The sequence below is a fragment of the Mytilus trossulus genome, chromosome 11, assembly GCF_036588685.1.
Source record: "Mytilus trossulus isolate FHL-02 chromosome 11, PNRI_Mtr1.1.1.hap1, whole genome shotgun sequence".
Lineage (NCBI taxonomy): Eukaryota > Metazoa > Mollusca > Bivalvia > Mytilida > Mytilidae > Mytilus > Mytilus trossulus.
The window spans coordinates 66871568-66943656 of record NC_086383.1 but is presented as its reverse complement, the minus strand read 5'-3'; the positions used below and the strand labels follow the sequence as shown (position 1 = coordinate 66943656).

General features: G+C 34.0%; 1 protein-coding gene across 1 annotated transcript; it reads left to right on the top strand.

Moving 5' to 3' along the window:
* Window positions 1–18831: 18831 nt before the first annotated feature.
* Window positions 18832–60970, top strand: LOC134690253 (uncharacterized). Its single transcript, XM_063550230.1, has 6 exons — window positions 18832–18843; window positions 23657–23728; window positions 30216–30267; window positions 39196–39453; window positions 60719–60909; window positions 60941–60970. Exons 1-6 carry the CDS (start codon window positions 18832–18834, stop codon window positions 60968–60970), a joined length of 615 nt encoding a protein of 204 aa, XP_063406300.1.
* The last annotated feature ends 11119 nt before the right edge of the window (window positions 60971–72089 follow it).

The following is a 72089-nucleotide window of genomic DNA, read 5'->3' as shown; positions in this document are numbered from 1 at the left end:
TAATCATCTCTGGGGTATCTAGTTTGAAAAATGTGTGGCGTGACCCGCCAAGCCAACCAAGATGGCCGCCAATGCTAAAAATAGAACATAGGGGTAAAATGCAGTTTTTGGCTAATATCTCTGAAACCAAAGCATTTAGAGCAAATCTGACAGAGGGTAAAATTGTTAATCAGGTCAAGATCTATCTGCCCTGACATTTTCAGATGAATCAGAGAACCCGTTGTTGGGTTGCTGCCCCTGAATTGGTAATTTTATGGAAATTTTGCTGTTTTTGATTATTATCTTGAATATTATTATAGGTAGAGATAAACTGTAAACAGCAATAATGTTCAGCAAAGTAAGATTTACAAATAAGTTAACATGGCCAAAATTGTCAGTCGACCCCTTTAGGAGTTGTTGCCCTTTAAAGTCAGTTTTTAACCATTTTTCCTAAATTTTATATATCTTTTACAAAAATCTTCTCCTCTGAAACTGCTGGGCCAAATTTCACCAAACTTGGCCACAATCATCTCTGGGGTATCTAGTTTGAAAAATGTGTGGCGTGACCCGCCAAGCCAACCAAGATGGCCGCCAATGCTAAAAATAGAACATAGGGGTAAAATGCAGTTGTTGGCTTATATTTCTGAAACCAAAGCATTTAGAGCAAATCTGACAGAGGGTAAAATTGTTAATCAGGTCAAGATCTATCTGCCCTGACATTTTCAGATGAATCAGAGAACCCGTTGTTGGGTTGCTGCCCCTGAATTGGTAATTTTATGGAAATTTTGCTGTTTTTGATTATTATCTTGAATATTATTATAGGTAGAGATAAACTGTAAACAGCAATAATGTTCAGCAAAGTAAGATTTACAAATAAGTTAACATGGCCAAAATTGTCAGTCGACCCCTTTAGGAGTTGTTGCCCTTTAAAGTCAGTTTTTAACCATTTTTCCTAAATTTTATATATCTTTTACAAAAATCTTCTCCTCTGAAACTGCTGGGCCAAATTACACCAAACTTGGCCACAATCATCTCTGGGGTATCTAGTTTGAAAAATGTGTGGCGTGACCCGCCAAGCCAACCAAGATGGCCGCCAATGCTAAAAATAGAACATAGGGGTAAAATGCAGTTTTTGGCTTATATCTCTGAAACCAAAGCATTTAGAGCAAATCTGACATGGGGTAAAATTGTTAATCAGGTCAAGATCTATCTGCCCTGACATTTTCAGATGAATCAGAGAACCCGTTGTTGGGTTGCTGCCCCTGAATTGGTAATTTTATGGAAATTTTGCTGTTTTTGATTATTATCTTGAATATTATTATAGGTAGAGATAAACTGTAAACAGCAATAATGTTCAGCAAAGTAAGATTTACAAATAAGTTAACATGGCCAAAATTGTCAGTCGACCCCTTTAGGAGTTGTTGCCCTTTAAAGTCAGTTTTTAACCATTTTTCCTAAATTTTATATATCTTTTACAAAAATCTTCTCCTCTGAAACTGCTGGGCCAAATTACACCAAACTTGGCCACAATCATCTCTGGGGTATCTAGTTTGAAAAATGTGTGGCGTGACCCGCCAAGCCAACCAAGATGGCCGCCAATGCTAAAAATAGAACATAGGGGTAAAATGCAGTTTTTGGCTTATATCTCTGAAACCAAAGCATTTAGAGCAAATCTGACAGAGGGTAAAATTGTTAATCATCTCTGGGCCAAAATTGTCAGTCGACCCCTTTAGGAGTTGTTGCCCTTTAAAGTCGGTTTTTAACCATTTTTCCTAAATTTTATATATCTTTTACAAAAATCTTCTCCTCTGAAACTGCTGGGCCAAATTACACCAAACTTGGCCATAATCATCTCTGGGGTATCTAGTTTGAAAAATGTGTGGCGTGACCCGCCAAGCCAACCAAGATGGCCGCCAATGCTAAAAATAGAACATAGGGGTAAAATGCAGTTTTTGGCTTATATCTCTGAAACCAAAGCATTTAGAGCAAATCTGACATGGGGTAAAATTGTTAATCAGGTCAAGATCTATCTGCCCTGACATTTTCAGATGAATCAGAGAACCCGTTGTTGGGTTGCTGCCCCTGAATTGGTAATTTTATGGAAATTTTGCTGTTTTTGATTATTATCTTGAATATTATTATAGGTAGAGATAAACTGTAAACAGCAATAATGTTCAGCAAAGTAAGATTTACAAATAAGTTAACATGGCCAAAATTGTCAGTCGACCCCTTTAGGAGTTGTTGCCCTTTAAAGTCAGTTTTTAACCATTTTTCCTAAATTTTATATATCTTTTACAAAAATCTTCTCCTCTGAAACTGCTGGGCCAAATTACACCAAACTTGGCCACAATCATCTCTGGGGTATCTAGTTTGAAAAATGTGTGGCGTGACCCGCCAAGCCAACCAAGATGGCCGCCAATGCTAAAAATAGAACATAGGGGTAAAATGCAGTTTTTGGCTTATATCTCTGAAACCAAAGCATTTAGAGCAAATCTGACAGAGGGTAAAATTGTTAATCAGGTCAAGATCTATCTGCCCTGACATTTTCAGATGAATCAGAGAACCTGTTGTTGGGTTGCTGCCCCTGAATTGGTAATTTTATGGAAATTTTGCTGTTTTTGATTATTATCTTGAATATTATTATAGGTAGAGATAAACTGTAAACAGCAATAATGTTCAGCAAAGTAAGATTTACAAATAAGTTAACATGGCCAAAATTGTCAGTCGACCCCTTTAGGAGTTGTTGCCCTTTAAAATCAGTTTTTAACCATTTTTCCTAAATTTTATATATCTTTTACAAAAATCTTCTCCTCTGAAACTGCTGGGCCAAATTACACCAAACTTGGCCATAATCATCTCTGGGGTATCTAGTTTGAAAAATGTGTGGCGTGACCCGCCAAGCCAACCAAGATGGCCGCCAATGCTAAAAATAGAACATAGGGGTAAAATGCAGTTTTTGGCTTATATCTCTGAAACCAAAGCATTTAGAGCAAATCTGACATGGGGTAAAATTGTTAATCAGGTCAAGATCTATCTGCCCTGACATTTTCAGATGAATCAGAGAACCCGTTGTTGGGTTGCTGCCCCTGAATTGGTAATTTTATGGAAATTTTGCTGTTTTTGATTATTATCTTGAATATTATTATAGGTAGAGATAAACTGTAAACAGCAATAATGTTCAGCAAAGTAAGATTTATAAATAAGTTAACATGGTCAAAATTGTCAGTCGACCCCTTTAGGAGTTGTTGCCCTTTAAAGTCAGTTTTTAACCATTTTTCCTAAATTTTATATATCTTTTACAAAAATCTTCTCCTCTGAAACTGCTGGGCCAAATTACACCAAACTTGGCCACAATCATCTCTGGGGTATCTAGTTTGAAAAATGTGTGGCGTGACCCGCCAAGCCAACCAAGATGGCCGCCAATGCTAAAAATAGAACATAGGGGTAAAATGCAGTTTTTGGCTTATATCTCTGAAACCAAAGCATTTAGAGCAAATCTGACATGGGGTAAAATTGTTAATCAGGTCAAGATCTATCTGCCCTGACATTTTCAGATGAATCAGAGAACCCGTTGTTGGGTTGCTGCCCCTGAATTGGTAATTTTATGGAAATTTTGCTGTTTTTGATTATTATCTTGAATATTATTATAGGTAGAGATAAACTGTAAACAGCAATAATGTTCAGCAAAGTAAGATTTACAAATAAGTTAACATGGCCAAAATTGTCAGTCGACCCCTTTAGGAGTTGTTGCCCTTTAAAGTCAGTTTTTAACCATTTTTCCTAAATTTTATATATCTTTTACAAAAATCTTCTTCTCTGAAACTGCTGGGCCAAATTACACCAAACTTGGCCACAATCATCTCTGGGGTATCTAGTTTGAAAAATGTGTGGCGTGACCCGCCAAGCCAACCAAGATGGCCGCCAATGCTAAAAATAGAACATAGGGGTAAAATGCAGTTTTTGGCTTATATCTCTGAAACCAAAGCATTTAGAGCAAATCTGACAGAGGGTAAAATTGTTAATCATCTCTGGGCCAAAATTGTCAGTCGACCCCTTTAGGAGTTGTTGCCCTTTAAAGTCGGTTTTTAACCATTTTTCCTAAATTTTATATATCTTTTACAAAAATCTTCTCCTCTGAAACTGCTGGGCCAAATTACACCAAACTTGGCCATAATCATCTCTGGGGTATCTAGTTTGAAAAATGTGTGGCGTGACCCGCCAAGCCAACCAAGATGGCCGCCAATGCTAAAAATAGAACATAGGGGTAAAATGCAGTTTTTGGCTTATATCTCTGAAACCAAAGCATTTAGAGCAAATCTGACATGGGGTAAAATTGTTAATCAGGTCAAGATCTATCTGCCCTGACATTTTCAGATGAATCAGAGAACCCGTTGTTGGGTTGCTGCCCCTGAATTGGTAATTTTATGGAAATTTTGCTGTTTTTGATTATTATCTTGAATATTATTATAGGTAGAGATAAACTGTAAACAGCAATAATGTTCAGCAAAGTAAGATTTACAAATAAGTTAACATGGCCAAAATTGTCAGTCGACCCCTTTAGGAGTTGTTGCCCTTTAAAGTCAGTTTTTAACCATTTTTCCTAAATTTTATATATCTTTTACAAAAATCTTCTCCTCTGAAACTGCTGGGCCAAATTACACCAAACTTGGCCATAATCATCTCTGGGGTATCTAGTTTGAAAAATGTGTGGCGTGACCCGCCAAGCCAACCAAGATGGCCGCCAATGCTAAAAATAGAACATAGGGGTAAAATGCAGTTTTTGGCTTATATCTCTGAAACCAAAGCATTTAGAGCAAATCTGACATGGGGTAAAATTGTTAATCAGGTCAAGATCTATCTGCCCTGACATTTTCAGATGAATCAGAGAACCCGTTGTTGGGTTGCTGCCCCTGAATTGGTAATTTTATGGAAATTTTGCTGTTTTTGATTATTATCTTGAATATTATTATAGGTAGAGATAAACTGTAAACAGCAATAATGTTCAGCAAAGTAAGATTTACAAATAAGTTAACATGGCCAAAATTGTCAGTCGACCCCTTTAGGAGTTGTTGCCCTTTAAAGTCAGTTTTTAACCATTTTTCCTAAATTTTATATATCTTTTACAAAAATCTTCTCCTCTGAAACTGCTGGGCCAAATTACACCAAACTTGGCCACAATCATCTCTGGGGTATCTAGTTTGAAAAATGTGTGGCGTGACCCGCCAAGCCAACCAAGATGGCCGCCAATGCTAAAAATAGAACATAGGGGTAAAATGCAGTTTTTGGCTTATATCTCTGAAACCAAAGCATTTAGAGCAAATCTGACAGAGGGTAAAATTGTTAATCAGGTCAAGATCTATCTGCCCTGACATTTTCAGATGAATCAGAGAACCTGTTGTTGGGTTGCTGCCCCTGAATTGGTAATTTTATGGAAATTTTGCTGTTTTTGATTATTATCTTGAATATTATTATAGGTAGAGATAAACTGTAAACAGCAATAATGTTCAGCAAAGTAAGATTTACAAATAAGTTAACATGGCCAAAATTGTCAGTCGACCCCTTTAGGAGTTGTTGCCCTTTAAAATCAGTTTTTAACCATTTTTCCTAAATTTTATATATCTTTTACAAAAATCTTCTCCTCTGAAACTGCTGGGCCAAATTACACCAAACTTGGCCATAATCATCTCTGGGGTATCTAGTTTGAAAAATGTGTGGCGTGACCCGCCAAGCCAACCAAGATGGCCGCCAATGCTAAAAATAGAACATAGGGGTAAAATGCAGTTTTTGGCTTATATCTCTGAAACCAAAGCATTTAGAGCAAATCTGACATGGGGTAAAATTGTTAATCAGGTCAAGATCTATCTGCCCTGACATTTTCAGATGAATCAGAGAACCCGTTGTTGGGTTGCTGCCCCTGAATTGGTAATTTTATGGAAATTTTGCTGTTTTTGATTATTATCTTGAATATTATTATAGGTAGAGATAAACTGTAAACAGCAATAATGTTCAGCAAAGTAAGATTTATAAATAAGTTAACATGGTCAAAATTGTCAGTCGACCCCTTTAGGAGTTGTTGCCCTTTAAAGTCAGTTTTTAACCATTTTTCCTAAATTTTATATATCTTTTACAAAAATCTTCTCCTCTGAAACTGCTGGGCCAAATTACACCAAACTTGGCCACAATCATCTCTGGGGTATCTAGTTTGAAAAATGTGTGGCGTGACCCGCCAAGCCAACCAAGATGGCCGCCAATGCTAAAAATAGAACATAGGGGTAAAATGCAGTTTTTGGCTTATATCTCTGAAACCAAAGCATTTAGAGCAAATCTGACATGGGGTAAAATTGTTAATCAGGTCAAGATCTATCTGCCCTGACATTTTCAGATGAATCAGAGAACCCGTTGTTGGGTTGCTGCCCCTGAATTGGTAATTTTATGGAAATTTTGCTGTTTTTGATTATTATCTTGAATATTATTATAGGTAGAGATAAACTGTAAACAGCAATAATGTTCAGCAAAGTAAGATTTACAAATAAGTTAACATGGCCAAAATTGTCAGTCGACCCCTTTAGGAGTTGTTGCCCTTTAAAGTCAGTTTTTAACCATTTTTCCTAAATTTTATATATCTTTTACAAAAATCTTCTTCTCTGAAACTGCTGGGCCAAATTACACCAAACTTGGCCACAATCATCTCTGAGGTATCTAGTTTGAAAAATGTGTGGCGTGACCCGCCAAGCCAACCAAGATGGCCGCCAATGCTAAAAATAGAACATAGGGGTAAAATGCAGTTTTTGGCTTATATCTCTGAAACCAAAGCATTCAGAGCAAATCTGACAGGTGTAAAATTGTTAATCAGGTCAAGATCTATCTGCCCTGACATTTTCAGATGAATCAGAGAACCCGTTGTTGGGTTGCTGCCCCTGAATTGGTAATTTTATGGAAATTTTGCTGTTTTTGATTATTATCTTGAATATTATTAGCTCACCTGGCCCGAAGGGCCAAGTGAGCTTTTCTCATCACTTGGCGTCCGTCGTCCGTCGTCGTCCGTCGTCGTTAACTTTTACAAAAATCTTCTCCTCTGAAACTACTGGGCGAAATCAAACCACACTTGGCCACAATCATCATTGGGGTATCTAGTTTAAAAAATGTGTGGCGTGACCCGGTCAACCAACCAAGATGGCCGCCACGGCTAAAAATAGAACATAGGGGTAAAATGCAGTTTTTGGCTTATAACTCAAAAACCAAAGCATTTAGAGCAAATCTGACATGGGGTAAAAATGTTTATCAGGTCAAGATCTATCTGCCCTGAAATTTTCAGATGAATCGGTCAATCGGTTGTTGGGTTGCTGCCCCTGAATTGGTAAATTTGAAGAAATTTTGCTGTTTTTGGTTATTATCTTGAATATTATTATAGTTAGAGATAAACTGTAAACAGCAATAATGTTCAGCAAAGTAAGATCTACAAATAAGTCAACATGACCAAAATGGTCAGTTGACCCGTTTAGGAGTTATTGCCCTTTATAGTCAATTTTTAACCATTTTTCAATAATTAAAGTAATCTTTTACAAAAATCTTCTCCTCTGAAACTACTTGGCAAAATTAATCCAAACTTGGCCACAATCATCTTTGGGGTATCTAGTTTAAAAAATGTGTGGCGTGACCCGGTCAACCAACCAAGATGGCCGCCACGGCTAAAAATAGAACATAGGGGTAAAATGCAGTTTTTGGCTTATAACTCAAAAATCAAAGCATTTAGAGCAAATCTGAAATGGGGTAAAAATGTTTATCAGGTCAAGATCTATCTGCCCTGAAATTTTCAGATGAATCGGTCAATCGGTTGTTGGGTTGCTGCCCCTGAATTGGTAAATTTGAAGAAATTTTGCTGTTTTTGGTTATTATCTTGAATATTATTATAGTTAGAGATAAACTGTAAACAGCAATAATGTTCAGCAAAGTAAGATCTACAAATAAGTCAACATGACCAAAATGGTCAGTTGACCCGTTTAGGAGTTATTGCCCTTTATAGTAAATTTTTAACAATTTTCATTAATTTGGTAAATTTATGTAAATTTTTACCAACTATAGTTCTCTGTTACTAATGGGCAAAGTTCATGATAGATATAATTGTAAGAAGCAAAATCGTTCAGTAAAGTAAGAACTTCAAACACATCACCATCACCAAAATACAATTTTGTCATGAATCCATTTGTGTCCTTTGTTTAATATGCACATAGACCAAGGTGAGCGACACAGGCTCTTTAGAGCCTCTAGTTATAGGTAGAGATAAACTGTAAACAGCAATAATGTTCAGCAAAGTAAGATTTACAAATAAGTTAGCATGGCCAAAATTGTCAGTCGACCCCTTTAGGAGTTGTTGCCCTTTAAAGTCAGTTTTTAACCATTTTTCCTAAATTTTATATATCTTTTACAAAAATCTTCTCCTCTGAAACTGCTGGGCCAAATTACACCAAACTTGGCCACAATCATCTCTGGGGTATCTAGTTTAAAAAATATGTGGCGTGACCCGCCCAAACAACCAAGATGGCCGCCATGGCTAAAAATAGAACATAATGGTAAAACACAGTTTTTGGCTGATAACTCTCAAACTAAAGCATTTAGAGCAAATCTGACAGGTAGTAAAACTGTTTATCAGGTCAAGATCTATCATCCCTGACATTTTCAGATGAATCAGAGAACCCGTTGTTGGGTTGCTGCCCCTGAATTGGTAATTTTATGGAAATTTTGCTGTTTTTGAGTATTATCTTGAATATTATTATAGGTAGAGATAAACTGTAAACAGCAATAATGTTCAGCAAAGTAAGATTTACAAATAAGTTAACATGGCCAAAATTGTCAGTCGACCCCTTTAGGAGTTGTTGCCCTTTAAAGTCAGTTTTTAACCATTTTTCCTAAATTTTATATATCTTTTACAAAAATCTTCTCCTCTGAAACTGCTGGGCCAAATTACACCAAACTTGGCCACAATCATCTCTGGGGTATCTAGTTTGAAAAATGTGTGGCGTGACCCGCCAAGCCAACCAAGATGGCCGCCAATGCTAAAAATAGAACATATGGGTAAAATGCAGTTTTTGGCTTATATCTCTGAAACCAAAGCATTTAGAGCAAATCTGACAGAGGGTAAAATTGTTAATCAGGTCAAGATCTATCTGCCCTGACATTTTCAGATGAATCAGAGAACCTGTTGTTGGGTTGCTGCCCCTGAATTGGTAATTTTATGGAAATTTTGCTGTTTTTGATTATTATCTTGAATATTATTATAGGTAGAGATAAACTGTAAACAGCAATAATGTTCAGCAAAGTAAGATTTACAAATAAGTTAACATGGCCAAAATTGTCAGTCGACCCCTTTAGGAGTTGTTGCCCTTTAAAGTCAGTTTTTAACCATTTTTCCTAAATTTTATATATCTTTTACAAAAATCTTCTCCTCTGAAACTGCTGGGCCAAATTACACCAAACTTGGCCACAATCATCTCTGGGGTATCTAGTTTGAAAAATGTGTGGCGTGACCCGCCAAGCCAACCAAGATGGCCGCCAAAGCTAAAAATAGAACATAGGTGTGAAATGCAGTTTTTGGCTAATATCTCTGAAACCAAAGCATTTAGAGCAAATCTGACATGGGGTAAAACTGTTAATCAGGTCAAGATCTATCTGCCCTGACATTTTCAGATGAATCAGAGAACCCGTTGTTGGGTTGCTGCCCCTGAATTGGTAATTTTATGGAAATTTTGCTGTTTTTGATTATTATCTTGAATATTATTATAGTTAGAGATAAACTGTAAACAGCAATAATGTTCAGCAAAGTAAGATTTACAAATAAGTTAACATGGCCAAAATTGTCAGTCGACCCCTTTAGGAGTTGTTGCCCTTTAAAGTCGGTTTTTAACCATTTTTCCTAAATTTTATATATCTTTTACAAAAATCTTCTCCTCTGAAACTGCTGGGCCAAATTACACCAAACTTGGCCATAATCATCTCTGGGGTATTTAGTTTGAAAAATGTGTGGCGTGACCCGCCAAGCCAACCAAGATGGCCGCCAATGCTAAAAATAGAACATAGGGGTAAAATGCAGTTTTTGGCTTATATCTCTGAAACCAAAGCATTTAGAGCAAATCTGACATGGGGTAAAATTGTTAATCAGGTCAAGATCTATCTGCCCTGACATTTTCAGATGAATCAGAGAACCCGTTGTTGGGTTGCTGCCCCTGAATTGGTAATTTTATGGAAATTTTGCTGTTTTTGATTATTATCTTGAATATTATTATAGGTAGAGATAAACTGTAAACAGCAATAATGTTCAGCAAAGTAAGATTTACAAATAAGTTAACATGGCCAAAATTGTCAGTCGACCCCTTTAGGAGTTGTTGCCCTTTAAAGTCAGTTTTTAACCATTTTTCCTAAATTTTATATATCTTTTACAAAAATCTTCTCCTCTGAAACTGCTGGGCCAAATTACACCAAACTTGGCCACAATCATCTCTGGGGTATCTAGTTTGAAAAATGTGTGGCGTGACCCGCCAAGCCAACCAAGATGGCCGCCAATGCTAAAAATAGAACATAAGGGTAAAATGCAGTTTTTGGCTTATATCTCTGAAACCAAAGCATTTAGAGCAAATCTGACATGGGGTAAAATTGTTAATCAGGTCAAGATCTATCTGCCCTGACATTTTCAGATGAATCAGAGAACCTGTTGTTGGGTTGCTGCCCCTGAATTGGTAATTTTATGGAAATTTTGCTGTTTTTGATTATTATCTTGAATATTATTATAGGTAGAGATAAACTGTAAACAGCAATAATGTTCAGCAAAGTAAGATTTACAAATAAGTTAACATGGCCAAAATTGTCAGTCGACCCCTTTAGGGGTTGTTGCCCTTTAAAGTCAGTTTTTAACCATTTTTCCTAAATTTTATATATCTTTTACAAAAATCTTCTCCTCTGAAACTGCTGGGCCAAATTACACCAAACTTGGCCATAATCATCTCTGGGGTATTTAGTTTGAAAAATGTGTGGCGTGACCCGCCAAGCCAACCAAGATGGCCGCCAATGCTAAAAATAGAACATAGGGGTAAAATGCAGTTTTTGGCTTATATCTCTGAAACCAAAGCATTTAGAGCAAATCTGACATGGGGTTAAATTGTTAATCAGGTCAAGATCTATCTGCCCTGACATTTTCAGATGAATCAGAGAACCCGTTGTTGGGTTGCTGCCCCTGAATTGGTAATTTTATGGAAATTTTGCTGTTTTTGATTATTATCTTGAATATTATTATAGGTAGAGATAAACTGTAAACAGCAATAATGTTCAGCAAAGATTTACAAATAAGTTAACATGGCCAAAATTGTCAGTCGACCCCTTTAGGAGTTGTTGCCCTTTAAAGTCAGTTTTTAACCATTTTTCCTAAATTTTATATATCTTTTACAAAAATCTTCTCCTCTGAAACTGCTGGGCCAAATTACACCAAACTTGGCCACAATCATCTCTTTGAAAAATGTGTGGCGTGACCCGCCAAGCCAACCAAGATGGCCGCCAATGCTAAAAATAGAACATAGGTGTGAAATGCAGTTTTTGGCTTATATCTCTGAAACCAAAGCATTTAGAGCAAATCTGACATGGGGTAAAACTGTTAATCAGGTCAAGATCTATCTGCCCTGACATTTTCAGATGAATCAGAGAACCCGTTGTTGGGTTGCTGCCCCTGAATTGGTAATTTTATGGAAATTTTGCTGTTTTTGATTATTATCTTGAATATTATTATAGTTAGAGATAAACTGTAAACAGCAATAATGTTCAGCAAAGTAAGATTTACAAATAAGTTAACATGGCCAAAATTGTCAGTCGACCCCTTTAGGAGTTGTTGCCCTTTAAAGTCGGTTTTTAACCATTTTTCCTAAATTTTATATATCTTTTACAAAAATCTTCTCCTCTGAAACTGCTGGGCCAAATTACACCAAACTTGGCCATAATCATCTCTGGGGTATTTAGTTTGAAAAATGTGTGGCGTGACCCGCCAAGCCAACCAAGATGGCCGCCAATGCTAAAAATAGAACATAGGGGTAAAATGCAGTTTTTGGCTTATATCTCTGAAACCAAAGCATTTAGAGCAAATCTGACATGGGGTAAAATTGTTAATCAGGTCAAGATCTATCTGCCCTGACATTTTCAGATGAATCAGAGAACCCGTTGTTGGGTTGCTGCCCCTGAATTGGTAATTTTATGGAAATTTTGCTGTTTTTGATTATTATCTTGAATATTATTATAGGTAGAGATAAACTGTAAACAGCAATAATGTTCAGCAAAGTAAGATTTACAAATAAGTTAACATGGCCAAAATTGTCAGTCGACCCCTTTAGGAGTTGTTGCCCTTTAAAGTCAGTTTTTAACCATTTTTCCTAAATTTTATATATCTTTTACAAAAATCTTCTCCTCTGAAACTGCTGGGCCAAATTACACCAAACTTGGCCACAATCATCTCTGGGGTATCTAGTTTGAAAAATGTGTGGCGTGACCCGCCAAGCCAACCAAGATGGCCGCCAATGCTAAAAATAGAACATAAGGGTAAAATGCAGTTTTTGGCTTATATCTCTGAAACCAAAGCATTTAGAGCAAATCTGACATGGGGTAAAATTGTTAATCAGGTCAAGATCTATCTGCCCTGACATTTTCAGATGAATCAGAGAACCCGTTGTTGGGTTGCTGCCCCTGAATTGGTAATTTTATGGAAATTTTGCTGTTTTTGATTATTATCTTGAATATTATTATAGGTAGAGATAAACTGTAAACAGCAATAATGTTCAGCAAAGTAAGATTTACAAATAAGTTAACATGGCCAAAATTGTCAGTCGACCCCTTTAGGAGTTGTTGCCCTTTAAAGTCAGTTTTTAACCATTTTTCCTAAATTTTATATATCTTTTACAAAAATCTTCTTCTCTGAAACTGCTGGGCCAAATTACACCAAACTTGGCCACAATCATCTCTGAGGTATCTAGTTTGAAAAATGTGTGGCGTGACCCGCCAAGCCAACCAAGATGGCCGCCAATGCTAAAAATAGAACATAGGGGTAAAATGCAGTTTTTGGCTTATATCTCTGAAACCAAAGCATTCAGAGCAAATCTGACAGGTGTAAAATTGTTAATCAGGTCAAGATCTATCTGCCCTGACATTTTCAGATGAATCAGAGAACCCGTTGTTGGGTTGCTGCCCCTGAATTGGTAATTTTATGGAAATTTTGCTGTTTTTGATTATTATCTTGAATATTATTATAGGTAGAGATAAACTGTAAACAGCAATAATGTTCAGCAAAGTAAGATTTACAAATAAGTTAGCATGGCCAAAATTGTCAGTCGACCCCTTTAGGAGTTGTTGCCCTTTAAAGTCAGTTTTTAACCATTTTTCCTAAATTTTATATATCTTTTACAAAAATCTTCTCCTCTGAAACTGCTGGGCCAAATTACACCAAACTTGGCCACAATCATCTCTGGGGTATCTAGTTTTAAAAATATGTGGCGTGACCCGCCCAAACAACCAAGATGGCCGCCATGGCTAAAAATAGAACATAATGGTAAAACACAGTTTTTGGCTGATAACTCTCAAACTAAAGCATTTAGAGCAAATCTGACAGGTAGTAAAACTGTTTATCAGGTCAAGATCTATCATCCCTGACATTTTCAGATGAATCAGAGAACCCGTTGTTGGGTTGCTGCCCCTGAATTGGTAATTTTATGGAAATTTTGCTGTTTTTGATTATTATCTTGAATATTATTATAGGTAGAGATAAACTGTAAACAGCAATAATGTTCAGCAAAGTAAGATTTACAAATAAGTTAACATGGCCAAAATTGTCAGTCGACCCCTTTAGGAGTTGTTGCCCTTTAAAGTCAGTTTTTAACCATTTTTCCTAAATTTTATATATCTTTTACAAAAATCTTCTCCTCTGAAACTGCTGGGCCAAATTACACCAAACTTGGCCACAATCATCTCTGGGGTATCTAGTTTGAAAAATGTGTGGCGTGACCCGCCAAGCCAACCAAGATGGCCGCCAATGCTAAAAATAGAACATAGGGGTAAAATGCAGTTTTTGGCTTATATCTCTGAAACCAAAGCATTTAGAGCAAATCTGACAGAGGGTAAAATTGTTAATCAGGTCAAGATCTATCTGCCCTGACATTTTCAGATGAATCAGAGAACCTGTTGTTGGGTTGCTGCCCCTGAATTGGTAATTTTATGGAAATTTTGCTGTTTTTGATTATTATCTTGAATATTATTATAGGTAGAGATAAACTGTAAACAGCAATAATGTTCAGCAAAGTAAGATTTACAAATAAGTTAACATGGCCAAAATTGTCAGTCGACCCCTTTAGGAGTTGTTGCCCTTTACAGTCAGTTTTTAACCATTTTTCCTAAATTTTATATATCTTTTACAAAAATCTTCTCCTCTGAAACTGCTTGGCCAAATTACACCAAACTTGGCCACAATCATCTCTGGGGTATCTAGTTTGAAAAATGTGTGGCGTGACCCGCCAAGCCAACCAAGATGGCCGCCAATGCTAAAAATAGAACATAGGTGTGAAATGCAGTTTTTGGCTTATATCTCTGAAACCAAAGCATTTAGAGCAAATCTGACATGGGGTAAAACTGTTAATCAGGTCAAGATCTATCTGCCCTGACATTTTCAGATGAATCAGAGAACCCGTTGTTGGGTTGCTGCCCCTGAATTGGTAATTTTATGGAAATTTTGCTGTTTTTGATTATTATCTTGAATATTATTATAGTTAGAGATAAACTGTAAACAGCAATAATGTTCAGCAAAGTAAGATTTACAAATAAGTTAACATGGCCAAAATTGTCAGTCGACCCCTTTAGGAGTTGTTGCCCTTTAAAGTCGGTTTTTAACCATTTTTCCTAAATTTTATATATCTTTTACAAAAATCTTCTCCTCTGAAACTGCTGGGCCAAATTACACCAAACTTGGCCATAATCATCTCTGGGGTATTTAGTTTGAAAAATGTGTGGCGTGACCCGCCAAGCCAACCAAGATGGCCGCCAATGCTAAAAATAGAACATAGGGGTAAAATGGAGTTTTTGGCTTATATCTCTGAAACCAAAGCATTTAGAGCAAATCTGACATGGGGTAAAATTGTTAATCAGGTCAAGATCTATCTGCCCTGACATTTTCAGATGAATCAGAGAACCCGTTGTTGGGTTGCTGCCCCTGAATTGGTAATTTTATGGAAATTTTGCTGTTTTTGATTATTATCTTGAATATTATTATAGGTAGAGATAAACTGTAAACAGCAATAATGTTCAGCAAAGTAAGATTTACAAATAAGTTAACATGGCCAAAATTGTCAGTCGACCCCTTTAGGGGTTGTTGCCCTTTAAAGTCAGTTTTTAACCATTTTTCCTAAATTTTATATATCTTTTACAAAAATCTTCTCCTCTGAAACTGCTGGGCCAAATTACACCAAACTTGGCCATAATCATCTCTGGGGTATTTAGTTTGAAAAATGTGTGGCGTGACCCGCCAAGCCAACCAAGATGGCCGCCAATGCTAAAAATAGAACATAGGGGTAAAATGCAGTTTTTGGCTTATATCTCTGAAACCAAAGCATTTAGAGCAAATCTGACATGGGGTTAAATTGTTAATCAGGTCAAGATCTATCTGCCCTGACATTTTCAGATGAATCAGAGAACCCGTTGTTGGGTTGCTGCCCCTGAATTGGTAATTTTATGGAAATTTTGCTGTTTTTGATTATTATCTTGAATATTATTATAGGTAGAGATAAACTGTAAACAGCAATAATGTTCAGCAAAGATTTACAAATAAGTTAACATGGCCAAAATTGTCAGTCGACCCCTTTAGGAGTTGTTGCCCTTTAAAGTCAGTTTTTAACCATTTTTCCTAAATTTTATATATCTTTTACAAAAATCTTCTCCTCTGAAACTGCTGGGCCAAATTACACCAAACTTGGCCACAATCATCTCTGGGGTATCTAGTTTGAAAAATGTGTGGCGTGACCCGCCAAGCCAACCAAGATGGCCGCCAATGCTAAAAATAGAACATAGGTGTGAAATGCAGTTTTTGGCTTATATCTCTGAAACCAAAGCATTTAGAGCAAATCTGACATGGGGTAAAACTGTTAATCAGGTCAAGATCTATCTGCCCTGACATTTTCAGATGAATCAGAGAACCCGTTGTTGGGTTGCTGCCCCTGAATTGGTAATTTTATGGAAATTTTGCTGTTTTTGATTATTATCTTGAATATTATTATAGTTAGAGATAAACTGTAAACAGCAATAATGTTCAGCAAAGTAAGATTTACAAATAAGTTAACATGGCCAAAATTGTCAGTCGACCCCTTTAGGAGTTGTTGCTCTTTAAAGTCGGTTTTTAACCATTTTTCCTAAATTTTATATATCTTTTACAAAAATCTTCTCCTCTGAAACTGCTGGGCCAAATTACACCAAACTTGGCCATAATCATCTCTGGGGTATTTAGTTTGAAAAATGTGTGGCGTGACCCGCCAAGCCAACCAAGATGGCCGCCAATGCTAAAAATAGAACATAGGGGTAAAATGCAGTTTTTGGCTTATATCTCTGAAACCAAAGCATTTAGAGCAAATCTGACATGGGGTAAAATTGTTAATCAGGTCAAGATCTATCTGCCCTGACATTTTCAGATGAATCAGAGAACCCGTTGTTGGGTTGCTGCCCCTGAATTGGTAATTTTATGGAAATTTTGCTGTTTTTGATTATTATCTTGAATATTATTATAGGTAGAGATAAACTGTAAACAGCAATAATGTTCAGCAAAGTAAGATTTACAAATAAGTTAACATGGCCAAAATTGTCAGTCGACCCCTTTAGGAGTTGTTGCCCTTTAAAGTCAGTTTTTAACCATTTTTCCTAAATTTTATATATCTTTTACAAAAATCTTCTCCTCTGAAACTGCTGGGCCAAATTACACCAAACTTGGCCACAATCATCTCTGGGGTATCTAGTTTGAAAAATGTGTGGCGTGACCCGCCAAGCCAACCAAGATGGCCGCCAATGCTAAAAATAGAACATAAGGGTAAAATGCAGTTTTTGGCTTATATCTCTGAAACCAAAGCATTTAGAGCAAATCTGACATGGGGTAAAATTGTTAATCAGGTCAAGATCTATCTGCCCTGACATTTTCAGATGAATCAGAGAACCTGTTGTTGGGTTGCTGCCCCTGAATTGGTAATTTTATGGAAATTTTGCTGTTTTTGATTATTATCTTGAATATTATTATAGGTAGAGATAAACTGTAAACAGCAATAATGTTCAGCAAAGTAAGATTTACAAATAAGTTAACATGGCCAAAATTGTCAGTCGACCCCTTTAGGGGTTGTTGCCCTTTAAAGTCAGTTTTTAACCATTTTTCCTAAATTTTATATATCTTTTACAAAAATCTTCTCCTCTGAAACTGCTGGGCCAAATTACACCAAACTTGGCCATAATCATCTCTGGGTAATTTAGTTTGAAAAATGTGTGGCGTGACCCGCCAAGCCAACCAAGATGGCCGCCAATGCTAAAAATAGAACATAGGGGTAAAATGCAGTTTTTGGCTTATATCTCTGAAACCAAAGCATTTAGAGCAAATCTGACATGGGGTAAAATTGTTAATCAGGTCAAGATCTATCTGCCCTGACATTTTCAGATGAATCAGAGAACCTGTTGTTGGGTTGCTGCCCCTGAATTGGTAATTTTATGGAAATTTTGCTGTTTTTGATTATTATCTTGAATATTATTATAGGTAGAGATAAACTGTAAACAGCAATAATGTTCAGCAAAGATTTACAAATAAGTTAACATGGCCAAAATTGTCAGTCGACCCCTTTAGGAGTTGTTGCCCTTTAAAGTCAGTTTTTAACCATTTTTCCTAAATTTTATATATCTTTTACAAAAATCTTCTCCTCTGAAACTGCTGGGCCAAATTACACCAAACTTGGCCACAATCATCTCTGGGGTATCTAGTTTGAAAAATGTGTGGCGTGACCCGCCAAGCCAACCAAGATGGCCGCCAATGCTAAAAATAGAACATAGGGGTAAAATGCAGTTTTTGGCTTATATCTCTGAAACCAAAGCATTTAGAGCAAATCTGACAAGGGGTAAAATTGTTAATCAGGTCAAGATCTATCTGCCCTGACATTTTCAGATGAATCAGAGAACCCGTTGTTGGGTTGCTGCCCCTGAATTGGTAATTTTATGGAAATTTTGCTGTTTTTGATTATTATCTTGAATATTATTATAGGTAGAGATAAACTGTAAACAGCAATAATGTTCAGCAAAGTAAGATTTACAAATAAGTTAACATGGCCAAAATTGTCAGTCGACCCCTTTAGGAGTTGTTGCCCTTTAAAGTCAGTTTTTAACCATTTTTCCTAAATTTTATATATCTTTTACAAAAATCTTCTCCTCTGAAACTGCTGGGCCAAATTACACCAAACTTGGCCACAATCATCTCTGGGGTATCTAGTTTGAAAAATGTGTGGCGTGACCCGCCAAGCCAACCAAGATGGCCGCCAATGCTAAAAATAGAACATAAGGGTAAAATGCAGTTTTTGGCTTATATCTCTGAAACCAAAGCATTTAGAGCAAATCTGACAGAGGGTAAAATTGTTAATCAGGTCAAGATCTATCTGCCCTGACATTTTCAGATGAATCAGAGAACCTGTTGTTGGGTTGCTGCCCCTGAATTGGTAATTTTATGGAAATTTTGCTGTTTTTGATTATTATCTTGAATATTATTATAGGTAGAGATAAACTGTAAACAGCAATAATGTTCAGCAAAGTAAGATTTACAAATAAGTTAACATGGCCAAAATTGTCAGTCGACCCCTTTAGGGGTTGTTGCCCTTTAAAGTCAGTTTTTAACCATTTTTCCTAAATTTTATATATCTTTTACAAAAATCTTCTCCTCTGAAACTGCTGGGCCAAATTACACCAAACTTGGCCATAATCATCTCTGGGGTATTTAGTTTGAAAAATGTGTGGCGTGACCCGCCAAGCCAACCAAGATGGCCGCCAATGCTAAAAATAGAACATAGGGGTAAAATGCAGTTTTTGGCTTATATCTCTGAAACCAAAGCATTTAGAGCAAATCTGACATGGGGTAAATTTGTTAATCAGGTCAAGATCTATCTGCCCTGACATTTTCAGATGAATCAGAGAACCCGTTGTTGGGTTGCTGCCCCTGAATTGGTAATTTTATGGAAATTTTGCTGTTTTTGATTATTATCTTGAATATTATTATAGGTAGAGATAAACTGTAAACAGCAATAATGTTCAGCAAAGATTTACAAATAAGTTAACATGGCCAAAATTGTCAGTCGACCCCTTTAGGAGTTGTTGCCCTTTAAAGTCAGTTTTTAACCATTTTTCCTAAATTTTATATATCTTTTACAAAAATCTTCTCCTCTGAAACTGCTGGGCCAAATTACACCAAACTTGGCCACAATCATCTCTGGGGTATCTAGTTTGAAAAATGTGTGGCGTGACCCGCCAAGCCAACCAAGATGGCCGCCAATGCTAAAAATAGAACATAGGGGTAAAATGCAGTTTTTGGCTTATATCTCTGAAACCAAAGCATTTAGAGCAAATCTGACAAGGGGTAAAATTGTTAATCAGGTCAAGATCTATCTGCCCTGACATTTTCAGATGAATCAGAGAACCCGTTGTTGGGTTGCTGCCCCTGAATTGGTAATTTTATGGAAATTTTGCTGTTTTTGATTATTATCTTGAATATTATTATAGGTAGAGATAAACTGTAAACAGCAATAATGTTCAGCAAAGTAAGATTTACAAATAAGTTAACATGGCCAAAATTGTCAGTCGACCCCTTTAGGAGTTGTTGCCCTTTAAAGTCAGTTTTTAACCATTTTTCCTAAATTTTATATATCTTTTACAAAAATCTTCTCCTCTGAAACTGCTGGGCCAAATTACACCAAACTTGGCCACAATCATCTCTGGGGTATCTAGTTTGAAAAATGTGTGGCGTGACCCGCCAAGCCAACCAAGATGGCCACCAATGCTAAAAATAGAACATAGGGGTAAAATGCAGTTTTTGGCTTATATCTCTGAAACCAAAGCATTCAGAGCAAATCTGACATGGTGTAAAATTGTTAATCAGGTCAAGATCTATCTGCCCTGACATTTTCAGATGAATCAGAGAACCCGTTGTTGGGTTGCTGCCCCTGAATTGGTAATTTAATGGAAATTTTGCTGTTTTTGATTATTATCTTGAATATTATTATAGGTAGAGATAAACTGTAAACAGCAATAATGTTCAGCAAAGTAAGATTTACAAATAAGTTAACATGGCCAAAATTGTCAGTCGACCCCTTTAGGAGTTGTTGCCCTTTAAAGTCAGTTTTTAACCATTTTTCCTAAATTTTATTTATCTTTTACAAAAATCTTCTCCTCTGAAACTGCTGGGCCAAATTATACCAAACTTGGCCACAATCATCTCTGGGGTATCTAGTTTGAAAAATGTGTGGCGTGACCCGCCAAGCCAACCAAGATGGCCGCCAATGCTAAAAATAGAACATAGGGGTAAAATGCAGTTTTTGGCTTATATCTCTGAAACCAAAGCATTTAGAGCAAATCTGACATGGGGTAAAACTGTTAATCAGGTCAAGATCTATCTGCCCTGACATTTTCAGATGAATCAGAGAACCCGTTGTTGGGTTGCTGCTCCTGAATTGGTAATTTTATGGAAATTTTGCTGTTTTTGATTATTATCTTGAATATTATTATAGGTAGAGATAAACTGTAAACAGCAATAATGTTCAGCAAAGTAAGATTTACAAATAAGTTAACATGGCCAAAATTGTCAGTCGACCCCTTTAGGAGTTGTTGCCCTTTAAAGTCAGTTTTTAACCATTTTTCCTAAATTTTATATATCTTTTACAAAAATCTTCTCCTCTGAAACCGCTGGGCCAAATTACACCAAACTTGGCCACAATCATCTCTGGGGTATTTAGTTTAAAAAATATGTGGCGTGACCCGCCCAAACAACCAAGATGGCCGCCATGGCTAAAAATAGAACATAATGGTAAAACACAGTTTTTGGCTGATAACTCTCAAACTAAAGCATTTAGAGCAAATCTGACAGGTAGTAAAACTGTTTATCAGGTCAAGATCTATCATCCCTGACATTTTCAGATGAATCAGAGAACCCGTTGTTGGGTTGCTGCCCCTGAATTGGTAATTTTATGGAAATTTTGCTGTTTTTGAGTATTATCTTGAATATTATTATAGGTAGAGATAAACTGTAAACAGCAATAATGTTCAGCAAAGTAAGATTTACAAATAAGTTAACATGGCCAAAATTGCCAGTCGACCCCTTTAGGAGTTGTTGCCCTTTAAAGTCAGTTTTTAACCATTTTTCCTAAATTTTATATATCTTTTACAAAAATCTTCTCCTCTGAAACTGCTGGGCCAAATTACACCAAACTTGGCCACAATCATCTCTGGGGTATCTAGTTTGAAAAATGTGTGGCGTGACCCGCCAAGCCAACCAAGATGGCCGCCAATGCTAGAAATAGAACATAGGGGTAAAATGGAGTTTTTGGCTTATAACTCTGAAACCAAAGCATTTAGAGCAAATCTGACATGGGGTAAAATTGTTAATCAGGTCAAGATCTATCTGCCCTGACATTTTCAGATGAATCAGAGAACCCGTTGTTGGGTTGCTGCCCCTGAATTGGTAATTTTATGGAAATTTTGCTGTTTTTGATTATTATCTTGAATATTATTATAGGTAGAGATAAACTGTAAACAGCAATAATGTTCAGCAAAGTAAGATTTACAAATAAGTTAACATGGCCAAAATTGTCAGTCGACCCCTTTAGGAGTTGTTGCCCTTTAAAGTCAGTTTTTAACCATTTTTCCTAAATTTTATATATCTTTTACAAAAATCTTCTCCTCTGAAACTGCTGGGCCAAATTACACCAAACTTGGCCACAATCATCTCTGGGGTATCTTTTTTAAAAAATGTGTGGCGTGACCCGCCCAAACAACCAAGATGGCCGCCATGGCTAAAAATAGAACATAATGGTAAAACACAGTTTTTGGCTGATAACTCTCAAACTAAAGCATTTAGAGCAAATCTGACAGGGAGTAAAACTGTTTATCAGGTCAAGATCTATCTGCCCTGACATTTTCAGATGAATCAGAGAACCCGTTGTTGGGTTGCTGCCCCTGAATTGGTAATTTTATGGAAATTTTGCTGTTTTTGATTATTATCTTGAATATTATTATAGGTAGAGATAAACTGTAAACAGCAATAATGTTCAGCAAAGTAAGATTTACAAATAAGTTAGCATGGCCAAAATTGCCAAGTTCATTATAGATAGTGATAATTGTAAGCAGCAAGCATGTATAGATAGTGATAATTGTAAGCAGCAAGCATGTTCAGTAAAGTAAGATGTACAAACACATCACCATCACCAAACATTATTTCGTCATGAATCCATCTGATTCCTTTGTTTAATATTCACATAGACCAAGGTGAGCGACACAGGCTCTTTAGAGCCTCTAGTTTGAAAGAAATTGTTCAGACCACAGCCAGGCAAAACACCAAGTGTTATCTTGACTCATTAATTCATACCTTTCACTTTGCTGAAAACAGCGCATACATGATCTTTAACATATGTTGTCTAATAAAAACTATATAATCCCTTTCTTCTTCACAAATGTTTAATTCTATCAATATTATGTACAAAAAAAATGAAAATCACTTTATTACTGCCCGTATATGTATCTAAAAAAATAAAAAGTTCAATGCTTTTTTTTTTTATATATTTATTCTAATAATAATTTTTAAAGTTTTCTAGTCCCTAAATAGCCTTCTTTTCGCTTCTTGTCGCTTAATTTATTCTTCTTGTTGCTTCTTGATACAACTAGTCACTTATTAGTGAGACCCTCGCACCGAAGTCAGTGAAGCGATAAGTGAACACAACAGGGGTCCAGTTAAGCCTTCGACCAGCATATTATATATATCTGACATGAACCAAAGGTCTGTAAAGTGGACAATATTTGGCAGTAAAATTGCCAAGTTTTTCCATACAGATCATTTATAAATGCAACGTAAAATACTTGACAATTGAGTTTCAAGTCTTGTAGCATTTATATTGGAAGCATAGGCACACACAAAAATTTAAACTCTCTAGGGACTTTTTCTACTAGTAATGTTTGTCTGCCTGGACATATTTTACCAGGATAAAGTTATCTCTTACAGAAAACCTTTAGGTCAAGGTAAGCATACGACGGAAGTAGAATTTAAAACTCTTAAAAGTTCCAGGCATATAAACGTTGAAAATATGCTTATTATACTTATAGTCCCAGAAACTTTTTAGCAAAAGCATGTACTTAAACAAAAGCAATACATTTGTACAAACAAAAATTACATCAGGCAGATTTTGTTTCTATAAAATAAAATATTATACCTACCTGCCTACCCATTACAAAAAATGTACAGAGCTAAGATATTTTTGGGGAAAGAAAAATAAAATATTTTACCTACCTACCTACCTACCTACCCTGTTTCAAAACATAGGATCGGAAAAGGGCAAACAAACAATATTTTAATTTAGGCCTTATCAGATGAAAGCAATATAAAGATTTGTCTGTATTTCAGGGTGAGACTCCATATGATATAGCAGCCAGTAGTAAACAGAGCCAATATAAAGAAGTGATGGAATACTTACAGGTACATATAGTGATAGATATGGTGTTGAATTGCATATGCTTACACTTAGAATGAATCAAGTAGAAAATCAGTTACAAAAAATAAATAATATAAACTAAGAAATTAAATGCCACAAAACCAAGATACTTCAGGAGAGATATTTTATAAATTAAACATTCTTTAAGTCTTGAACAAAACATTTCAAATTCTAATGAAATTATTTGTTATCACGATTTTGATAGGACAACATATATGGATATATTTGAGATCCTAAATTCTACGCTTTAACGGACTTTAACTAAACTTAGTGGAATAGCCTTCATTTTTCAATTCAAGAATTTATTGTCGTGTCTTTTATTTCATTCTAAAGTTTTTCGCATTTATTTTTATCTTGCTTAAAGATATATATATGGATTGATATTTGGTATATAGTTCCACCATGACAAATTACAGATCCAGTTCAGATTTGGTTCCAGTCTGATGATTTTGTGCAGAGTTTTGTTCCTTGGACTTCGAAAAATTCATGCAAATATTCTGTTTTCCACACTTTTTATATGACCGCAAAAAATTTGTGTTGTATAATGCTATGGTGTTGTCGTCTGCATCGTCTGAAGATTCATTTTGTTTCCAGACAATAACTTTAGTTTAAGTGAATGGATCTCTAAGAAATTTCACCAGAAGGTTCAATACCACAAAAGGAAAGTTGGGATTGTTTCTGGGAGTTATGGTACCAACAATTTAGGAATTAGGGACTAAAAAGGGGCCAAAAACAAGCATTTTTGTTGTTTCCGGACAATAACTTGTGTGTTAGTGTATAGAACTCTCAGATATTGTACCACAAGGTTCCATATCACAAAGGGAAGGCTGGGATTGAGTTTGGGGGTAATTGCTTCAAAGGTTCAGGAATTAAGGGCAAAAAATGGGCCAAAAACAAGTATTTTTCTTGTTTCCAGACAGTATGGATCTTTCTAAAATTGTACTACAAGGTTCCATACCACAAAGGGAAGGCTGGGATTAATTTTGGTTCGCGGTAATAACTCCAAGGGGGACGGAATTCAAAAAGTTTGGGGACATTTTTTCTTCCAATTTTTTTGGGGGGTTCATATTTTTTTTTTCTCTAAATTTTTGAGAATTCAAATGATTGCACAGTATTGTGCAATAACAAGAAATCTTCAATTGCACAGTAATGCGCATTAGCAAGAAATCTTCAATTGCACCTTATTACGCAATAGCACAGTATTGGGCAATAGCAAGAAATCTTCAATTGCACAATAGCAAGAAATCTTCAATTGCACAGTCTTGCGCAATAGCAAGAAATCTTCAATTGCACTGTATTGCGCAATAGCAGGAAATCTTCAATTGCACAGTATTGCATAATCGCAAAAAATCTTCTATTGCACTGTATTGCACAATAGCAAGAAATCTCCAATTGCACAGTATTGTGCAATAGCAAGAAATCTTCAATTGCACAGTATTGTGCAATAGCACAGTATTGCAAAATGGCAATAGCACAGTATTGCACATTAGAACAGTATTGTGCAATAGCAAGAAATCTTCAATTGCACAGTATTGCACATTAGCAAGAAATCTTCAATTGCACAGTATTGCGCAATAGGAAGAAATCTTCAATTGCACAGTATTGCGCAATAGCAAGAAATCTTCAATTGCACAGTATTTGGCAATAGCAAGAAATCTTCAATTGCACAATATTGCGCAATAGCAATAAATCTTCAATTGGCCAGTATTGCGCAATAGCACAATATTGCGCAACATCATAGTATTGCGCAATAGCAAGAAATCTTCAAGTGCACAGTATTGCACAAAAGCAAGAAATCATAAATTGCACAGTATGATATTGCGCAATAGCAAGAACTCTTCAATTGAAAATAAATACAAATCTTTTAACCAATTTCAATGGGATTAATTTAGAGTTATTAATTTTTAGCTCACCTTGCCCGAAGGGCCAAGTGAACTTTTCTCATCACGTCTGCCGTCCGTCATCCGTTGTCGTTAACTTTTACAAAAATCTTCTCCTCTGAAAGTACTGGGCCAAATTTAACCAAACTTGGCCACAATCATCATTGGGGTATATGGTTTAAAAATGTGTCCGATGACCCGGCCAACCAACCAAGATGGCCGCCATGGATTAAAATAGAGCATAGGGGTAAAATGCAGTTTTTGGCTTATAACTCAAAAACAAAAGCATTTAGAGCAAATCTGACATGGGGTAAAATTGTTAATCAGGTCAAGATCTATTTGCCCTCAAATTTTCAGATGAATTGGACAACCCGTTGTTGGGTTACTGCCCCTTAATTGGGAATTTTAAGGAAATTTTGCTGTTTTTGGTTATTATCTTCAATATTATTATAGATAGAGATAAACTGTGAACAGCAATAATGTTCAGCAAAGTAAGATTTACAAATAAGTCAACATGACTGAAATGGTCAGTTGACCCCTTTAGGATTTATTGCCCTTTATAGTCAATTTTTAACCATTTTTCGTAAATCTTAGTTATCTTTTACAAAAATCTTCTCCTCTGAAACTACTGGGCCAAATTAATCCAAACTTTGCCACAATCATCTTTGGGGTATCTAGTTTGCAAAATGTGTCTGGTGACCCGGCCAACCAACCAAGATGGCTGCCACGGCTAAAAATAAAACATAGGGGTAAAATGCAGTTTTTGGCTTATAACTCAAAAACCAAAGCATTTAGAGCAAATCTGACATGGGGGTAAAATTGTTTATCAGGTCATAATCCATCTACTGTAAAATTTTCAGATGGATTGGACAACCCGTTGTTGGGTTGCTGCCCCTGAATTGGTAATTTTAAGGGAATTTTGCTATTTTTGGTTTTTATCTTGAATATTATTATAGATAGAGTTAAGTTGTAAACAGCAATAATGTACAGCAAAGTAAGACCTAAAAATAAGTCAACATGACCAAAATGGTCAATTGACCCCCTAAGGAGTTATTGTCCTTTAGAGTCAATTTTTTACAATTTTCATAAAATTTGTAAATTTTTGCTAATATTTCCCACTGAATCTACTGGGCCAAGTTCATTATAGATAGAGATAATTGTAAGAAGCAAGAATGTTCAGTAAAGTTAGTAAGATGTACAAACACATCACATCACCAAAACACAATTTTGTCATGAATCCATCTGCTTCCTTTGTTTAATATTCACATAGACCAAGGTGAGCAACACAGGCTCCTAAGAGCCTCTAGTTGGGGGTTCTAACCTTGTAATACTTTTAAGCTCACCTGGCCCAAAGGACCAAGTGAGCTTTTCTCATCACTTGGGGTCGGTCGTCCGTTGTTAACTTTTACAAAAATCTTCTCCTCTGAAACTACTGGTCCAAATTTAACCAAACTTGGCCACAATCATCATTGGGGTATCTAGTTTAAAAATGTGTTTGTTGACCATGCATACCAACCAAGATGGCCACCATGGCTAAAAATAGAACATAGATGTAGATTTTGGCTTATATCTCTGAAACCAAAGCATTTAGGGTAAATCTGACATGGGGGTGAACATGTTTATCAGGTCAAGATCTATCTGTCCTGAAATTTTCAGATGAATCGGCAACCCATTGTTGGGTTGCTGCCCCTGAATTGGTAATTTTAAGGAAATTTTTCCATTTTCGGTTATTATCTTAATATCATTATAGATAGAGATAAACTGTAAACAGCAATAATGTTCAGCAAAGTAAGATCTACAAATAAGTCAACATGACCAACCCTTAAGGAGATATTGCCCTTTATAGTCAATTTTTTACATTTTTTGTAATCTTTTACAAAAATCTTCTCCTGAAACTTCTAAGACAAATTTAACCAAACTTGTCCACAATCATCACTAGGATATCTTGTTTTAAAAATGTGTGTGATGACCAGGCCCTCGAACCAAGATGGCCGACATGGCTAAAAATAGTACATAGGGTAAAATGCAGTTTTTGGCTCATAATTCAATGTCCCATTTCGAATCTTTAAGGTCTTTGACCACATTTATTTTGTGTCAGAAACTTATATTGTGTCAAAAATTTTATCACAGCTTGAATGTCTTGTCAAAACTTGCCCCAACTGTTCAGGGTTAGACCTCTGCAGTCGTATCTGGCTGCGCTCAGGGAAGCATTTTATTTCTATCATGCTTAAAGATATTGATTTGATATTTGTTATATAGATTACAACATGACAAGTTAGAAATCAAGTTAGAATTTTGTTCCAGTAAAAAGAATTTTTATCCGGTAGGGTACTGTGTATTGCCATTCAATGCTCTCTTACCTCAAAAACTTTATGAGATAGGTAAAACTGTTTGAAGCAAAAGGGGTCAGCAAAACATGATCTACAATTTGTCAATATGGCCATAAACAATAGACCATAGGAGTTATTGTTCTTAAATGACATTTTTTACTGATCTTTGTGCTTTTGCTCATTACCTTGAAAACTATAATAGAAAAGTATTAACTGTGAACAGCAAAGATAATCAGAAATGCAAGATCTATAAAATTGCCAATACAACCAAAACAACTGGATGACTTCTAAGGGAATTATAGCCTTAAACAACAAGACATGGCTGCAATATAGTTAATAATAGAACATGAGGGTAAAATGTGTTAATTATCTTAATCCTTGAAACCACAATAGGTGAAGAAAATCTGTCCGGGGCAAAATACTGATTGTCAAGATCTACCTACCTCCTATTTTCACCAAATAATCTTGTTGATTATTCTTCCAGCATTGAGCTTGTGAGGTGCGTTTGACTCCAGTCTTGATTAACCTGCGGTATGTCCTGGTTTGCTTAGGGTACTCCGGCTTCCTCCACCAATAAAAACTGATTTCACAATATAGCCAATAGGTCCGAGTACACAGTTATCCTCCTTTGATTTTCGTTGTCCACGAATATAGTCCTTAATGTGGACAGTGTGTTACTTGCCAATTTTTGTTATACCCCTTCCAAATTTAATTCTCCATTTTTTATGCCTCATATAGCAAGTTGGGGGTTGAAATGACACTGTAAAAAAATTTGGGTCATAAATATTTAGGTAAAGTAGTAATTAGGTTCAGCTGAAAAAGGTAAAAATTAGCACTTCAAAAGCTGTCAAAAGATTTCAAGACCCCCTTAACACAAACTTGTCTATATTTTGAGTTCGAGCTGATGAAGTTTTCTATAATTTTGATATAATTTGTCCAAAAAGTAGTACAACACACTGTAAAAATATTATTGAGAAAGCGCAGGTGGCATTTTTTTTATTTACATTTATTGTCTAAAAGAAATGCACTACGACATAACTGTGTACTCGGACCAATAACACTGAAATTAGCAATTACTCAATCATTGAATTAAGTAATCAATCCAATTTAGTGTTAGCAAAAATGCCAAGATGTACGATACAAGTTTTTTTGAGCCTCTTGTTTGTTTTTCATTTATGCTTTCTATCTTTAAAACCATAAAACTTGGTCAAGTCAAAATAATCAGTAAGACAGGTTTTGGTCCATAGTTTCCATCAAACACAAATATTCTTGCTGCATTGTATAATTTTTTTGGGAACAGATAAACCAGGTTTAATCCAACATTTTCTACATAAGAAAATGCCAGTACCAAGTCAGGAATTTGACATCCATTCGTTAGATGTGTTTGAGCTTTTGATTTTGCCATTTACTTGGGGACTTTCGGCTTAGAATTTTCATCGGAGTTCGATAATTTTGTTATTTTACTTTTTATATACCTGCAAGGGGATTTTCCAAATTAAAAAAAAACTGTTCCCTTTAAACTACATCTCTCTTTTACTCTGAGCCACACATTATCCTGAAAATATAAAAATGTGTTGGATACATTTTATGTAATGTGGAACATTGCATAGATGCCAACCATTACGATTTTTGCGTAGTTTCTCCGATTTTGCCATTAAAACTACGCTATTACGGTCAAAGTCGAATAGTTACGGATTACCAATCATCGGCGTTCAATTTTGTAAAACACGGATTTTTATCATTACTTTTCCGTCCTGGTCCGGTTTTTAGAAAACGCCAATGTAATGCTTCCGGTTTCTCGGGAGTTATCAACCTATTGTCGAGTAACTAACTGACTTCCGAAGGGGCAAACTTGCATTTTATGAGTAGATTTCCCCCTTTCTCTACTTCTCCTTGACAAAACGAAACTGTACGAGTCGAGAACATCTGAACAATTAATTAATGGAAAACATACTACAGACAACATTATAAACAACAAATTTTAGTGCACATTACCTTGCAACCACTCGTCAGTATTTTTTATTGGTAAGTGCACGTTTAATATGAATGATTACTGAAAACTTTTAAAAAATACGGAAAATTTCATAGTTTGTTACTGATTGTGTCAAAAGGGGGTTGGCATCTATGACATTGGTATTACATATATATTGGTATTATGTCAATGTATATTATTTTTTGGGGGTTTATATCTTAAAATTTTAATAGTTCTTCAAGGGACATGAGTGAAGATGTATTCACAGTGCATATTACTTATTTTTTAGACTGTCATGTCAGAGAAATCTCCAGGTGTGACTGCTGGTCAAGGGATAGAAGGTAATTTTCTTTAACTTGTTTTATTATTATATATATATTATTCAACCTATAAATTAGTTTTAACACATTACATGTTATGACATAAACCAAAATATTGTCCATGTTAACAGCAAAACAGTCACTATAAATATATGATCAATGTTATTGCATATAGAGTTATTGCATTCTCCACGAGTGAATTGATAATACGGGTGACATTTCTCTATAATCCTCAGAATATCTGTCAGTTTTGAGATAATTTAATAAACTAAGTCTTTAGCACAAGATGTGCTTTTTCTACCTTTTCTATTTCTTGTTATAAAAAGAAATTTTATGAACTGGTGTCGATTGTTTATCGGGATACAAAATTTTAGTAAGGGACAAATGATTCAAAGATTCCGACAAGGAGCCAGTTCTACCATTTGTGACTTCTCAAGACGACCCTTATCGCTTCACTAGCAAATTATGTTAACGTAAGTGGGCGAGAATGCCCGAGTAGTTAAGATTGCTTTTTAATTGGTGCTTTATTCTAAGAACGACAGTAGTTTTCTTTAATTTACAAAAATAGATTTATAAATTACACAAAACTAATTCATTATTTATATAATGACGCACTTGACAGCAACTAATAGGGTTGGGAATGCATAGTTTTAATAAATAATTGGGTTTCCCTTTGAATGAATTGGGTTTTTAAACGCTAAGCAGGACAATTGGATTGGGTTTTCTATTGTTTTAATTTCGAATGGGGATGCTATAGTACATAGATATAGGAAGATGTGGCGTGAGAGCCAATGAGACAACTCTTCATCCAAATTACAATTTATAAAACATGTAAAAGTAAACCATTACTTGTATGTTTATCTGCAATCACAAGCAATCTTCTATTTTGCTAGAATTATTTCGCCAAGAAAAAGGACATACTAACAAGATAGCTGTTAGAAACCAATAATTTATATCTCGCCTGTGACAAAAGTCATAGAATGTGAGATATAAGGATCACTGCAGTCCAATCATGTCATGGATCAGTGATCAAGGTTATGTTTTCCTTGTCAAGTCAGTTTCTCATATATATACTATAAACAGTAGGTCACCTAACTATATTTGATGTATAGAATTATTGTAAGATGAACATGTCTGTATGGCAGCATTCATCTGACCTTGATCTCATTTTCATAGTTGGTTGGTCAATGTTGAAGTTTTCTTTTAGTCGGTTCTTGGATCCTGTAAGCAATAGGTCAACTATATTTTGTGTACAGGATGCTGGTTAGGTGTACGAAGTCTTTCAATTAACATTATATTAAGCTGCCAAAATCATGACTTAACGGATGTAGTGACCAACTAAGGACTTTTAAGCACTTGACAAGAAACGCCTATAATCAGCACATGTTATTTCATTGGTTTTATTTCTATTGTCTTAACAGTCTGTTGACATACATCCAGTGTCACCTTGGTTATTGTACATTGTATCTACATGTCAATCACCATCAGAATTTACGACAACAATTTTAAATTGACAACTGGACATAATTTCAATTAATGTGAACCTATTGATGTATAATTAATACAAACTAAACTTAATATAACTAATTGAACGAAGGCACAATAATTTATTTACAAACCAATGCAAAACAATTCACAATTCTTTATTATCAGATGGGTACATGAAGTGTAAAATCTGCTATCAATACATTTACAAATCATTAAACATATGGAAGCGTAATACATGTATAACGTTAAATGATCGCTTTCGCCCACCCGATCTGATATCAGGTTTTTTATGTTCAGATTAGGCAATTTTTCCCCCATGTTCTCTGAAAAGAACTTTTTTATTATATTAAAAGTACACTTTATTTCTATTTCATTATAAACTAGAGAAAATTCTGATTCCAGTGATATCTAGTTTTATACATGCATTTTTATTGACCATTCCACCACTAAGGATCACTCATACATGGTCCCTAAAAATATGACGTCATTGAAACTGTTGATTGCACCCTGTGCCAAATGTATAATCACAATCCAAATTCAGAGCTGTATCAAGCTTGACTCAACTGTTCAGGGTTCAACCTTTGCAGTTGTATCAAGCTGCATCCTGTGGAGCATTTAATTAATATAGAAAATATCATAAATTACCAATTCAGTTTGCATCATGTTCCAGTACAATGATTTTTTTTAACCGATAGGGGACTATGTATTGCCATGCAATACTCTGAAAATGCTTGTTCTAATTTATTTGCCCGTCATAGTCGATATGTTATATGGTACACCCTTGTCCGTCTTTCTGCTCGCCCATATGCCTCCCTGTCTGTCTGGAGAATGCTTTGATAAAATTTAATGAAATATTTATGCAATATTTGATTTGTTGGAATAAATCTTTACTTTTTAGCTCACCTGGCCCGAAGGGCCAAGTGAGCTTTTCCCATCACTTTGCGTCCGGCGTCTGGCGTTGTCCATTGTCTGTCGTCCGTTGTCGTTGTTAACTTTTACAAAAATCTTCTCCTCTGAAACTACTGAGCCAAATTGAACCAAACTTGGCCACAATCATCATTGGGGTATCTAGTTTTAAAAATGTGTGGCGTGACCTGGTCAACCAACCAAGATGGCCGCCAGGCTAAAAATAGAACATAGGGGTAACATGCAGTTTTTGGCTTATAACTCAAAAACCAAAGCATTTAGAGGAAATCTGAAATGGGGTAAAAATGTTTATCAGGTCAAGATCTAAATGCCCTGAAATTTTTAGATGAATCGATCAACCAGTTGTTGGGTTGCTGCCCCTGAATTGGTAATTTTGTGGAAATTTTGCAGTTTTTGGTTATTATCTTGAATATTATTATAGATAGAGATAAACTGTAAACAGCAATAATGTTCAGCAAAGTTAGATTTACAAATAAGTCATCATGAGTCCCAAATGGTCAGTTGACCCGTTAAGGAGTTATTGTCCTTTATAGTCAATTTTTAACCATTTTTCTTAAATTAAAGTAATCTTTTACAAAAATCTTCTCCTCTGAAACTTCTTGGCCAAATTCAATCAAACTTGGTCACAATTGTTATTGGGGTATTTAGTTTTAAAAATGTGTCCGGTGACCTGGTCCACCAACCAAAATGGACGCCACGGCCCAAAATAGAACATAGGGGTAAAGTACAGGTTTTGGCTTATAACTCAAAAATCAAAGCATTTAGAGCTAATTTGACATGGGGTACAATTGTTTATCAGATCAAGATCTATCTGCCCTGAAATTTCCATACGAATTAGACAACCCTTTGTTGGGTTGCTGCCCCTGAATCGGTAATTTTAAGGAAATTTTGCTGTTTTTTGTTATTATCTTGAATATTGTTATAGATAGAGATAAACTGTAAACAGCAATTATGTTCATCAAAGTAAGATTTACAAATAAGTCAACATGACCGAAATGGTCAATTGACTCCCTAAAGAGTTATTGTCCTTTATAGTCAATTTTTAACAATTTTCATAAAATTTGTAAATTTTTATTAACATTTTCCACTGAAACTACTTGGCCAAGTTCATTATAGATAGAGATAAATGTAAGCAGCAAGACTGTTTATAGAGATAAATGTAAGCAGCAAGACTGTTTAGTAAAATAAGATTTACAAACACATCACCATCACCAAAACACAATTTTGTCATGAATCCATCTGCTTCCTTTATTTAATATTCACATAGACCAAGGTGAGCGACTCAGGCTCTTTGGAGCCTCTAGTTTATTATTTGTGCTATTATCTTGAATATTATTATAGATAGAGATAAAACTGTAAACAGCAATAATGTTCAGTAAAGTAAGATCTACAAATAAATTAATATGACTAAAATGGTCAGTTGATCCTTTAGGATGTATTGTCCTTTAAAGTCATTTTTACCAATTTTTGTAATTTTTTTTGTAATCTTTTACAAAAATCTTCTCCTCTAAAACTACTTGTCCAAATTTAACCATACTTGACCATAATCATCATTGAGGTATTTAGGTAAAAAATGTGTGCAGTGACACTGCCAACCAACAAGATGGCCGCTATGACTAAAAGTAAAAGATAGGGGTAAAATGTTGATTTTGGCTTATAACTATGAAACCAAAGCATTAAGAGCAATTCAGACATGGGGGTTAAATTGTTTTGCAAGTCAAGATCTATCTGCCCTGAAATTTTTAGATGAATCAGACAACTGTTGTTGGGTTGCTGCCCCTGAATTGGTAATTTTAAGGAAATTTTGCTGTTTTTGGTTATTATCTTGAATATTATTATAGATAGGGATAAACTGTTAACAGCAATAATGTTCAGCAAAGTAAGATCAGCAAATAAGTCAACATGACCAAAAACACCATAAGGAGTTGATGCCCTTTATAGTCATTTTTTTGTTTGTTTAATAATTTTGTAAATTTAACAGAATATTTTCCTCTGTAACTAATGAGTCAAGTTCATTATAAATTGAGATAATTGTAAGAAGCAAGAATGTTCAGTAAAGTAAGATCTACAAACACATCACCATCATCAAAACACAATTTTGTCATGAATCAATCTGTGTCCTTTGTTTAATATGCACATAGACCAAGGTGAGTGACACAGGCTCTTAAGAGCCTCTAGTTTGATTTTCAAAAAATGTGTTTGTCTGGCGTTCCATAGTTACTCTACGTCAGATGAATGTCAGTTTTTCTCATGTTGTGCACTTACTCAAGTACACTTGGTTTGATTTTTTTGAGACTAGTCTAGGGATCGATAAAAGTAGGCTCCCTTGTTATCATTTAATTGTTTTCCTCTTTTACTCTAACCAATTATGACCTGATTTCATCTTGCATGAGTAACACCACCAATGCCACATGTGTAGCAGGAGGTGGAAGACCTGCATGCTTCAAAGCTTAAATACAGATGTCATGCTTTCTGTTACAAAATTTCTGTCAGCCATATGGACATTGTCCTTGACCTCATTTTAATGGTTCAGCCAGTGCTGAAAAAACTGTTTAACACATGAATTTATGGCGTGTGATTAGTAATATGAAAGAAAAAAAATTTTGTCGAGCCTGTGACTCCTGTCGCAGAAAGCTTGACATAGGGATAGTGATCTGGCGGTGGCGTTAGCTTACTTTTTAAAAGCTTTATATTTCAGAAGGTGGAAGAACTGGATGCTTCATACTTTGTATATGGATGCCTTATATGTTACGAAGTATCCGTCTGTCTAATGTCCATTGTCCTTGACCTCATTGTTATGGTTCAGTGACTTCTTGCAAAAAAAAAGTTAAGATTTGTTGTAATGTTAATTTCTTTCTTATTATGAGTACATGTAATAGGATAACTATATTTTGTATATGCGTACCTTGCAAGGTCCTCATGCCCCCCAGACAGTTTTCATTTGACCTTGACCTCATTTTTCCATCGATCAGTGAACAAGGTTAAGTTTTCATGATCATGTCCATATATCTGATACTATGAGCAATAGGTCTACTTTATTTGGTATATTTTGATTGTAAGGTGTACATGTCCAACTGGCAGGTGTGATCATTTTCATGTTTCAGTGGTCAAAGTTAAGATTTTGAGTTTTGGTCTTTTTTTAGCTCACCTGGCTCGAAGGGCCAAGTGAGCTTTTCTCATCACTTGGAGTCCGTCATCCGTCGTTGTTAACAAAAATCTTCTCCTCTGAAACTACTGGGCCAAATCAAACCACACTTGGCCACAATCATCATTGGGGTATCTAGTTTAAAAAATGTGTGGCGTGACCCGGTCATCCAACCAAGATGGCCGCCACGGCTAAAAATAGAACATAGGGGTAAAATGCAGTTTTTGGCTTATAACTCAAAAACCAAAGCATTCAGAGGAAATCTGACATGGGTTAAAATGTTTATCAGGTCAAGATCTATCTGCCCTGAAATTTTCAGATGAATCTATTAACCTGTTGTTGGGTTGCTGCCCCTGAATTGGTAATTTTGAGGAAATTTTGCTGTTTTTGGTTATTATTTTGAATATTATTATAGATAGAGATAAACTGTAAACAGTGATAATGTTCAGCAAAGTTAGATTTACAAATAAGTGAACATGACCGAAATGGTCAGTTGACCCCTTTAGGAGTTATTGCCCTTTATAGTCAATTTTTAACCATTTTTCATAAATCTAAGTAATCTTTTACAAAAATCTTCTCCTCTGAAACTACTGGGCCAAATTAATCCAAACTTGGCCACAATCATCTTTGGGGTATCTAGTTTAAAAATTGTGTGGCGTGACTCGGTCAACCAACCAAGATGGCCACCACGGCTAAAAATAGAACATAGGGGTAAAATGCAGTTTTTGGCTTATAAATCAAAAACCAAAGCATTTTGAGGAAATTTGACATGTCATAAAAATGTTTATCAGGTCAATATCTATCTGCCCTGAAATTTTTAGATGAATTGGACAATCGGTTGTTGGCTTGCTGCCCTCCAATTGGTAATTTTTAAAGAAATTTTGCCGTTTTTGGTTATTATCTTGAATTCTATTATAGATAGAAATAAACTGTAAACAGCAATAATGTTCAGCAAAGTAAGATCTACAAATAAGTCAACAAGACCTAAATGGTCAATTGACCCCTTAAGGAGTTATTGCCCTTTATAGTCAATTTTTAACAATTTTCATTAACTCAGTAAATTTATGTAAATTTTTACCAAATATTTTTCTCTGTTACTAATGGGCAAAGTTCATTATAGATATAATTGTAAGAAGCAAGAACATTCAGTAAAGTAAGAACTTCAAACACATCACCATCACCAAAATACAATTTTTCATGAATCCATTTGTGTCCTTTGTTTAATATGCACATAGACCAAGGTGAGCGACACAGGCTCTTTAGAGCCTCTAGTTCTAATACTATATGCAATAGGTCAACTATATATGGTGTATGGACATATTTTATTATGAACACGTCAGTCTGGCAGGTTTTATTTGACCTTGACCTCATTTTCATGGTTCATTGTGTAATGTTAAGTTTTTTGTGTTTTGGTCTGTTTTTCTTAAACTATATATAAGCAATAGGTCCAACTAGATTTATTGCATGAAAGGATTGTAAGGTCAATATGTCTGTCTGGCAGGTACCATCTGACCTTGACCTCATTTTCATGGTTCATTGGTCAATGTTTAGTTTCCATGGTCAAGTTTGTTTCTTAGATACTATAAGCAATAGGTCAACTATATTTAATGCATATATTGGATCGATTGTAAAAAGTAAAATCACAAAAATACTGAACTCAGAGGAAAATCAATTTGGAAAGTCCAAAATCACATGGCAAAATCAAAAAACAAACCGCATCAAAAACGAATGGACAAGAACTGTCATATTCCTGACAATTGGTACAGGCATTTTCAAATGTAGAAAATGGTGGTTTAAACCTGGTTCTATAGCGCTAACCCTCTCACTTTAATAACAGTGTAATAATATGTTGTGAATCAACTCACTATGCTAGAATCAATTAACTGTTTATACTTTACTTAATCATTGAGGAAGTTAAATTCATGAAAGCACTTTGGATCATAAAATTTGTAAAGTGTTAATTTCATTTACATGGTTGTTGGAATTAGGGAAACTACATGCACTTTTATTCTAACTGATTCTTATTCAATACCTATAGTTTTTCATTTTATTCTTGCAACCATTTTTTTTTAATATGCATATAATTGTTTGCACCTGTCCTAAGTCAGGGATCAGATGTTCAGTAGTTGTCGTTTGTTGATGTGGTTCATAAGTGGTTCTCATTTCTCGTTTTTTATATAGATTAGACCGTTGGTTTTCCGTTTTAATGGTTTTACACTAGTAATTTTTGGGGCCCTTTATAGCTTACTGTGTGGTGTGAGCAAAGGCTCCCTGTTGAAGACCGTACTTTGACCTATAATGGTTTACTGTTGTAAATTGTGACTTGGATGGAGAGTTGTGTCATTGGCACCACATCTTCCTATTTCTATATACAAATGTTGTATCTTTCTCTACTGTTGCAACTGTTCTACTTTATATAAATGCTTTATGCTTGTATTCCTATTATACTGGAAAAGAAAGTATATGGTATATCAAATGACACAAAATCAGCACTGCACCTGATAAAACTTTAAGCAAAGGCACACCACTTGTATTGCTGTTCTTCATTTCACACCGAGGCCTTCAATATTTAACCGAGAGCCTTATCTCACTGCAAATTCTAGATGGCTTCTATAACTAGTTGGAGCAGAATTTCAATCACCAGCCCAGTAGTCAGCACTTATCATTGCTATGGTCATAATTTTATAAAAACTGTTTATAAAACTTTAAATTGTTGAAATACTAAGGCTTTTCTACCTCAGGAATAGATTACCATAGCTGTATTTGGCAAAACCTTTAGGAATTTTTGGTCCTCAATGCTCTTCAAGGTCGTACTTCATTTGGCATTTTTAACTTTTTTGATTGGAGCGTCACTGATAAATCTTTTAAAGACAAAATGCGCTTCTGGCGTTAATTCAAAATTTGAATCCTGGTATCTATGATGAGGTTATTTAACAGATGTCGATGACAATTCATCAGTGCATTTAAGAAAACAACTATAGGGTAATATCAACAAATTATGAAATATATTTGGCATAGTAATTTTACAAATACTATCATGAATTGCCCAACATTTTCGCTGTAAAATGGGAAAACCATTTTAAAATTGTGGTAACTTCGAGACCCATAAAAATACATGTTAGATAACTTTACAGTAAGTTACTTATGAAAAGGACATAATCGACAAAGTCACAATGAAGCCTTCGACAAAAAATCCTCACCCGACTGTAGGCTGAAAAGGGCCCTTAATTATTGTTTAATCATCTAATTTTGCTAAAAACTAAATATTTAATATTTACAAACAATGAAAAAGGTGCATAATAGAAAATACTTGATTATAATAAATTGTGTAAAATAGTATTTTTCTTCATCATCTTCATTAAAATAACTTTATATCTTTGACTTTGTAGATGAAGTCCCAACTGAAATAAAGTTAATGACTGACAAAAGATCTGTGGAATTGTACCTTAAATTACTTGAGTCAGGATCTGAGAAAAAGAGAGACATACGTTTAGTAGTTGTTGGAAAGAAAGGGGCGGGAAAGACTTCATTGATTAAAAGATTGTTTGGGGAAGACATTACAGATGTTACCAGTACAAATGGAATAGAAATTCATAAAATAAAATGCAAAGCAATGTCTGATGATGGAATATGGAATAAACTAGATGGTATGATGTTTAAAGTTAAAACAAATTTAACAAAAGTTTTGAAACTATGAATCAATCAATTCCAACATACTTCATTTTATGATCAGATTTGTATTGTCAAAATGTAACTGTAAATATGGACATCTGTGAATGCAATTGAGAACAACAAGCCTTTGCAAGTCTTATGTCATGTGAAGGTCTTATTGTACCTCCTCAGACAGAAGGATGCTTTCCGTCGGCAGTGGCCACATTGTCTCTTTTATAAAGCTTCATATTTCAAAAGATTAAGGAGCTGGTTTGTTATTATCTGGTTTACTGATGCCTAATCATCTGAGGTTTCAGTCTGGAATATATATGTTGTTTTAGGCTCTGAAGTTTCCTTTCTCAGGTACTAAAGGCACCAGGTCATCTTCTCTTTGGTAGGATTCAACTGAGCTTGACCTCCTTTTCATGGTTCTTTGGGTCACATAATTTTTCCTGATTATATTTACTCATAGATAATATAAGTAATGAGTAAACTATATTTGGTGTATAGAACAATTGCAAGGTGTACATGTCCATCTGAATGGGTTTATATGACTGACACATAATTTTCATGGATAAGTTATTGTGCAAATAAAATTGAGAAAGGAAATGGTGAGTATGTCAAAGCGACAACCACCCGACCATACAGCAAACAACAGCCAAAGGCAACCAATGGGTCTTCAATGTAGCGAGAATTCCCACACCCTTAGGTGTCCTTCAGCTGGCCCCTAAAATATGCATAATAGTACAGTGATAATGGACGTCATACTAAACTCCGAATTATACACAAGAAACTAAAATTTAAAATCATACAAGACTAACAAAGGCCACAGGCTCCTGACTTGGGACAGGCGCAAAATTGCGGCGGGGTTAAACATGTTTATGAGATCTCAACCCCCCCCTATACCTCTAGCCAATGTAGAAAAGTAAAAGAATAACAATACGCACATTAAAATTCAGTTCAAGAGAAGTCCGAGTCCGATGTCAAAAGATGTAACAAAAGAAAATAAATAAAATGACAATAATACATAAATAACAACAGACTACTAGCAGTTAACTGACATGCCAGCTCCAGACCTCAATTAAACTGATTGAAAGATTATGTATTCATCATATGAATATCATTTACAATCCCTCCCGTTAGGGGTTTAGTATCATACTATCATAAAATATATGAGAAGAACATAACCCGTGTCATGCCAACAACTGTTTCTTTTAGTTTTTTTTTAAGAAATAAATGTGTTTAGTTCCGATGCAAAGACCCTATCAGTGAATCAATGTTAAAGCCAAAATATGCAATCTTTAATGACCTGACAACAGTATTGTAACTATATCCCCTTTTAATAAGTCTATTTAAAGGTTTTGTTAGTTTCTGAGGAGAATACTGACATTTTTTAGCTTTATAAAGAATATTTCCATAAAATTTTGGATGTGAAATACCTGAACATATAAGATGTCTGCATGTTGAGTTATATTTACGAATTATTTCCTTATACCAGTGATAAAATTTAGTAAATGTTTTGACCAGTTTGTGGACCAGTTTGTGATATCGAAAACCCTGGTGTAATAATTTTTCAGTAATACATAAATTTCTCTCGCTAAAATCTAATACGTTGTTACAAACACGAGCGAATCGTACAAGTTGAGCTATATAAACACCATAAGATGGTGACAAGGGAACGTCACCATCCAAAAATGGATAATTAACAATAGGAAATGAAAAATCATCTCTTTTATCATAAATTTTTGTATTAAGCTTCCCGTTTATGATATAGATATTAAGATCGAGGAAAGTGCAGTGGTCATTGTTATCATTAGCTTTATTTAAAGTAAGTTCTACAGGATAAATTTCTTTAGTATACATACTGAAGTCGTCATTATTGAGAGCCAATATATCATCCAAATATCTAAAAGTATTGTTAAATTTTTGTATCAAATGTTGTTTTGATGGGTCTTTGCTAATTTTAGTCATAAATTGTAACTCATAACAATACAAAAACAGGTCCGAAATAAGTGGTGCACAGTTAGTCCCCATTGGAATTCCAATAACTTGACGATATACGGAATCTCCAAAGCAAACAAAAATGTTATCAAGTAAAAATTCAAGCGCATAAATAGTATCAAAGCATGTCCAATTGACATAGTTCTTTTGTTTATTGCTACTAAAAACTGATCTAAAAGAGTTTGAACATATGTACTCACATTCCGACTTTTTAAATGCCCAGTTAATTAGGGATTTGAATGTTTTCTTAATAAGAATATGAGGCAAAGTGGTATATAGGGTAGAAAAATCATAACTTTGAACAGATTCAACATCACCAATATATGCATACAATTTATCAAGTACTTCCAACGAGTTTTTGACACTTCAAAAGTAATTAATTCCACTATTTTCAAAGGCCTTATTTGAACAATTTATTATCAGGTTTTTAGCTCACCTGGCCCGAAGGGCCAAGTGAGCTTTTCTCATCACGTCCGTCGTCGTCGTCGTCCGTCGTCGTCGTCGTCCGTCGTCGTTAACTTTTACAAAAATCTTCTCCTCTGAAACTACTGGGCCAAATCAAACCAAACTTGGCCACAATCATCATTGGGGTATCTAGTTTAAAAAATGTGTGGCGTGACCTGGTCAACCAACCAAGATGGCCGCCACGGCTAAAAATAGAACATAGGGGTAAAATGCAGTTTTTGGCTTATAACTCAAAAACCAAAGCATTTAGAGCAAATCTGACATGGGGTAAAAATGTTTATCAGGTCAAGATCTATCTGCCCTGAAATTTTCAGATGAATCGTCAATCGGTTGTTGGGTTGCTGCCCTAGAATTGGTAATTTTGAAGAAATTTTGCTGTTTTTGGTTATTATCTTGAATATTATTATAGTTAGAGATAAACTGTAAACAGCAATAATGTTCAGCAAAGTAAGATCTACAAATAAGTCAACATGACCAAAATGGTCAGTTGACCCGTTTAGGAGTTATTGCCCTTTATAGTCAATTTTTAACCATTTTTCGTTAATTAAAGTAATCTTTTACAAAAATCTTCTCCTCTGAAACTACTTGGCCAAATTAATCCAAAGTTGGCCACAATCATCTTTGGGGTATTTAGTTTTAAAAATGTGTGGCGTGACCTGGTCAACCAACCAAGATGGCTGCCACGGCTAAAAATAGAACAAAGGGGTAAAATGCAGTTTTTGGCTTATAACTCAAAAACCAAAGCATTTTGAGGAAATCTGACATGAAATAAAAATGTTTATCAGGTCAAGATCTATCTGCCCTAAAATTTTCAGATGAATCGGTCAATCGGTTGTTGGGTTGCTGCCCCTGAATTGGTAATTTTGAGGAAATTTTGCTGTTTTTGGTTCTTATCTTGAATATTATTATAGATAGAGATAAACTGTAAACAGCAATAATGTTCAGCAAAGTAAGATCTACAAATAAGTCAACATGACCAAAATGGTCAGTTGACCCGTTTAGGAGTTATTGCCCTTTATAGTCAATTTTTAACCATTTTTCGTAAATTAAAGTAATCTTTTACAAAAATCTTCTCCTCTGAAACTACTTGGCCAAATTAATCCAAACTTGGCCACAATCATCTTTGGGGTATCTAGTTTAAAAAATGTGTGGCGTGACCTGGTCAACCAACCAAGATGGCCGCCACAGCTAAAAATAGAACATAGGGGTAAAATGCAGTTTTTGGCTTATAACTCAAAAACCAAAGCATTTTGAGGAAATCTGACATGGGATAAAAATCTTTATCAGGTCTAGAAATATCTGCCCTGAAATTTTCAGATGAATCGGTCAATCGGTTGTTGGGTTGCTGCCCCTGAATTGGTAATTTTGAGGAAATTTTGCTGTTTTTGGTTATTATCTTGAATATTATTATAGATAGATATAAATTGTAAACAGCAATAATGTTCAGCAAAGTAAGATCTACAAATAAGTCAACATGACCAAAATGGTCAGTTGACCCCTTTAGGAGTTATTGCCCTTTATAGTCAATCTTTAACCATTTTTCATAAATCTAAGTAATCTTTTACAAAATCTCCACTAAAACTACTAGGCCACAATCATCTTTGGGGTATCTAGTTTGAAAAATGTGTCCGATGACCTGGCCATTCAACCAAGATGGCCACCACGGCTAAAAATAGAACATAGGGGTAAAATGCAGTTTTTTGCTTATAACTATGAAACCAAAGCATCTAGAGCAAATCTGACAAGAAGTTAAATTGTCAATCAGTACAATATCTATCTGCCCTGAATTTTTCAGATGAATTGGACAACTGGTTGTTGGGTTGCTGCCCTCCAATTGGTAATTTTTAAAGAAATTTTGCCGTTTTTGGTTATCTTGAATACTATTATAGATAGCGATAAACTGTAAACAGCAATAATGTTCAGCAAAGTAAGATCTACAAATAAGTCAACATGACCTAAATGGTCAATTGACCCCTTAAGGAGTTATTGCCCTTTATATTCAATTTTTAACAATTTTCATTAATTTGGTAAATTTATGTAAATTTTTACCAAATATTGTTCTCTGTTACTAATGGGCAAAGTTCATGATAGATATAATTGTAAGAAGCAAAATCGTTCAGTAAAGTAAGAACTTCAAACACATCACCATCACCAAAATACAATTTTGTCATGAATCCATTTGTGTCCTTTGTTTAATATGCACATAGACCAAGGTGAGCGACACAGGCTCTTTAGAGCCTCTATATTATTGTACCAAGTGTACTAGTAAGTAAAACAGACAATTTAGTAGTTGAAAAATGGCTAGAAGATGAAATAAATCTATATTTGTAAGGTTTTTTGTGCAGCTTCGGAAGCCAGTACATAGTTGGGATTTTCATTGTGTTTTGTTTTGCTTGTAAAGAAGTAGCTAAAAGTTTATGTTTGTTACAGATGTCGTTTTCTGAAAATGAAGTCAGTTGGAATGTTGGTGAATTCGTGATTTCCTTTTGCAGAACCTCTATATAAAATTTACGTCAAACAATAATGATATTATTAGCAGCTTTATCAGCCGGGACAAAAACAAAGTCCTTGGCTAGTTCTGTTAGTTTATTTTTGATACGCGAAATAGGGTTTTCATAGTTTTTGTTAAGAGTAAAATGTTCTTTAAGATGTTGTATTCGAATATCAACTATCTTCATTACTGAATTAAAAAAAGAGTCCAAAGATTTTTTGTCAGCTTTTTTCCGTTTTACCCATTTCAAACAGCAGCACGGAGTGAGTCGTTGATGATATTACGACACTCATTCCAGTTAATAGTTGACGGAGACGATATTTAGGTCCTTTACTGAGGAATGATGTTAACTCTTGGTCGCGAACGATGTTAATGTCTCCTGTTATAACATGGGAAATTGGGCCATAGGTGTATTCTGAATTACTGCAATTACACGACATAGGTGTATTTTCAGTGATACTTACATCTTTACACAATTGGCTATAACTAAACACATATTTTCGGGTAGATTTCTTGTAAATATAACAAATGAGAGGGAGTTCAGTATTATCAAAATATCCAGGAATTTGGTCTTTAACAGAATGGTCATAAAATACCGGCAATATTTACAAAATCAAAACCTTTATTGACATACTTTATTTTAATAAAATGTTTTTTATGATCTTCAGGGCGATCAATTTTTGGAAACAGTTTAAAATAACAATATGCCATTATACCGTATAGCGGGTTATTTTCGCGGGTGTAAAATTTCGCGATTTTCATTGAACAAGGTATACGAAATATTTTGGCGGATTAAAAACTTGTATTCATACCTTTGTATGTACACCTTTAATTTGGCGGAACTTATTTTGGCGATTTTGTTCTTTCCGCGAAAATAAGCGAAAATTTGCACCCCGCGAAAATAACCCGCTATACGGTAATTTGGACAATTTCATACTTAGGACTGTAATATGAAATTGTGTTGCAATCCTCTAAAATTTTATTTAATTTATTTATAGGTAAAGAACAAAGCTTGGTTAACAGATAATGTCTGCCGTTGTTTTTTGAAATAGAAATTAGGTCCGAAATATTTGTATGGTTGGTCCGAAATTTTCTTTGATTGCGATTTTTTCTGCGTCCATGAGAACGATTTTTACAAAAAGTTTTAGAAACTATATCCAAAATGTTAACAGAATCGGTTCTTGATATATTGCCAATTCCCATGATATTATCATTAAGACCGAGAGGGTAGACTGTCTGTAATGTTTTAATCCAATTTTAATTCATTTATTTTTCGTGATCGTACAAATTTAGAATGAGATTCACCAGGCTGCTTATTTACTACTTCTAAAGGTTGAACTGTTAAATATTTAATAGGATGACTGTGCTTCTTAAGATGTTGATAAATGATACTTTTGAATTTATTGGGTCTTTTAAAACGATACAGGTGTTCTTGCGTGCGTTTAGATAAATATCGCCCAGTTTCACCTTCGTACTGAATACCGCATCCCGGTTTGTTTCATGTGAGTAAATAAATAATACTGTTTGTTTTTCAAGTAATATCAGTTTCAAAATTTAGAGAAAATGTGCGACCATTAAATGTGGACCTTACTGTATTGTTGGTGGAAAGACGGGGACACGTAAGTCATTTTTTGGCATGACACTTATCGATAGAAGGGTAACCACGATTTTTATTGTTAAAAACGTTAGCGAGCTCATTTTATTCCTGTATTATGACATTATTAACCCTAGTGATGACTTGGGTATATGTCACCGAGGACAGGTGTGGCATGCTTTTTTGCTAGGGGGAATAACTATGCATGCTTGACCCAAAATAACCAATTTGAATGATGTAAATAAAGAAAAGTTTATACAACTGAAGAACTTTTTGAGAAAGGATTGTATTTTATGTTAGTAAATAATAACTTCAAACTCCATCAATTTAATAAACCACAAAGATTTACAACATATATACATGAACAGTGTGTCACTGGTAATGACCATTACACTTTATCATCATTTATCTCTGAATTATTTTGACTTCAATTGAATAAAGGTTTATATAGAGGTTTGGTATTTTTCTTCTGACATGTTCCAGACTTTATTTGTATTTCAGGGTACAGTCTCCGGAAATTAACATATGGATGAAATAAAGTAACCAGTTAAAAACATATATGTAAAATTGTAATAGAATTGTTTAAAAAATCCTAAACGTAATATAAGTATTAAAAATCATTGCATTTTACGTGTCATATATATACCAAAATTTGTTACACTTTTTTTTGGTGTTAATTGTTAAATTGGTTTAGTCACGTTTCTCCAACATTTGATAATGAGACTAAAACAACATAAGTAATTAGGGGGTCCTCGTATGGACTGGCATCTTGATATTTACCTGTAATTTACCGATATCAGTTCTTAAGTAAGATATTGTAAAAATAGATATTATTGTCGAGCCTTCGACTTTTGTCGAAAAAGCGAGACTAAGCGATCCTACATTCCGGCGGCAGCGGCGGCGTCCACAAATATTCACTCTGTGGTTAAAGTTTTTGAAATTTTAATAACTTTCTTAAACTATACTGGATTACTTCCAAACGTGGACAGAAGCTCATTTATGATCATAAGATAGTATCCAGAAGTAAATTTTGTAAAAATAAAATTCCATTTTTTCCGTATTTTACTTATAGATGGACTTAGTTTTTCTGTGGAGAAACATTACATTCACTTTGTGGTTCAAGTTTTTAAAATTTTAATAACTTTCTTAATTAAACTATCCTGGGTTTATACCAAACTTAGACAGAAGCTAGTTTATGATCAAAAGATAATATGCATAAGGAAATTTTGTAAAAAAAATAAATCCTTTTTTTCTGTTTTTTACTTTTAAATGGACTTAGATTTTCTGCCAGGAAATAACATGTTCACTCTGTGGTTAAATTTAAAAAAAAAAAAATTCTTTTGCTCCTTTTTATTTGTACCAAACTTGGGCAGAAGCTTGTTTAAGATCATAAGCTAGTATTTAGAAGGAAATTTTGATAATATTTTGTACCTGTGTATCAGACCTGCCAACTATCCCGATTTTCGCGGTATCATCCCGATTTTTACCCCTCAACCCGAATCCCGATATCGGGATCGTAAAATTAGTCAAAATCCCGATTTTCAACAAATATACCCGAAAATATTATTGTTTACCGATTTTGAAGTTTTTCTGATCAATTTTAAAAAATCAATCATTTTACCTGGGGACATATTATGACAAGTTAATGACCCTACGCTAATCAACAGTCACAACAGGTGTCATAATTAGTGGTTGTAGGTAATCAGATTACTTAATGGGTCGTCACAGATCTCAAAATTAATTTGAATACACAAATTTGGTCAAACAGCCTTTCAATTTTAATCAATTCATCATACAAGCACAATTTGCAACATTTGCCGTAGTTCCACAGCAAAATCATAATTAATTGAAAGATGAGAACTGTAATGAACTCTCAAGAAAACATCGTTTATCTTGAAATCTGTTTAATTTTTGAAACCAGACATCGTGTGTCTGTTGATTTAAAATCGACGCCATTTTGTACACACTTCTACTGTGTTACTGTATAAGCGTCCACAGGTTAGAGCACCTCTGAATACAAAGAAAGATAACTCAAATGTTATCCATTTTCTCATTGATACTGATAAGACCATAAGTAAGACTACATCAAAATCTGTCTTCATCCTTCTTACTTTAGGACATGTAGTTTTAGGTGTTTTGAGTCAAGGTTCATAGATGAGAAGGTCTTTGGAGGGGGAAAAGGGGGGGGTCTCTACTTTGAATCCTTTATTTTTAATGCCATTTTCTCTATTCTTCAGTTATTTTATAATTTAATAGTACAAGAATCATGCAAATAAAAGAAATCAAGGCCTATAAGCTCATCATTAGTATACAAAAAAAAAGAAGAAGAGAACTTAGACTATTTTAGGACTAAAAACGATGCTAACAGAAAAGTCGCTATAATTGTAACCAAGGATTTGTATAGTCTAACTATACAAATCCTTGTTGTAACCCTTAAAAATCTTGTCGCGCGTTAAATCCCCCATGGAGATTTTCAAAAGTTGGCAGGTCTGGTGTATGTATTTTACTTATAAATGGATTTAGTTTTTCTTCCAGTTAACCTTACATACAGTCTGCAGTTAAAGTTTTTAAACATTTATTAGATTCATAAACTATCCTGGATTTTTACTAAACTTGGACAGAAGCTACTTAAAATCAAAAGATAGTATCAAGAGGAATATTTTATTGATTTTTTTCCTCATTTTGTTGAGCCTGTGAATTTCAGCAAAAGTAGGCGAGACACTGGGTTCCGCGGAACCCTTACACATTTTTAGAAGTTATGATTAAAACATGAACAAACAATATTTTTTTTTACATAATTGGTTTTTCATATATTTTTTGGTCGACTGTTACATAATTATTTGTATCCGTATTGAACTGAGACTACTATTACAAATATATCAAGTTATTCAACAAAACATTTCAATGAATAAACAAGGAAAAATCAAATCCAACTGAAAATTCCATAAAAAAATATCAAGAAGTAATCTCAAAATTATTTTAAATGAATTTTATTGAAAATAACACGAACAATCGAAATAATCACTGACAGTACCTCATTTTAGAAATTTATTTCTTGATAAATTTTTATGAAATTTTGTAGATGTTCAAATCTATAACGATGCGCAACAACAAAGTTTTATTTACGTAGAAAGTCCAGAAAGCTGTTGTCTTCTAGTGCGAAGAACCATGATATATCTACCTAAGCAGATGGAAGAGTCAGTAGTATATCCTATCCGTCCACTTTTCACGAGAAAGGGAGAATACAAATTGGGTACACTACAAACTGCTCAGAGTCTGAATTGACCAGTTTTTGTGCTCGACCAGTAAAATCGAGCACACATTTTACTCGACTAGTCTCGAAATTGTCTCGACTGGACTTAACTGTACTTAAGTGTACTCAACTTGGTCTCGACTTTACTTAATAAGCCTGAAATGGTCTTGACCAAGGCTCGACCTGTCTCGACCTGTCTTGACTAGTCTCGACTCAGTCTGAACCAGTCTCGACCTGTCTCGACTAGTCTCGACTCAATCTGAACCAGTCTCGACCTGTCTCGACTAGTCTTGACCTGTCTCGACCAGTCTTGACCTGTCTCGACTAGTCTTGACCTTCAAATTTTATTTTGACTGGTATAAAGAAGCCCATCTAACTAAATTAAATATTGATCTTACAAAATTCAAGCTTATTAGGTAGTTTGATTACTGGCTGTGAAATAAAAAAAAAATTTTTTTACAATAGGTAAAAATAAAAATTATTATATAAATTCAGATAGGCATCTTTAAATTTTCTAATAACTTTTTCAAATCAACTTGGATTTTCATCAAACTATGCACCTATCTAAGATATATATCAAACTGACTGAATCTAACTCATTTACTTTTTTGTTGTATAGCTATGAAATTTAAGAATTAAAGTCATCTTGGTAAAAAAAGCTAGGATTTGCAATTTGGACAAAATAGAGATAGGCATCTTTAATTTTTTTAATAACTTTTTCAAAATCAATTAGATTTTCATCAAACTATGCAGCTATCTTAGATATGTATCAAGCTTACTGAATCCCATTTCATTTACTTTTTTGTTGTATTGCTGTAAAATTTAAGAATTAAAGTCATCTCTGTAAAAAAAGCGAAGATTTGCAATTCAGACAAAATAGAGATAGTACACTTTAAATTTTCTAATAACTTTTTTTTAAATAACTTGGATTTTCATCAAACTATGCAGCTAGCTTAGATATATATCAAGCTTACTTCTTCTTCTTCTTATCGTTCGCCTTTACACTTGAATACCAGTCTCCTCAACAAATCTGGTGGTCTTCTGTAGGGAATCCACTGGTCTGTATAGCTTCTCTTCGAGTGATGTTACTGAGTGCCATATCTTATCTCTCAATGCCTGATGGAGATTGCATGACTGTAGGAGGTGTGCTGTATCCTGCTCTGCTTCTCCACAAGGGCACATAGGAGATGGAACAACTTTCATGACTTTGTGTAGATGTTGGTTGAGTCTGTTGTGTCCTGTCCTCAGTCTGAATATGGTGGTTTGTTCAGATCTTGTTAGCTGGTGGTAACTATCTTGTTGCTGTGGAGTGTTGAACAGAGATTTTATGATATTCTTCATCTCTGAAAAGCAGACTGGATTTTCTTCCTGTTGTTGTTCAGCACCATACTTTGCTAATCTGTCGGCTTGTTCATTACCCCAAACTCCGCAGTGTGAAGGGATCCATTGAATAACTGTTGTCAGACTTTTGATGTTGTATAAAGCTTGTTGGAGTTGAGGCAGCTTGTCGTTCTTCAAAGCTTGTAGAACAGAGAGGGCATCAGTCAGGAATACTACTTGAGATGTATCATCGATTTTGTTTAAGATGGAATGTGCAGCATGAGTAATGGCTTCTTCTTCAGCTTTGTAGTTTGAACAATGTAGGCCTGTTGGTATTGCCTCTGATTGTTGATCTCCATTGGGGTACTTAATGTATATACCAGCCCCTCCATTTGTTGTGGCATTTGTGGCTGACCCATCTGTATATACTCTTACCCAAGTTTCTGAAGGATACTGTTCTTCAAGCATACTCATTGTAAGTATTTTCTTTACATTACTAGTCTGTTCATCTCTGGTGGTAATGAGCGGAACTGAGGTCTGGATGGTGACATTTCCAAGTTTTTCTTCGCAAGGGGTGTTATTCATTGTGAAAACTATGGGTTCTATATATCTTGGTAGGGCTTCCTGGTGTTTTCTTTGCAATGCTCTCGTCTCTAATGTAAAGCTAGATCTTTTCAGTCTGCCTGATGAGAGTTGTTTAGTCTCGTATTCATTGGGTGGTCTTGTGAACACTGATATTTGGTAGCTGTATCATGGCTTTGCACTGCCTTCTCTTTCCTAATGGGGTTATGTTTGTTATATCCTCCATACTTTTTATTGGTGTTGATTTCATAGCACCTGTGATGATACGTAGTGCCTGATTCTGAACTTTGTCTAAAGTCTGATGGTGAGACTTGGCTGCAGTCATCCAAGCGCTAGATCCGTATTCAAGGTGTGGTCGTACATTTCCTTGGTAGACAGATTTCAAGATTTTTTCATTTGCACCCCATTTTGTTCCTGCAAGTTTCCTCATGATGTTCAATTTTCTCCTAGCTTTATCAAGCTTACTGAATCCCATTCATTTACTTTTGTTTTGTATAGCTGTAAAATTTAAGAATGTAAGTCATCTCGGTAAAAAAAGCTAGGATTTGCAATTTGGACAAAATAGAGATAGGCATCTTTAATTTTTTTAATAACTTTTTCAAACCAACTTGGATTATCATCAAACTATGCAGCTATCTTAGATATATATCAAGCTTACTGAATCCCATTTCATTTACTTTTTTATTGTATTGCTGTAAAATTTAAGAATAAAAGAAATGTTGGTAAAAAAAGCTAGGATTTGCAATTTCGGACAAAATAGAGATAGTACACTTTAAATTTTCTAATAACTTTTTCAACATCACTTGGATTTTCATCAAACTATGCAGCTATCTTAGATATATACCAAGCTTATTGAATCCCATTTCATTTACTTTTTTGTTGTATTGCTGTAAAATTTATGAATTAAAAGTCATCTCCGTAAAAAAAGCTAGGATTTGCAATTCAGACAAAATAGAGATAGGCATCTTTAATTTTTTTAATAACTTTTTTTTTTTTATAGTCGAGTAAAATGTGTGCTCGATTTTACTGGTCGAGCACAAAAACTGGTCAATTCAGACTCTGAGCAGTTTGTAGTGGTACATAACCTCGTGAACTATAATGTGTTTATTACTGTAGGATAGTTTTTCATTGGCAATCACACCACATCTCCTTATTTTCATATTGGTGAATTGTGAGCTACAAGTATTCTCGATTTGTCACTTAAGCTTTGGACAATTAATGCCAGTTGACCCGGGAATAGTTCCAGAGTATGTCTCTTGGTATAGTGATTCCTATTTTCATAAGAATAAAGGTTTCAAAGCAGACCCTGCAAACCATAGAGGTGTTACATTAAACTCTTGTAAACTCTTGAAAATTATGAAATACTAATTGTATCAAATGTATTTGTGTTAAGTCTGTCCTGTCTCGCTAATTATGATCTTATGTTTGAAATTATAAAAAAAATTAATATCCTCTTGTATACCTGTATGTGTCTGAGGTTATGAATAAAATCTTGAATCTTGATATCTTGATACTTTTATATTAGCTTAATAATACTCAAGTTATTATAAATTCTTAATAGCTCTCAGTGTATAAAATGGTTTATTATACAAGATCGCAACATTAATATCAATAATACATTACAATGGAAAATAGAGATAAAAAATATGAAAACAAAGTAAAATAAAAAATGTACATCACTATGCTAGATTATATCGACGTTTAAATCTTGGGTGGCTACTTTAAAAAATATGAAAAATCAATTATTGTAAACCAAAAATATTTTATTTTGTGTATGCTTTAATATATTATATCTTTTAAAAACTACCGCTTTTAAACAATATTCTAGTTAAAAACAGATGAATTAAAGGTAAATATCAAGATGCCAGTCCTTAAGAGGACCCCCGAATCCCTACTGTTGTTTTAGTCTAATTATCAAATATTGATAAATGTGACCACACCTCTTCCATCGATACATTTTCAAACATCTTATCTTTTATCATATAAATTGCCCTACAGGTTGCACTTTGTAAATACAGCTGTTTCTCAAACTTCGCCTCTTTTGGGGAGATTTAGAATATTCATAGAAAATTAATTTTGTTTACATACTGGTTTCCAGTTTTGATCTGTAGGTTGCATCTCATACAGACATAACTTTGGAAAGTTACCAGAAAATATACATGTGAATATTGTTTATATTGAAATCGATGGTAACCTTACAGTCGAGGTAGGGATAGTTAAGACATTTAGTGTTAGTTGAAACTCTTAGATGTTCGGGGCATATAAACGTTGAAAATATGCCACACAGCCCTATATTTTGACCTTTGAAAAAAATAGTAGTGCATATGAACTTTCCATTCTAGGATATGGTTTTTAGCTCACCTGGCCCAAAGGGCCAAGTGAGCTTTTCCCATCACTTGGCGTCCGGCGGCGTCGTCTGTCGTCGGTCTTCGTTAGCTTTTACAAAAATCTTCTCCTCTGAAACTACTGGGCCAAATAAAACCAAACTTGGCCACAATTATCATTGGGGTATCTAGTTTGAAAAATGTGTGGCGTGATTCCGTCAACCAACCAAGATGGCCGCCACAGCTAAAAATAGAACATAGGGGTAAAATGCAGTTTTTGGCTTATAAATCAAAAACCAAAGCATTTAGAGGAAATCTGACATGGAGTATAATTGTTTACCAGGTCAAGATCTATCTGCTGTAAAATTTTCAGACGAATCGGACAACCCGTTGTTGGGTTGCTGCCCGTGAATCGGTAATTTTAAGGAAATTTTGTTGTTTTTGGTTATTATCTTGAATATTTTTATACATAAAGATAAACTATAAACAGCAATAATGTTCAGCAAAGTAAGATTTACAAATAAGTCAATATGACCTAAATGGTCAATTGACCCCCTAAAGAGTTATTGTCCTTTATAGTAAATTTTTAACAATTTTCATAAAATTTGTAAATTTTATTAACATTTCCACTGATACTACTGGGCCAAGTTCATTATAGATAGAGATAATTGTAAGCAGCAAGACTGTTAAGTAAAGTAAGATTTACAAACACATCACCATCACCAAAACACAATTATACATGAATCCATCTGCTTCCTTTGTTTAATATTCACATATACCAAGGTGAGCGACACAGGCTCTTTAGAGCCTCTAGGTTGATTTTGACACGAACATTTGTGAACTGAAATATTATGAGTTCTGTATAAAATCTATCCTGTTTCTATTTTCTTTTATATCTTTTAGTTTTCAATTTTAGTGTTGCTAAGTCAGCTGTCACATTTTTGGTTCTTTTAATTTTTTTTATTTACTGTTTTTGATTGACAAACCCGGAATTATATACTTGTCCGTTTCCCGATTTGATCTGGTTTTAGTATTTTCCCACACTTCCTGTTTATTTATGGCAGCCATTGTTTGTCAATGTTGTTTGTCTAAAAATGTTCAATATGTTTCAACTTGGAGTTACACATTACTTGTTGGCGATTTTTGACATAAAGCTAGCGGTTGAATAAAATTAACATCATTGTCATTAATAATAAAGATGGAAATGAATTTTGTGATCATTTGGGAATTTTGCTACCAAAATTGGGAAAACAAATGTAGGGTTTTTGCCGTTGGAAATGGGTCCGAAAACTAGACCCTGTGGAATGCTAGAAAAATCCATGGCTTTTCTCATCCCTTGGCGTCACGTCCGGCGTCCGTCGTCCGTCTTCTGTAACCTTTTACAAAAATCTTCTCTGAAACTACTGGGCCAAATTTTACCAAACTTGGCCACAATCATCCTTGAGGTATCTAGTTTAAAAATGTGTCCGATGACCTGGCCATCAAACCAAGATGGCCACCATGACTAAAATTAGAAAACAGGTCAAATCTGGCATGGGGCGAAATTGTTGATCAGGTTAAGATCTGTCTGCCCTGAAATTTTCAGACGAATCTGACAACCTGTTATTGGGTTGCTGCCCCTGAATTGGTAATTTTAAGGAAATTTTGCAGTTTTTGGTTATTATCTTGAATACTACTAAAATAGATAGAGATAAACTGTAAACAGCAATAATGTTCATCAAAATAAGACCTACAAATAGGTCAAACATTACCCCTAAAGGAGTTATTGCCCTTTATAAACTATGGGCCAAATTTAACCAAACTTGGCCACAATCATTACTAGGGTATCTATTTAAAAAAAAGTGTCGAATGACCCCGCCTTCCATTCAAGATTGCCGACATCAGTAAATACAGTAACAGGTGAGCCACACAGGCTCTTGAGAGCCTCTAGTTTTCAAACTTCATAGTAAAAGTGGTACAGTTTTAGACGTAAAGGGAGTTCCTGTCGGAAAATGCATTGTCAATATTTACAGAAATGCAACCTGTATACAGCTACACACAATTGGTAATTGCAATAAAAACAGACCTTTGTTAATTGGTTTCCTAACTGCAATTGCAAGGTAACCATAATCACAATATTAACAAAGGATTAATATAATTCAGAAGTTAAAGAAAAGTATAACTTGAATATAAGTCAATATCAAATATATACACCTTTAAATTGTGAATATATGTAAAATACCTTTTAATTAGGCTATTGATGACTTTCAATACTGTAACAGTTTATTTTTACTGAAGTAAATGAATCAATTAAGTTGAAGTTATAACATGCTTAAAGTAAACTAAACTAGTTTAACAAGTTAAATATTTATTGAATATGAACAAAAAGGTTCATTTAAGGCATGACATATTGACCATTAACACAATTTTAGATTTTTTCCCATTGTAATCAGAATGTGACAAGTGGCAAAGTTAATACTCTAAAACGTTTAACAAATTAATACATAACAATAGTTGCCAAAGATAAATCCAAATAATTAAAACAAATGCACTAAAAAATTTAAATGTCACTGTTTTTATGAATTGTCTAATCAGTTTGATGAATTGTCAGCTGGAATTGTTCGAAATGCACTTTTAGAAGAAATTGTCCAAATAGTAATATTCCTAAGATAAACTGGATCTGGGGTTACAGGTCTTAATTCGATGAGTTGTTAGTCTCTCTTTTTTTGTCGGGTTGTTGGCATTCCAATGTGTCAGATGATTGGTAGGCAATCTTTAGTGTCTGATAGTTGAAATCACCAAAACTGGAACAGACGGTACTCTGCAGGATCATTCTAACTCCTTCAAGCTTCTAACTGTTGTAACAGTTTCCTACTTTAACTGTGACTGTGACTTAATTGTTGTATAATTAAGTTTGAGTCTGTTCAGTTGTTGGGTCTGAAATCACATCCTTGATAGCTAATGAATATCCTGAGTTGCCGTGCCGGTTGGATACTGAAGAGAGAACTGTTTGGTTACAGTTGTGAAGCTGACTTCTTTTCTCCTACTTGGTTTGTAGGTACTCTGTTCCTGTAACTCACTTAATGTCGTTACTTGATCGTCACCTAAGTGACTATGATGTTTCTGTCCCTACATGCTGATTCTCAGCTGATTATCTTCTGATTCTCTGGTGACTCTCTATTGACTTTTACCCCACTGCTCTTTCAAAATTTCTGCGAACTATTTATAATGAAAACTGAAAAGAACTCAAGGTGAGACATAGATTTCAAATTAATACGAGTAATAATGATTTTATATACAAAGTGCCAAATGAAAAACATGACTAGTAAAATTAAGATCAAATGCAATTAAAGGATTAAACTTTATTAACATAAATTATCACATGACATCTGTTTGCATTATTTACAAGTTTTACAATTACTATGGAAAAGAGAAATGTTCAAAGACATGAAAAACAAACTTAATTCCTTAATAAAGCAAACTTTTGATAATAAACAAATAATTCTAAAATAATCTAACATACAGAAAAAAATAGATATGAAATACTGAAAAATACTATAAAATATGTTTAATGCACTTTGAAGGAAAATGCACCCATGACATATATCAATAAGGCCATCTCTAAAATTTGTCTACATCTGACTGGCATTGAAACCCGTGCCAAAGTGGGGTGTTCATTCGGCTATGTGGGATGAATAAATTTATAGCCTGACCAGTCAGAATGGTGACATTAAATCCGATGTTTCTTGTAGAGAGAATTCAAAGCCCTCTGCACATTAACTTGGAAGGTAAAATGTCTTGTTAATTTATTGTCGTCCTGAACATGCATGAAATATTTAACACTGAATGTTAAGCAAACAACAATCAATCAGTTAAAGATATTCAACATAAAATTCAATCATGTCAGTTTGTGAAACTTCCATTTTTCTGTCAGGGTGCTATAAACAGTTTCGTACTTAAAACTAGGGGTTATTCCCCGACTAAAAATAACCATGGAGGGAAACCCTGTTTATTTACTTACTTGGTGAAAAAGTATCATGTTTTTTGTATTTGTTGTAAAAATTAGTTAATTAGTTTTAATTAAAACAGGTTGAATGATTGAAATAATTTAAAAAATTATATTAAATATACGTGTTTCGAGGGGAGACAACACTGTAAACAGTCTGTTTTTTTAGCAGTGAAAATTGAAAACCTATTTGCAGCCACTGTAATTATTTTCGGAGAAGGCGACCGTACCCTGAAACAAGTTTTTTTTGAAAGGCCAGGTAAAAACTTACAAAATTCATACAGTTTTGATTATGAAAAATGTGCATGGATCATGTCTTCATGGGTGTGCACATGACCTGATTTCAGTTTTTTTTTATGTTAAAATAATACCTTTTTTCCTCCATGTTCATTGGATGAAATTTTTATAATAAATTAAAAGTACACATTATTTTTATTTCATTATAAACTAGCGAACATTCTGATTCCAGTGATATCTAGTTTTATACAAGTATCTTTATTAATCAGTCTACCAGTAAGGGTCACATATGCATGGTCCCTCAAAACATGAAGTCATAGAAAAAAACTGTTGATTGCACCCTTAAAGGGACAAACATATAATATAATGATGTTTTAGCATAGAAATGTGTTATCAAATGGATTAAAATTATTTTGAAAAATATTATATGACATGTATACATTAATTTAAAAGCATCAGTTTGGTACATTAAATGCAAATATTACAGATTTGTACATAACAACCAGAAATAAGAAAAGCAGACTGTGCGAATATTGAAGTTTTTCGTCTTTTTGCGACGTCATGATATTTTTATTCAATCTCTCATAGATTTGAAAATAAAAGTTGCACATGAAAAGTGTAGATTTTTTCTACTTTGACCTTTACTACTGATCAGAGTAACATACATGTTTATTCATTATATTGTATGTTTGTAGTTTTTATAGTCAAAAAGGTACAAGTGCCATTCCTAAGAAAAACAGCATTTCAATATTTTTCTCAACTCAGCCTTATCTTAGTTCATATAGTACTAGGTACAAAATATGCTTTAAGTACCTTTATTCATGCTTATTTCATAGTTTTTATTCTATTTATTCATAAGACACCCTGTTTTATGATTTATTTTCTTTGTAAAACTGATGAAAATGTGATACAGAAAATGTTTTGAATTTGCCAGTTAAACTGTTTGCCACTGGCCAAAATGCCATTACTACGCGACATAAAAAAAGAGCTGTAGTTTCACTATTTGTGGTCACAATCCTTAAAGTAAGACATCCTTTTAATCGGTATAGTGTACAGATTCAGAAAAGCTGAGAAATTTTAATTTGTCGCATACAAAGTTTTGCCTTAAGGGTGCTATAAACAGTTTCGTACTTAAAACTAGGGGTTTTTCCCCAACTAAAAATAACCATGGAGGGAAACCCCTGTTTATTTACTTACTTGGTGAAAAGTATCATGTTTTTTGTATTTGATTGTAAAAATTAGTTAATTAGCTTTAAATTAAAACAGGTTGAATGATTGAAATAATTTTAAAAATTATATTAAATATACATGTTTCGAGGGGAGACAACACTGTAAACAGTCTGTTTTTTAGCAATGAAAATTGAAAACCTTTTTGCAGCCACTGTAGCTCTTTTCGGAGCAGGCGACCGTACCCTGAAACAAGTTTTTTTTGAAAGGCCAGGTAAAAACCTACAAAATTCATACAGTTTTGATTATGAAAAATGTGCATGGATCATGTCTTCATGGGTGTGCACATGACCTGATTTCAGGTTTTTTTTTAAAACATGACGTCATAGAAAAAAAAGGTTGATTGCACCCTCAGACACAGAAGGAGTCAAAAAGCGAGACATAGGTATGCTGTTTCCGGCGTCGGCGATGGCGTCAACAATGTATTAGTTTGTGATTAGCTCAGTTTTATGGGGAACCACTAGTGGTATGTCAATGATAATTAGTATGCAGATGTATTACCATTGCCACATCTCATTGCCATGGAGATTATTTGGCTCCGCCCCCTCAGTCATGGTCTATTGACTTTGAATGGTTTGCTTACTTTACATGTATTACTTTGTGATTAGGTCAGTTTATGGAGATCCACTTGTGGTACATCAATGATAATTGGTATGCAGATGTATTAGCATTGTCACATCTCATTGCCATGGAGATTATTTGGCTCCGCCCCCACAGTCATGGTCTATTGACTTTGTTTGGTTTGCTTAGCTTACATTACATGTATTAGTTTGTGATTAAAATTACAAAAAGGCGAGACATATCTCTGTGATAACAGTTTATTTGGAAATTATTACCTAATTTGTAAGAACAGATGTTTTGGTGGAATAACATACCAAATTTTATTCTGTAACTGTTTATTGCTTATTTTATACCTTTAACTAAATAAACAGTTTTTCTCCGGGGAGATAAGGGTCGATAGATTTTTTTAATAAGGCCACAATTAAAAATATTTTGGTTTGCCCAAACCCTACCCAAGGTTTAGAAAGTGGGTAGGTAGGTAGGCATTTTTTTTAATTTTTTTTTAAAGAAATTTACGTATCACATGTTTATTAGTCTTCATGCCTATCTGATTAAAACAAAACTTCTTCAAATCAGGACAATAAAAGAAATTGAGAAGGCAGCTTTTTTCTGGGTAAGTAGGGTTTGGGCATACAAACATATTCTTTTTTATGGCCTAATTTGCCAAAATGTAGATTTATCATGTTTTTTTCAAAATTTTAATAGAAAGTATGAAGTATGGGTCACAGGACGTTTTTCAAGCTTCAGGTTGTACAACATTGTCAGATTTTCTAAAGATTTTACAAACAGTGAAAACTAATTTTGAATGATAGAAAGTAAACTAAATGATAGAATTTTCAGAAAATAAAATGAAAAATTGGGGTGGCAGAATTTGTTTTCTTGCTACCAAACAAAATATGTAAATGTACAACACGTTCTGTTTTAATAGTTGGTTAATCTGAGTTGTCACCCCTTGTATAATTAGAATAAAATTGAATCATACAAACAATAATTTCTTATATGTGGAAACAGTTCTAATTATAAGATAAAAACACATTTTTAGGTGAAAAATCTTACAAATGAATTACAATCCTATCTCAAAATCGCATATTTCAATAAAGATGTAGACCAATTGTTTCTACTATTTTACAATCTTAATTTAAGATTTTAAGCGGAAGACACCTTTAGACAAAATATCAGAAAGAAAGAAAAAAAGCCAAATATTTTATTTTCTATTGATAGGAAACTATGAAGAAACTGAAATTCATGCAAGACTATTGAAAGAATACAAGGAAAAACTTCAGGACAAAGGAACAACAGAAGAACCAGTAGAATCCCACATTGCCATTAAGGACAATACACCAGCAACAAGTTTTGATGAATCAAAGAAATCAGGGACAGTATATCAGCAGCCTAAAATAATGACACCTCCAGTAACCAATGAATCTCAAGTTGAACCTCCAGTTACCTCGCAGCAACAACACCAATTATTAGAACAGGCAAAAAAGGATATTGAAACCATGCTTAAATCTAATGTTGATTTACATGACAAAGAGGAATATGCCACATTATTTTTGTGGGATTTTGCAGGAGATGAAGAATTCTACCACACACATCAAACCTTTTTATCCCCAGATGCAATTTATCTTGTTGTTACAAAACTCAATGAGGCTGGCGACAAACAAGCACAAGGTAACATTTCATATAGATATGATAAGGCCACACCAATTTGATTCCTTGTTCGACGGACCCGCCTGCACCTATTTTTTCAAAACAGATGGTTTTTTCTATATTCCCGCCTCCCGCTTCCAAAAATGAAATCATGTCCATTTCCCGTACCATTTTTTTGTGTAAATATTATAAAAAGATATCAACATTTGTTTTTAAAATCACAGTCTAACCTGTATATAACGATTTTAAACATAAAAGCACACCACCACACTGTGTAAATATCTGTGAGAATATTTGTTTCAGCATCAAACCTATTTATTAAAAGTGGGAGTGCTCCGAAATAAATTTATAACAGCGGAAATACCTGTGAAGAACAAAACATTGGTTTCTTTCCCCCTTACTTATATTCCCTATCAAAAAATGTTCGCTGTTAGAATAAAGTACAAAGAACTTCTGAAGGATTTGCCTTCAACTGCAATTATATTGTATGCTGGCAAAACAAAACTATCCATAGCCGCTGCATGTTTATGCACCTGCCCTGATTGATTCAGGGGCCTGTCGTTCAGCAGTTATCGTTTGTTGATGTTGTTCATTGGTAGTTTCCCGTTTGGATATATGAATTAGATCGTTGGTTTTCCTGTTTAAATTGTTTACGCTAATAATTTTGGGGTCTTTTATAGCTTGCTGTTTGGTCTGTATCAAAGCCCTGTGTAAAGGGCTGTTCTTATTTATTATCAGGTTGAGAACAACCCTCCCTCAGACAAGGGGTCATTTTACTGATGTAGAAAAGAAAACAGAAATACCAGGGATTTGTATAGTTCTTCTATACAAAACCTTTGAAAACTCAGAATTTTGTACTCAAAAAGAGGAGAGTTACATCATATTTTAAACAACTTTTTTCTAAAAGAGGGGTCCACTTATTTTGAATAATATTAAACTATTAAAGTAAATGTGTTAAGTCCAGGAATATTACAAAATTCTTGAACATGTTTTGACCATTTAATACGAGATAGATATATAGTTCTTTGAGAAAATATGAGCCCTTTTGTACAAACAAATATATTATAACTTACATTGATTCCTCATAAAACATGTAAAAGGGATATTTATAACATTAATGGGTTGCCCCGAAACTGATTATGACTTAGATGGAGAATTGTCTTATTATCAGTCACACATACATAGACCAAATTTAATTATTTCTTGGTGAACAGGGAAAAAATACTACAGAAATTAAAGAAATGTCAAAGTACAAGTGATAAAAGTTTTAGTATTGTCAAATCCTTCTATTTTATGTTTACAAAAAAATTTATAATCCCTCGCCTTAACTTTTCAAGCTTCGCCTCAAAAATTTGCAAATTAAATATTTTTTTATTAAAATTTTCAAATCGCTCGGTCGCCCCAAATTTTTGGAGTCCAAAAAACCATAGAACAAGAAATTAAATTGGTGTGGCCTAAGTGAGAATTTAAATATTTAACATTTCATTTTATTTTTACTTAGCTTAAGATGCAAATAGATATCATTAACTATATATATCCCCTTTCGCTAGTTAATGTACACCGCGGATAGTCCGACCGGTCTAGTGCATATCTGTGTGCACTTTTAATCGTTACCGTAAGTTAACGTAGAATGTCACTCAACGCAATCGATATTAATAAACTGATACTCTCTTCCTTGCAAAAATTCCGTATACCAGTTTTGACGGTCTCCCTAATAACCGATTGTTCAAAATAGTAAAAAAAGCGCAAAAACGGTCAGAACCACGTGTTTTGAAAATGTCAAATTTTGGTAATTATTGATTGATTTTATGTAGCATGGACTTAATAAAATATAATCATAGCAGAAGATAATAAAATCATTGAACATTAAAGTCATTTTTGCGTCGGAAGATATTCATTCGTAACTGCCCGCTTGACATCTTGTGTGTTTTAGACTGTTGGTTATTAGGACGACTTCAGTGACTGGTTACCGTTAATTTTATGAAAAAGTGGAACCAGTTTTGTTTTCTTTTCGGAAGTGTACACATAATTGTGGTCACAAACATCGCTTGATATACAATAATACATGGCTTCACTGTCGGAAAGTGCGTGACCATGAAAGGCATCAAAAAGGCCGCCTCGCAAGTCCGACCAAGTTACGGAGGCTAAAAAAATAGGAGGATTAACGGGTCCGAGAATTTATAACCCATTGGTCGGACAGTCGTCCCTCACTCCCTGACCCTGGCTCAAGTACGATAATCTAGTTTATGTTGTGTAGCTACTGTAAGGAGCAGGGAAAAGGAAGCAAATTTGTATTTGAACAGGAGTTGTTCAGCAAATTGAAGAATAAAATTTGAACTGATTAATTTTTTTTCTTTTCTTGGTCTGCATCAGAAAGGATGATCTCTTTAACTTCCAAAGTCAAATTTGAATGAGAAATTAATTTAAACAAAATGTGATGGCAAGGGGTTTATATCTACATGTATACTACATTTATTTTACTATGTCTTAAATTCTTGTCAACAGTTTGAGAAAAAAAAATTATGGAAAGTAGTTAGTAGAATTGTTTATTTTACATGGAGAAAAAACTCTATATTTTTGAAAAGTTATAAACACTTCCAGATACAAAAATGTAACCTCAGAATGCAGGATTTTACATCTAATATTCCAAAATTTTCTTGGGGGGCATGATCCTCAACCGGGGACACAGATTTTATTGGGTCCAGTACATATAAATTCGGGCTAGTAAATTATTTTTTTCTACTAGCCCAAAGGGCTAGTTCTTCAAATAGTTTTTGGCACAGACTGTCCAAGTTACATGAGTACAGAAGAAAATATGTAAAGCAATCAGTCAATTTATTAGATTTACTTTACCAATGCAAATCCAGATATATTGGCCATTTAAAAAAAAATTTGTAAGGGTTCCGCGGAACCCAGTGTCTCACCTACTTTTGCTGTAAATGGCAGGCTCAACAAAAATGAGGAAAAAAATCAATAAAAATATTCCTCCTGATACATTCTTTTGATTGTAAGAATCTTCTGTCCAAGTTTGGTAAAAATCTAGCATAGTTTATGAATCTAATAAATGCTTTAAAAACTTTAACTGCAGACTTTACACATATGTAATGCTAACTGGAAGAAAAACTAAGTCCATTCAAATGTAAAAAATGGAAAAAATGGATTTATTTTTTTACAAAATTTACTTCTGGATATTATCTTATGATCATAAATAAGCTTCTGTCCACTTTTTGAACAAACCCAGGATAGTTTAAGAAAGTTATTAAAATTTTAAAAACTTTAACCACAGAGTGAATGTAATGTTTCCCCGCAGAAAAAAACTAAGTCCATTCAATGTAAAAATATGGAAAAAATGGATTTATTTTTTTACAAAATTTACTTCTGGATACTATCTTATGATCATAAACAAGCTTCTGTCCAAGTTTGGTACAAACCCAGGATAGTTTAAGAAAGTTATTAAAATTTTAAAAAACTATAACCACAGACTGAATGTAATGTTTCCCCGCAGAAAAACTAAGTTCATTTACAAGTAAAATATTGAAAAAATAAAATTTTATTTTTACAAAATTTACTTCTGGATACTATCTTATGATCATAAACAAGCTTCTGTCCAAGTTTGGTAGAAATCCAGTATAGTTTAAGAAAGTTATTAAAATTTCAAAAACTTTAACCACAGAGTGAATATTTGTGGACGCCACCGCCGACGACGGAATGGAGGATCGCTTAGTCTCGCTTTTTCGACTAAAGTCGAAGGCTCGACAAAAATGAAGCAAAAGTGTGACATGGGGAGTCCAATTTCAAACATAGTATTTTGTATTTCTTTTTGTCTTGCCCTATTACCAATACTTTAAATTTTATTATTCCAAAGTTTCAGGCAGAACGAAACAGACACATTGAATAATCTTAAATTTAAATAACATACATCTCAAATTTTTTTAACAGAAAACTACTTAAAAATAAGTTTGGTAATAAAACAGTCAAGAAAACATTGCTCAAACCTTTTCCAAATGAAAGTAAATGTAAACAGGAAAATTTTAAAACCAAAATTTCCATCTTTTCTGCTAAATCATATAATACATGTAATAATAATCAAATTGAATAGCTTAATTTGAAAAAATAAAATAGTAATTAGTGATTGAAGTTTTTGCAAGAAATCAACTGCCACAAAACCCAAATGCTTATAAATGATCTCATTTAGAAGGCCCTTTTTTCTTGGTGTAGCATTTTTTATGATGTGTTTCAAAGTACTCGTCCAAGCATTTGGGTTTTGTGGTAGTTGATTTCTTGTTTGTTGTGCAGGTTTTCATACTGTAGATTTGGAATCTGAAAATTTTTGATTCTGCCAGTATTTGCGGGTTCTCTCTTTCCAAGTCTCTTTCTTTGAATTGTTTCTTCTAGAGAATTTTGCCTGACTTATGTCAGCAAGTCTAGTGGATAATTAAAGGAATGGAAGATTTAGAAAATGTTTCTTCATTTAACTAGCTGTCTTTCAATTATCTGTCCTAAAAATAAAGCTAATTTTCATATTTTTCTTAAATTGTTGAATTCATGTCAGGAGTGTGACAAATTACATCTGAATGGTTAATCCTTGAAACATGTTTAAGTATACCGTTTTAAATCAAAATAATTGTTCTATTTTGTACAAAATTCATTTCCTGACTTTCCTATATGATATTATAGTTGTACACACTTATTTCCTTTGATAAATTTGCATTACTGTGCACAAAAAATAGTAAAATGACTGTTTAAAACTGATTGTTCCAAAACAATCATGATAAATAACACATTTAAGAGGTAAATAATATGAATATTACTTGGTTTTAACATTTCTAACATAAAAAAACTTGTGGAACTTGTCCTAGTGAAATTATAAATTGACAGAAAATGCCTTAAAAAAGCGTCACACTCCTGACATATATAATGCACTCCTACATCTAAAATATAAACATATCACAGTTGTAATATTTTTTTTTCTTCTCTTTGGACATTTGGAATAGCCACTTCTGAAAAATAAAGAAGAAAAAAACATTTAAGTCCTATGTATTTTTTGGTAGATGTTTAAAGGCAGTTGTCACACTCCTGACATTTTTGGGTGCCTCTCTTTGGTGTCAATTAAAACAATAAAATATGTGATTTAGAGCACCAATCACCCTTAATTATAGTGTTAATATACAAATACAAACTTATGTCACATACTGACATTATTGGACTTTAAAACATGGTTACAAGGAAGCTTTAATTTTAAAAGTGTCATTTTTTGAAAGATTTTTTTTCTGTACATACCTTCACAATAAAGGTCAGTGATTATTGTTCATTTGACTCTGTATATTTGCAGAAAAAAAATCTTAAAAATTCATTTTTATGAATTAATATTTTTTTCCTTGATGTATATTATTATATGGTATATACGAACTCTGACTATCAATTTCCTAATTTTTGGTCAATATTCAAAAAAGTTTCCCATTAGGTTTCTATGTTAATTTTATTTTTTGAGGTGTTGATTACCTGATGGAGTAAGTATAAGTAGTGTAACAGCCTTCTAAACAAAACAAAAACAACATACATGTGCTTTTAATGTTTGTTTATTTGTATCATGTGACTATACCAATTTGAATATTAAAGGACACCAATGAAAATGATCATCACTTTGTGGTTTTGATTATTGATTTTATATCATTATATAAGTTAACTTACTATACACAAGCTTTTTATGCTTTTAGCATGGTGAGTTGTATAACAATAAAAGAGGCCCTGAATAGTTAAAAAACAGATTTCAGTTAATAAACATTCAGTCATTTATTAATGTGCAAAATGCACATCTTGGAGGCAAACAATTTAGGAAAATAAAAAAAATGTTTTCATAGTTGGTAAATTCTGTCATTGCTAAATGTCCACTAACATAACAATTGAAGGTAAAAAAAAAAACAATATTCATGTTCATATCCTTTCCCTATAAAGTACTATTTTACTAGTTTATAATATATCTAATGTTTTTTTTTTAAAAGAAAATGGAAATTGCAGTTTCTTATCATAGATAGAACAACTATTACAATCACATGACATGAAATCTAAGTTTAGTTGATGGTCAGTAGAGGTCATCTTAATTTTTAAATATGCAAAGTCACATGGTACAAATAAACAAACATTAAAAGCACATGCATGTTGTTTTTGTTTTGTTTAGAAGGCCGTTACACTACTTATACTTACTCCATCAGGTAATCAACACCTCAAAAAATAAAATTAACATAGAAACCTAATGGGAAACTTTTTTAAATATTGACCAAAAATTATGAAATTAATAGTCAGAGTTCGTATATACCATATATTAACATAAATCAAGGACAAAAATATTAATTCATAAAAATTAATTTTTAAGAATTTTTTTCTACAAATATATAGAAGTCAAATGGACAATACTTATGTTATATTTTTATTGGACAAATTGCAAAACTATTTAAGACTAATAATGTAGCAACTACCAGAAATATTTCAGCATAGCATCAAAACAATCCACTTTTTTCAATACTTCTTTGAAAATTTCCATTATTTTAAATGTCACACTAAAAGCGTCACACTCCTGACAAAAATGACCTGTTTTTTTTAACATTTCTCTCCAGTGGTTTGAGATATCTTCATGAAACTTGGAAGCAAGCTAGCCCTGACTATCTTGCATTTTATTACACCTGTGTTATATTTATAAACTTAACTAATATAAAAATATACCACAAAAAGTAAAAATCCTAATTTTCAAAGAAATGGCCAATATGCACTTCTTCAACAATGAATGTCTATTCGGTGATGCTTGATGAAAAAATTTTGAAAATCCAAACCTAATACAAACGTTCAAGAGTTAATTATAGCTTTGTTTAAAGAACAAATGTATCAGTCGCACATCTGTCATATGTATATGATACTGGTCAGTGATTCTATATCTTCCATAAGCTTAAGGTAGCTTTATATATATAGACAAGTTGGACAATCCAAATCTTGCACACAAATGACTTATGGTTTTATGCTTTTGTCTTGCATGACTACTGACATGACAAGAATGCCAGGTTTAATGGTTACCTCAGCTGAATTAGGTTTTGTCTTGTCTAGATCTGTTATCATTGATGGTTCGGCCAAATGTGTAGTTATTTGTCTGTCTGTCTGTCTGTCTGTCTGTCTGTCCGTCCGTCTGTGCTTGAAGATATTGATTTGATATTTGGTATATATCTTTATCATGACAAGTTACAGATCAAGTTCAAATTTTGTTCCGTTCTGATGATTTTGTCCATTCACTCCAGTTGATAATTGGTATATAGTGTTATCATGATCATATCAACTGTGAATTTTGTTCCGATATGATGATTTTACGCAGATTTATGGTCCTTAGACTTAGAAAATTCAACCAATAATCAGTTTTCCACCCTTCTTTTGGTCATGCTTGAAGATATCAATTTGATAATTGCTTTGTAGTTTAATAATGACAAGTTACTGATCAAGTACTAATTTTGTTCCGGTCTGATGATTTTGTGCAGAGTTATGGTCCTTCGACTTGGAAAATTCACCCAAATAATCAGTTTCCACATCTTTTTTTATACCCCTGCTTTAAAAAAAAGTGGGGGTATATTGTTTTACCTCTGTCTGTCGGTCCATCCATCTTTCCGTCCATCCATCCATAAGTCCGTCCGTCCCATGAATATTTTTTGTCGCATTTTTCTCAGGAAATACATAACAAGGATTTCTAAAATTTGGTTTCAGGGTTTATATTTAACTCGTTATATCGTGTGATGCGTTTTTAGATTCATCAATCAACAACTTCCTGTTAACCGAACACTTCCACATTTTATACATGACATCCAAGTTGAAAATTTAGTCACATTTTTCTCAGGAACAACATTACAAGGATTTCTGAAATTTGGTTTCAGTGTTTGTATAAGTCAGCTATACTGTGTGATGCGTTCCCAGATTCATCACTCTACAACTTCCTGTTTACATTCAAGTATTTGGGTGGGGGTATCATCAGTGAACTGTAGCTCACAGTTTCACTTGTTCATCATGCCTAAAGATATCAACTTGATATTTGTTATATGGTTTACACCATGACAAGTTATAGATCAAGTATAGCATTTTGTTCCAGTATAATGAAATTTAACCGGTAGAGGACTATGTATTGCCACGCAATACTCTCAGAATTCTTGTTTATTTTTGGAATGATGAACAACCCAGGTAAACATTATCCAACGCAGATTATCTGAGTTGATAAATTCCCAATCAAATTTGCAGATATTTCAACGTTAACTATAAATTATGAAATGTATTCGAAACTGAGTTCTGATTTGTCATAGGTCAAGGTCACAACAGTTGTTACATAATGATAAGCAGAAATTAAGGAAAATTTTGATTTTGGGAAAATGCCAAATTGGGTAAGGAAGAACCTATACAATTTTTGATGAATAATTTAAAGGTCAAGTTTGTCAAAGTCCACAGTAGATAGATAGTCTGAAGTTTATGACAAAATTTATCCTTCCAGATGTTATCTTTTGAACATTACGTATAACTTTAACCAAACTTGGTTTAAAATGCCAGATGTGATTGAAAAGACACTTTTTGGCTTTTCGGTTCTGTAAGTTAAAGGTCAAGGGCATCTAGCAGCTATTTATAGACTGAAATGTTTGGAATTTTATTGTTCTTTGATGTTATTTTTTTTAACTGTTTTTCAAAGAAAAGTGAAAGATACCAAAGATAAAAAAAAAAATAGAAACGACCAAAAGACGAACAAAAGTATACAGAATACAATATTGAAAACTAAATACTGAAAAGAATATGGTTTGGATCTTAAATATAAAACAGTTAGAGCAAAACTGATAAAAAAGGTCTTCCTTCTCTTTAAAATTTCTGGGAAAATGGACAATTTGTTTTGAAGTCATCGCCCCTAAAATGTCCCATTTTAACAGTTTGTATTTTTTGTTTAAAATCTGAAATAAGATAGAAAAGGTCATAAATAAAGTAATGGAAATTGACAATCAACTCTTTGTAAAAGATTTTGTTCTTAATGATGATTATGACCTAATCTTGCGGATTTTGTTTAAATTGTCTTCAAAACTTAGAACACAGAAAGGAATTAAGTGTAGGCAGCAAGTAGAGATAAACAATTAATATATATCAACTTGATGGAAATTGTCACATGACTCCTTGTAGGAATAATTACTGTCCATGACAATTCTTACTGAGGGGCCTCAGTGGCCAAGTGGTCTAAGTAGTTCTACTACTGTAATCACTAGCCAGTCAACACTAAGGTAATGAGTTCAAACCCCAGTTGGGTGGGTGCACTCGACTTCCATCTTAATTGACTAGGATTGTCAATTTCCTATCGAAGGTTGTGGTTTTCTCCAGGCTTCCTCCACCCATTAAAATTGACCGCCACGAAATAGCCTAAAAGTGCCGCTTAAAAGTGTTGTTAAAAATATCAACAATCAGAGAATCAATCCTTGTAGGAATAATAACTGTCACATGACAATTTGTATACATTTTTATACGACCGCAATTTTTGAAAAAAATTTTGTCGTATATTGCTATCACGTTGGCGTCGTCGTCGTCTGCGTCGTTGTTGTCCGAATACTTTTAGTTTTCGCACTCTAACTTTAGTAAAAGTGAATAGAAATCTATGAAATTTTAACACAAGGTTTATGACCATAAAAGGAAGGTTGGTATTGATTTTGGGAGTTTTGGTCCCAACATTTTAGGAATTAGGGGCCAAAAAGGGCCCAAATAAGCATTTTCTTGGTTTTCGCACTATAACTTTAGTTTAAGTTAATAGAAATCTATGAATTTTTGACACAAGGTTTATGACCACAAAAGAAAGGTTGGGATTGATTTTGGGAGTTTTGGTTTCAACAGTTAAGGAATTAGGGGCCAAAAAAGGGTCAAAATAAGCATTATTCTTGGTTTTTGCACAATAACTTTAGTTTAAGTAAATAGAAATCAATGAAATTTAAACACAATGTTTATGACTACAAAAGGAAGATTGGTATTGATTTTGGGAATTTAAGTCCCAACAGTTTAGGAATTAGGGGTCAAAAAGGGACCCACATAAGAACTTTTCTTGGTTTTCGCACCATAACGTTAGTATAAGAAAATAGAAATCTATGAAATTTAAACACAAGGTTTATGACCATTAAAGGAAGTTTGCTATTGATTTTGGGAGTTTTGGTCCCAACAGAATAAGGGGCCCAAAGGGGCCAAAATTAAACTTTGTTTGATTTCATCAAAATTGAATAATTGGGGTTCTTTGATATGCCGAATCTAACTGTGTATGTAGATTCTTAACTTTTGGTCATGTTTTCAAATTGGTCTACATTAAGGTCCAAAGGGTCCAAAATTAAACTTTAGTTTGATTTTGACAAAAAATGAATCGGTTGGGTTCTTTGATATGTTGAATCTAAAAATGTACTTAGATTCTTGATTATTGGCCCAGTTATCTTGGTCCAAATCTGGGTCCAAAATAAAACTTTATTTGATTTCATCAAAAATTGAATAAATGGGGTTCTTTGATATGCCAAATCTAACTGTGTATGTAGATTCTTCATTTTTGGTCCCGTTTTCAAATTGGCCTACATTAAGGTCCAAAGGGTCCAAAATTAAACTAAGTTTGATTTTAACAAAAATTAAATTCTTGGGCCTCTTTGATATGCTGAATCTAAACATGTACTAAGATTTTTGATTATGGGCCCAGTTTTCAAGTTGGTCCAAATTAGGATCTAAAATTATTATATTAAGTATTGTGCAATAGCAAGTCTTTTCAATTGCAAAGTATTGTGCAATGGCAAGAAATATCTAATTTCACAATATTGTGAAATAGCAAATTTTTTTTTAATTAGAGTTATCTTTCTTTGTCCAGAATAGTAAGCAAGAAATATCTTATTGCAAGAAATTTTTTTAATTGGAGTTATCTTTCTTTGTC

Coding starts and splice junctions, on each gene's coding strand:
- LOC134690253 (XM_063550230.1), top strand. Junction 39,454..60,718: donor AATATGGAATAAACTAGATG/GTATGATGTTTA, acceptor TTCTATTGATAG/GAAACTATGAAGAAACTGAA. Junction 60,910..60,940: donor CTAAAATAATGACACCTCCA/GTAACCAATGAA, acceptor TTGAACCTCCAG/TTACCTCGCAGCAACAACAC.